Source organism: Muscardinus avellanarius, assembly GCF_963383645.1.
Source record: "Muscardinus avellanarius genome assembly, chromosome: 14".
Classification (NCBI taxonomy): domain Eukaryota; kingdom Metazoa; phylum Chordata; class Mammalia; order Rodentia; family Gliridae; genus Muscardinus; species Muscardinus avellanarius.
In genome coordinates, this window is record NC_137800.1 from 40,648,701 (window position 1) to 40,720,789 (window position 72,089).

A 72,089-nucleotide genomic window follows, 5' to 3' on the forward strand; every position below is an offset into this window, starting at 1 on the left:
TTCAGCTAGTAAGACTTGAACTTCTCTGGCTTTCAAGACTGTTACTGTGCCTAGTACCTGCCCTAGATTAAAATACAATGTCTTCATAGGTTTTACTCTCCTGTACTTCCAGCCAGCTTTTCATCACTCTCCATTGTCTTCAGATAATTTTTTTAAATATTTTGTCCAAAGCTTGCTATTTTTTGCAAGACGATTAGCCTAGTAAAAGTTATTCCACTGTGCTAACACTAATCCTAGCCCTAACCCTAGAGGAAAAAAAGAATTAAAAAAAAAAAAAAAAAGCCAGGCGTGGTGGCACACGCCTGTAATCCCCGCTCTTGGGAGGCAGAGACAGGAGGATCGCGCAGGTTCGAAGCCAGCCTCGCTGGCTTAAGAGACCCTGTTTCCAAATAAAAATATAAAATAGGTCTGGGAGTGTAGCCCGGAGGTAGAAGGGCTTCCGGGAACCCCAGTACCACAAAAAAAAAAAAAAAAAAAGAAAGAAAAGAAAAAGAAAAGTTATTCCACTGTGACCTACTCTTAACACTCGGTGGTTCCTTTTCCCCTTCTGCCCACTAGAGGGCCTGGGCTTTCCTAAATACAGATATAAAACTCTGACATCCTAAGTAAGGAAGTAAATATAGATACTGTTAAAATACTTTTATACCTCTTAAAATATGCCTGAGTTAATAAAATAGAGTCACCCAGCCAGATGGCCTAGTGTACACATAAATCCCTCTGTCAATTCTGGTCAGTCTCTGCCTTCAACTCAGTATTGCAGGAATTACATTTATAAAGTTATTCTAATCTCTTTTGACAGAAAATATGCTGGCTTAATGCCGTATATGAGATACATTATGATCGTTTCCATACTAAGATGAAAACCCATCAATATTTTTCCATAATATTTTATGGTGTTATATTCAGCTGAGCAGCTCAGTGCACATTAAGCTCCATAAGTTTTTTAGGCTTGCAAGTGTTGAAATCCATTTCACTTAAAAGATTAGAAACAAAGTGAGGTAATGGAGCGTTCCAAACCGTCATTGCACCATTCCTCACCCACCTATGTTCAGGTTTTTTTAAAACTGCGTATTTCATTCAGGTAATTTAACAGTTATTAAGGCAGACTTTGCTTCTGACATTTCTCAGGGGTTGGAGGATACTGGGCATTGAACCTAGGGGCATTCTATCTCCTAGCTACTCCCTCAGCCCTGCTTTTATTTTCTGTTGTGAAACAGGATCTTGCTAGGTTGCTAAGAATCTTGCTACATTCCTGAGGCTGTTCTTGAACCGGTGATCCTTCTATCTCAGCCTCCCTAGTGCTGAGTGTACAGGCATGTGCCACCAAGCCCAGATGCTTTTTGACATTTCTTGTGTATTATACTGGAAGGAAATCTCTGGCACTGTTTTAGTGTTTCAGTTTAATTTTATGCCAATGGGATGCTCTTAAATTTTACTGAGGCTTATTTTCTGTAATGGAAAAAATAAGCCTTCTTTGCATTTAGCCTCATGTTTCAACACTGCCTCTTATTTCATAAAAGATAACATTTTCAGAGCATGAGGTGAGAACTCAAACTAAAAACTGTAGGTGGTTACTTTTCCTACAGTATTTCGTAATCTAATGAGATTTCACAACCTTTAGTGCTGCTACTAGAAAAGAAAAGGTGTAGGTACTTAATTGTATTTATTTTTCCATCATACAGTTTCGGTTCTTGGTACTTAATGGTCTTGTAAGGAAAAGAACAAAGAAAAGAGTACATCTCTTTATTACTTCTTCAAGGGGGGAATTTACATATAAGTAGACTCAGAGCTAAGCAGTCTGATTCTCCCACAAAAATGCCCCTTTTTAATTTTTTCCATCCTGAATCCAGCTCTCATCCCAGTGCACTCAGAGAATCTTGTACCCTAGCCCTAAGTACCAGTTTTGAAGCTCCTCACTGTATCCACCCACCACCTCAGGCTTTCATCCACACCTGATACCACTGTAACTTGCTTTGCTCTTTTGGAAAATTACCTGAAACCTGCTCATTGTCTTTCCCATCACTGCTTTCCACACTCAGTGTCAGTGAGTTGAGCGTCCACACTATTCTAACCTTAACATTCACCTGCCTTGAAAATTCTGTCCTGCAGTTTACTTGATTCTTTATTCTATCTCAAGTTAGCTACAGGCCAACGAGGGTATATAATTTGCCTCTGCTCAAATGGAAATCCCCATCTCTGACTTAACATCACGAAGCACAGCTGTCTGTCCATCCCCTTTACCCAGTGCATTTTTTAAAAAGTTTTTCAGCTGGGCATGGTGACACATGCTTGTAATCCCAGCATTTGGGAGACTGAGACAGGAGGATTGCGGTTCGCAGACAGCCTCAGCTACTTGGTGAGGCCCTCCGCAACTTAGACACTGTTTCAAAATAAAGAATAAAAAATAGAGCAGAGGGTGTAGCTCTGAGGTCGAATACCCTGGGTTTCATCCTCAGACCCACAAAAAAAAGTTTTCAAATACTCCTCCTCTGTTCCCAACCATCTTTGTTGCTATTCAGTTTAATTTTTCTTGGCAGTTTGTTTATTTCTAAACCTAATATGTTACTAGCTTTTGTTGAGGGGGAATGAGCCCAAGAGCATTCTACCTCTTAGCTACACCCTCAGCCCTGTTTTTTATTTTATTATTGCTTTGTTTTTTGAAACAGTCTTGCTAAGTTGCTTAAATTGGCTGTGACCTGCCATCCTCCTGTCTCAACCTCCCAAGTGCTGGGAATTCAGGCATGTGCCACTATGCCCAGGTGTTATTAGCCTTTAATACAAATATTATTTGATAGTTATGAAGAGTTCATAATGTATAAAATGACATTTTCAACATAATCAAATATTTTCTTATAAATTTTATATTAATCCAAGAAATGTCATGTCTTACTCAGTTGCAACTATAATCAGGATTCTTATTTTTCTCTGTAACATTAGAAAATTACTAATCAACTTAATAAACAGTATCACTAAGAAATAAAGGTTGAATAGTCATCATCTTACATGACTGAAAACACATGTCCTCTTCCCTCTGCTCTTCTGCCCCATACTCTGTTATTGCAGTTTATGCCCCAGAATTGGGAAAGGTGCTTATAGACCTCCCGTTCCGCTTGTGTCACAAGCTAATAGGTACTAAATATAGTCACTTTTTCTTGTTTTCTGGGATTCTCATATCAGATCCAAAAGGAGGAGGATTTCACAAAACTAGGGCTTCCTTCTCACTAGTATATTAGATTGTATATGATGATTGACACAAATGATTGAAACAACTAATCCACTGCAGTGTGTGTGTGTGGTCCTGGGTATTGAACCCAGGGGCATTCTACCTCCAAGATACACCCCCAGCCCTAATTTTTATTTTTTATTTTGAAGCAGGGTCTCACTAAGTTACAGAAGTATAGAATGTATAGATACCAAATAAAGAAAACAGCAGGAACTTCAGGGGTGAATGGGCACCAAAGCTAGTTCTCACCTGAAAGTTTCTGCCAAATCAAGGATAGTTGGAGTTTCTGTTCTGACAAATGCCATAGATACACAGAGCAAGGGCCTGGACTCATTCAAGAGGGAATCTGTGACTTAAAAGAGATAGACCTTTGTTGTGACAGTGAATGAAATTTTACTACAAAAAACTTACAAATCTTACTACACAAAAAGAAAATAATACCCATCCTGACTTCAAACTATATTGCAGAGCTAATCAAAAGCATCTGATACTGGCATAAAAACACCTAAATATCAATGGTAGCTGGATGTGGTGTCTCATTTGTATTCTCAGTACTTGGTGGGGGCTGTGATACAAGGATCACTGGTTTGAGGTAGCAACCTGGAGAGACCCTGTTTCAAATATATGTACAAAATAGGGATGGGCATTATGCACAAGCCTATAATCCCAATACTTGGAAGACTGAGGCAGGAGGACTGCAGATTTACAGCAAGCTTAAGCAACTTAGTGAGGCACCCTGCAACTTATTGAGACCCTGTTTTTTTTTGTTTGTTTGTTTTGTTTTTAATTTATTTTTGCGGTACTGGGGATGGAACCCAGGGGCCCTATTTTTTACTCTTTGTTTTGAAACAGGGTCTCACTAAGTTGCAAAGGGCCTCACTAAGTAATAGTTGAGGCTGGCTGTGAACCCATATCCTCCTGTCTCAGCCTCCCAAATGCTGGGATTATAAGCATGTGCCACCAGGCCCAGCTTGAAACCCTGATTTAAAATAATAATAAAAGCTGGGCACAGTGGTGCATGCCTGTAATCCCAGCACTTGGAAGGCTGAAGCAGGTAGAGTGTAGGTTTGTGGCCAAAGAGGCCCTCTGCAATTTAATGAGACCCTGTTTCAAAATAAAAAATAAAATAGGGCACCAGGTGTGGTGGCACACGCTTGTAATCCCAGTACTTGGGAGGCTGAGACAGGAGGATTGCACAGGTTCAAAACCAGCCTCAGCTACTTAGTGAGGCTCTCACAACTTAGTGAGACCCTGTTTCCAAATAAAATATAAAATAGGTCTGTAGAAGGCCCCTAGGTTCCATACTCAGCACCACAAAAAAAAAATTAAAAAATAAAATAGGGCTGGGGGTGTGGCTCAGAGATAGAATGCCTCTCGGTTCAATCTCTTAGGGCTGGGGCTGTAGCTCAGAGATAGGATGCTTCTAGGTTAAATACCTGGGTCACACAAAAAAGACTAATCATACAGAAAGTCTAGAAATAAGCCTGTATATATAAAGTCAACTGCTCTTTGACAAGGATGCTAAGATTATACAAGTATAATCTATTTGAGAAAACTGGGTATCCACAAACAAATAAAATTGGTTACACATATACATATATACATATATGGTATATATCTCATACCATATACAAAAAATTCAAATAGACAAAAGACTTAAACATGAGGCCTGAAGCCATAAAACTAAAAGAAAATGTAGGGGGAAAATGTGGACATTGGCTTTGGCAGTGATTTCTTGGAATTGACACTGAAAGCATAGGCAAGAAAAGCAAAAATGTCTGACAGGTGAGACTTGCACAGCAAAGGAAGCAAGGTGACAAGACAACCTACAGAGTAAGAAAAATGTTTACAAACTATTAATTTAGAGTTAATATCTAAAATATTTAAGAAATTTCTGCAATTTAATAAGACCAAATTAAAATTAAAAATGAGCTAAGGAACTGAATAGGTATTTACCCCAAAAAGTCATAAGTGGCCATCAGACCAGTGATAAAGTACTCAGCATCAGCAATCATCAGGGAATGCAAATTAAGTCTACAATGAGATATTATGTCTGATCTATTAGGCTAGTTTAAAAAATAGCAATTGTTGGTAATGATGCAGAAAAAGCAAGCTCTAGTACACTATTGGAAATTTAAGTGGGAGTGGCCACTTAAATGGAAAACATTATGGAGACTGCTCAAAAAGTTAAAAATGAACTACATATGATTCATTAGGGATGTGTGCATGGATGCCTCTACCATCTTGTACTCCATTAAGATGGTATGACTACAGTACACTAATAAAATTTTTTAAATAAAAATATATTGTGTGTTAGCTGGGCATAGTAGTGCACGCTTGTAATCCCCACGCTTGGGAGGCTGAGACAGGAGTATTGCACAGGTTCAAAGCCAGCCTCAGCAACTTAGTGAGGCTCTCAGCAACTTAGTGAGACCCTGTTTCCAAATAAAATATAAAAAAGGTCTGGGAGTAAAGCCTGGAGGTAGAAAGCCTCTGGGTTCCACCCCAGTACCACCAAAAAAAAAATTATATATATATAAAAATTATATATATATAAAATTATATATAGTGTGTGTTTTTATATCTAAAGGAATTGAAACCAGAATCTGAAGGAGATATCTGCACTCTCATTTTTTACAGTATTATTCACAGCTACAACATGGAAGTAACCTACGCCCATTTATATATGAATGAATGAAGAAAATGTGGTATACACATACAATAGAGTTATTAGTATGCCTTCAAAGATAATGAGATCCTGCCTATTTTCTATAATATGGGCATCATGCCAAGTGAAATAAGCCAGATACAGAGGGACAAGTGTTATATGATTCCATTTATAGGATAAATGTAAAATAATCAAGCTCATAGAAGTAGAGTAGAATGGTGGTTGCTAGAGGCTGGGAGAAGATGAAGGAAATGAGAAGGTATTCTCCCAAAGATTCAAAGTTTCAATTATACAAGATAAATAAATCCTAAAGATCTACTACAAAACATAGTACCTAGAGTCAAAAATTCTGTATCATGGACTTAAAAATATGTTAGGTAGATAAATCCTACATTAAGAGTTCCTACCACAAAAAAAAACAAAATAAGGGGCTGGGGGTGTAGCTCAGTGATGGAGTGTCTGTCTAGCATGCACAAGACCTTGGTTCAAGCTAGGCGTAGTGGCACATGCCTGTAATCCTAGTACTTGCGAGGCTGAGACAGGAGGATTGCAAGTCCAAGGCCATCCTTAGCAATGTAATAAGGCTCTCAGCAACTTAGACCCTGTTTTGAAATAAAAAAAAATAAAAAGGCCTGGCAGTGTATCTCAAAGGTAGAATGCCCCTGAGTTCAATCCCCAGCACCACACACAAAACCCTGGGTAAAATCCTTGGCACCAAAAATAAATAAAAGGTAAGAAGGAAACTTCTGGAGGTAGCTAATAGGTGTATAGCATAGAGTATAGTGACTAATGAATATACACTTATCTCCAAACTCATCGAGTTTATACATTAATTGTGTGTTGTTTTGGCTGGATTTTTCATTGCTCTGACCAAAATACCTAACAAACCAGTTAACCATCAATTAAGGCTCATGATTTTGGAGGTCAGTCCACGATTGCTGGTATGTAGCAGGAATGGCTCAGTGGCAGGGTTTAGGGCATGTTGGAGGAGGAAAAACTCACTCAGCTTTACGGTGGGAAGCAGAATGAAAGACCAAAGAGGCCAGGGACAGAGGTAGTGCCCACAAGGCCATGCCCACGGGGAACCACCTGTTCAGCCATGCCCACCGCTGGGCCTTGCTGCATGGAGAGACGTGCTTTCAATACAGGAGCCTTTGAGGGGACATTCCAAATCCCCCAAATAACATTTTTATATGCATTTATAAAAAATTTTTTATATAAAATGCAAAACAGGAGAATGAAATTACAAGATAAATTATGGGAAAAGATACTTGTAAAACACTTGTATTCGTTTTCTGTTAGTATACTGAAATACTTGATGTTGAGTACTTTATAAGCAGCTTTGTTTGGCTCTCAGTTCCGAAGTTTGACACTCCCGGAAGTCTTACCACTGTTTGAACTGGCTTGGCTTTGATGAAGACCTCATTGGTGGATGGCAACATAATGGTAAGAGTATGTGAAAGAAAGGGAGATCACATGGTGATGCAGGAAGCCAAAGAGAGATTAGGGTCATTTCAACTATATTTATCCCTTCTGAAAGCATGCCCTGCAACCTGATGACCTCCCACTAGGCCCCCACCTGTTAAATGTTCCACCACCTCTTAACACTGCCACACTGAGGACCAGGCTCCCAACTCATGAATCACTGGGGGACACACTAAAACCATACCACAACACAGCAACATTTAAAGGGTCAAAGATTAGTGTTTATATAAGTAGCAGCTGAATGATTTAAAATAAAAAAGATGACTCAATTTCTAATAAATAAGCAAAAGACAAAAATGGGTATTTTCAAAGAGGAAATACAAAGGTCATAAATATATGAGAAAATGTTCAGCCTCATCAACAGTTGGGGACTGGTAATATTTCATAACTGGCTTTCTAGGGAGAAAAGGGCCTGACTTGTAGATTTGCTTAGAGTAAATATAGACTGTTCAAGCTACCAGTGTTATGCTACCAAATACAGTTGGCTATTAACCAATACCAGCAGACTCCAACAGTGCCCTAATCACATTATTAATTAGGGAACTGCAAAATACAACCACAATGAGCACCTTCAGTCATGAAACTAAGGGTTGGCAAGAACATGAAACAGTGGAAACTCTCCTCTTTTTGTGGTAGTAACAGGATTAGTCACTTTGGTTGGCAATGGGCTTTGTCCTAGAGATTCTTCTCCAGATCTTTGCATTCAAGTTATGGACTTTAAAGCTGGGCATGGTGGCACATGCTTGTAATCCCAGCATTTGGGAGGCTGAAACCAGAGGATTGTGGTTCGTGGACAGCCTCAGCTCTTAGTGAGACCCTCCACAACTCAGTGAGACCCTGTTTCAAAATAAAGAATAAAAAAGGGGGAGGGCTGGGGATGTAGCACAGAGATAGAATGTCCCTGGGTTCCATCCCCAGCACACACACAAAAAAAAGATATGGACTCAGTAGATTTTGCCTTTTTTTTTTTTTTTTTTTTTTTTTTTGGTGGTGGTACTGGGGTTCCTGGAAGCCCTTCTACCTCCGGGCTACACTCCCAGACCTATTTTTACTTTTTTTTTTTTTATTTGGAAACAGGGTCTCCTAAGCCAGCGCGCGCGGCTGGCTTCGAACCTGCGCGATCCTCCTGTCTCTGCCTCCCAAGCGCGGGGATTACAAGCGTGCGCCACCACGCCCGGCCAAGATTTTGCCTTTTTTGACATGGTTCTGGATCAAATGAATATAAGACTGGTTGGTTTGGTTGTGTTTCCTGTATCTTTACTAGAAAAACAAACCCTTCAAGATTTACTTTAGAGAATAGAGAGAAAACTCAATATATTTAGATATATTCCAAAAAAACCCTTAATCCCCAAGGTCCCCTTGGTCCTTGACCCAGTCCTTCTTCCAGTGTCATACTTCCTCCAATGCCCATTACAAACTACAGACTTTCTACATATAGGTTGAATTGTATGAACCTTATTTCTTTGTGTATGGAGAGAGCAAGAAAGCAAAAAGAACTGTGGTTGAAGAAAGAAAAAGAAATGCTTATAAAATCCAAAATTGAACATGGATGTGTTTTCCTACAAAGCATTATTATTATTTATAGAGGTTGTTTACTAAGCTCTATAAATAACCAGTCAATTTATTGATCATCATATATCTATTATGCATCCATACTATGTTGTGCTAGATATTGCATTTATGGTGATAAATAAGATAGACATGATCCCTGTCTTGATGTAGTTTACAGATCACTATGAAAGGCAGACACCAAATAATTCATAAATGATTAATCAAATAATTATAAGTATGCAAAGTACAGGCAAGGAAAAGTATAGGATATATGAGAACTGATTAATAGGGTGAAGAAACTTGGTTTGAAGAGATGTAGGTCAGAGACAGAGCCTTCAGGGAAGATGTATTTGTCAAGCTGAACTCAGAGGGATGAGTAGGATTCCATATGTGAAGACTGGCATGGGAAAAAATATTCCACGCAGGAACACTACTACATAGGAGTGTCATCATCCGATCTGCATTTTAAAAGATCATTTAGGTTGCATTTTTTTATTGCATTTAAAAGGATGTTTTAGCCGGGCATGGTGGCGCACGCTTATAATGCCCACGCTTGGGAGGCTGAAACAGGAGGATCACATAGGTTCAAAGCCAGCCTCAGCTACTTAGTGAGGCTCTCAGCAACTTAGTGTTTCCAAATAAAGTATAAAATAGGCCTGGGAGTATAGCCCATTGGTAGAAAGCCTCTGGGTTCCAACCCCAGTACCACCAGAAAAAATAAAAATAATAAAAGGATGTTTTAGAGAAGACCAAGAAAGAAAACTTATGAGTTCAGATATTGGCAGTGAAGATAGAAGACGACAGAATTGTTTAAAACACAATTAACTGTCTTAATCATTAAGATTAAATGTGGAGCCAGGTGAGGCGGTACATATCTGTAATTCCAATACTTGGGAAGACTGAGTCAGAAGGATTGCAGGTTCCAGAGCAGCCTCAAGTTAACAAAACTCTCAGCAATCTAGTGAGACCCTGTTTCAAAATTTAAAAAAGGGGGGCTGGGGTGTAGCTCAGAGGTAGAATGCCCATTGGTTCAAATCTGCAATACCATGAAAAGAAGAAGAGGAGGAAAGGAGGGAGCAGGGGAAGAAAAGAGAAGATTAAATTTAAAAGGGGGGGATCAAGGGAATTCGTAAATTTCTGGAGTGAACATTAGAGTAGCTGATGATGCTATTTCTAAAACAGAAGAACAGATTGGCAAGGAGGAAAGAAAACATTAATTCAGTTTGGTGGCTTATCTTGAGGTACTTATGAAATACCATTTGAACACAGCAGTTATAGAATGTGGACACAAAAAACATGGGAGGGAATAATAGCCTGAGAGACAACAGATAAGTAAATAAGAGTTGATAAATAGTAGATCAGGACAGAGATCTGGGATTACCAACACTAGTGTGGTTTTCTGGGAAAAGAGCTGCCAAAAGACTGGGGAAGGGAACGTAAGGAAGGACACAGAAAACCAGTGGAATGGAATGGAAGCCATAAAAGGGAGGCCTTCTAAGGAGAGGGAGTGGTCGCTTTTACCTAATTTACTGAAAGGCAGTAAATTTTGGCAGAGTGGTTAATTTGACATCTAGACGAATAAATGTTTTGGCAGAGCAGTTGATCTGATATCTAGATGGAAAAGTGCTGGGTGAGTAAGAGGTGAGAAAGTAATTAGAACAAAGTTAATTCTACACTAAGAATACGGGAACCGTAATTTAAAAAAATTGTATTTTCACATGGTTAGCAAGATTTTTGCCAAGCAGAAATATTTTTAAAATTCTACGTACTAGTACCATCTTATTAAAAAAAAAAAAGCATCAAATTAAAAACCAAAGTAAGAGCTAGGTGTGGTGGCATTTGCTTGTACTCCCAGTACTTGGGAGACTGAGACAGAAGGATCTGAGTTTGAGACCAGCCTCCGCTACTGAGTGAGGCCCTCCACAACTTAGTGAGACCTTGTTTTAAAATAAAGAAGAAAAAATCGGGCTGGGGGTGTAGCTTGGAGGTAGAATGTGCCTGGGTTCAATACCCAGTACCACAAAAAATATAAAAATAAAAACCAAAGAAGGATATAACTAAATATAGGATAGTTCTTAGGAGAAGATATTGAGTACCTTAATCTGACTTATTTATCTATGTAATATGGGTTGTTTATCTGTTTCTTGTTTTACCACTGACACATAAAAATCTTCTAATGGCCTGATACTAGTCTATGGATCAGTGTTTGGGAGTGTGTGTGTGTGTGTGTGTGTGTGTGTGTGTGGTACTGGGGGGTCCTGGAAGCCCTTCTAACTCCGGGCTACACTCCCAGACCTATTTTATACTTTTTTATTTTTGCAAACAGGGTCTCTTAAGCCAGCACGGCTGGCTTCAAACCTGCGTGATCCTCCTGTCTCAGCTTCCCAACCACAGGGATTACAAGGGTGCACCACCACGCCCGGCTACAGTGTACTTTTGAGAACTTTGGCTACACAAGGAGGAGAATGAAATTAATAACAGGATCCAGTGGAGACTTTTTCCCCTTAATATAGGACTGATTTTGTATGTTTAAATGCTAATGTGAAGCCGGGCGTGGTGGCACACGCTTGTAATCCCTGCATTTGGGAGGCAGAGACAGAAGGATTGCACAGGTTTGAAGCTAGCCGCATGCACTGGCTTAAGAGACCCTGTTTCCAATTTTAAAAAAATATATAAAAATAGGTCTGGGAGGGTAGCCCGGAGGTAGAAGGGCTTCCAGGAACCCCAGTACCACCAAAAATAAAATAAAATAAAATAAATGCTAATGTGAAGAACACAAGATTGAAGATACAAGAGAATAAAGTCATAATTTATAGCATGGTATTTCTAAATAGGAAGGACAGGCAGGAACCCAGAAGACAAGTGGAAGGCTATTTATTTATTTATTTATTTACTGCAGTACTGGGAATGGAACCCAGGGGCATTCTACCTCTGAGCTACACTCCCAGCCCTATTTTTTTATTCTTTATTCTCACTGAGTTGCAAAGGGTCTCACTAAGCAGCTGAGGCTGTCCGTGAACTCGGCTTCTCAAATGCTGGAATTACAAGTGTGTGCCACCACGCCCAGCTGGTACGGGATTTAAATAGAAAGGACAATTTTCCCATCATACTAGGAGAGATTTAAGAAAATATGGGGATAAATGTAGAATGTATATAGATTTGTCGGTAAAGAATTGAATTCCCTTCAAAAATTTATATTGTCTCCATGAAGAAGACAAGGTAATCAAAGAGCAATGGAAGAAACAGCCGATGATCAAAATTTGAGGTTTTGAAAGAGTTGTTAAGGGAGCGATAATGTGGATGATAATCCTGAATTTGCCACACGGTGTTATATTTTTGAACATTGAAATCACCAAGAATGTTCACAGGAATTATTTTAAAAGGGTGGCAGTGAACGAGGTGTGATAACCTTCAAGCACTGAGGAAACGTAGGCATACTCCAAGCAGAGGTCTATAGATTCTACCTAGAGTGCAATGGCACCAGCTCCCAAGCCAGGGTCTGACTGCCCAAATTACAATCGTTCATCTCAATTTCCTCTTTACTCTAAGCTGGTGTGAAAGAGATATGCCTTCGGTAGGAACAAAATTTTGCATTTGGAACTTTGGTCTTTTCCTCTTTTAGGATCCTACAATGCTAGTCAGGAGGTAAGCTACAGCTCCCATTCTCCCATGTGTGCACCAAGGGAAACAACCAATACCGTACACAGTACTGTGTTACTAAGCTGTGACATTCAGTAAGGAGCATCTAGAATTGTAAATGTTTGGGATGTTGGTGATATTTGATTGGCCATATGAAAATGCTGATATTCAAATACATTTTACCACCCAAAATGTCCACTTAAGCTGGGTGTGGTGGCACACACTTGTAATCCCTGCACTGCTTGGGAAGCTAAAACAGGAGGATTGCAAAGGTTTGAAGCCAGCCTCAGCTACTTAGTGAGGCTCTCAGCAACTTAGTGACACTCTGTTTCTAAATAAAATATGAAATAGGTCTGGGAGTATAGCCCGGAGGTAGAAAGCCTCTGGGTTCCACTCCCAGTACCACCAAAAAAAAAAAGGTCAATTTAGAAATATATATATATATATGCTGTAATTATTGATTTCTGCTTTCATTTCAGTGTTGTCAGCATATGTATCACCTTTTTTAGTTGAGAAACCACTGAGAAATATACACAGGCATTAGATAGGGCTCAATGTCAGCTTTGTTACTGATTATGCTGAAATAGAGAAAACAGTTCAGACACCGAGGCCAAAATGGGATTCCACCTTCTCTTGCTCTGGAGTGAATCTGCTCACGCAGTCACTTAACAGTTGCAAACTGCTTCCCAGGCAGCCAGCCAACATGATGGGGAGTGAACTGAGGAGGGACCAAGTCTGGAGGAAGGGTGGCCAGGGTACAGGTACTTACAAAAGGCTCCTTTACTGGACTAGCTTCTCTCCATATTTCCCCAAACTCCCCTTTCAGGGAACTTCAGAATTTTCATGGCCCTATTAACATAGTAGTTTGTTGTTGTTGTTTGTTTTGGTACTAGTGATTGAACCCAGAGGCATTCTACCTCCAAGCTACACCACTAGACCAATTTTTATTTCTTATTTGGAAACAAGGTCTCACTAGGTTGCTGAGAGCCTACCTGAGTTGCAGAGGCTGGCTCTGAACTGGCGATCCTTCTGTCTCAGCCTCCCAAGTACTAGGACTACAAGTGTGCACCACCACGCCTGCTTAATGTAGTGTTTTTTTGTTGGAGACCTGTAAATTTGGGAAGATGTGGCCAAAGGCAGCAACTACTTCCACTTCTACTTGTCATTCAGGGCTGGCTGCCGTGAACTTATCCACTGTGGCAGGCAGCTTTGAATGAGAGCCAGAGACCAGGCCACACATGTGCCATGACCCTTTCGGCGATTTGCCAATTAGATAAGCTACTCCCCTCGAGGAAAACATGAACAGAAGAGACTGGAAAAAAAGGTGAAGCTTTCTCCCTGAAGCATCTGACAGTGGGTCCAGGTTTTGTGAAGCCTGAAGCTGATACAATTTGGCCGGTACTCTTTAAGGATGCAAAATTACATGGGTAAAATTTGGTACAAGGTGGGCAGAGATCTTGAACAAGAGAAGGTACTCAAATTCCAGCTTCCTAGCTTTCAGATACATCCTCCTCTGCTACCAAGAAGGGAGAAGTGTCTATTTTTATGTGTATATCAGGATGCCTCTGACACAATAATTCAACTTGCAAACAAAGCAACATGAACTGGCTTCAGTAATAAGAAGAGTAGTGTTTCATGTAAATGAAGAGTCCAGTTGCTGGACAGGCTCTGTGGTTGATCTAGCATCTTAACAATGTCACCAATGACCCAGTTTCTTTAAATCTTTCCACTGTGCTGTCTGTGGTATCTGTTTCATCTTAGGCGGCTCCCTTCAAGTTTATGGCATGGATGCCATCAGCACTGGGGACTACTTACTTCCTCTTTCCTAGTAGGAAAGAGAGGGCAGTTGCCTCAATCATAGAGCAAAAGTCCAGAGCTTCAAGCCATGGCATGTCTGCTCTAAGCATCCGAGCACTACAGCCTAAGCCTGGCACTGTGGCAGGAGGGACATAGTGACTTTAAATGACTCAAGCCAATCAGGGCCCACACCCAGAGATAAGGGCAAGAAAATGTTTCATCCAAATCAGGTAGCTACCATGTGGAAAATTGTAGAAAGAGAAGTGAGATTTGTGAAACATCAAATATACAATATTAAGTGGGGTGGAGTCTGGATTAATGAACTAAATAAATACCTGAAAGTTTTCGAGGTATGCATTTGTTTTCCTCTCCATCTTCACTTTACTGTGAGACTGAAATACCCAGGAGGGTAGGATTCATTTGTTCACTATTTACCCAGAACCTGCATTAAGTGCTAAATTTTTATTGAGAGAATGAATTTGCCACAAGCTTACTAAAAACAACTTGTTGAAGCATTAGTTAATTATAGTAATTTAAATAAAATGGAACAATGTAAGAATATAAAGTGATAACAAGCCAGGTGTGGCGGCACTTTAATCCTAGTACTTGGGAAGCCGAGACAGGAGTATTGCAGGTTCGAGGACAGCCTCAGCAGTTTAGTGAGCCTTTCAGCCACCTGGTGAGACCCTGTTTAAATATAAGAAATAGCCGGGCGGGTGGCGCATGCTTATAATCCCCACGCTTGGGAGACTGAGACAGGAGGATCGCACAGGTTCGAAGCCAGCCTCAGCTACTTAGTGATGCTCTCAGCAACTTAGTGAGGCCCTGTTTCCAAATAAAATATTTAAAAAAAAGTAGGTCTGGGAGTATATCCCGGAGGTAGAAAGCCTCTGGGTTCCACCCTCAGTACCACAAAAAAAAAGTAAAATATAAAGCAAGTAATGTTTCTCTGTGTGATAAACTACTAGAGGAAAGAAAACATGTAATAATTTTATATGACCTCTTAATTTTTTATTTTTTACATCTTTTACTTATTATTTTATTGTTTGTGGCACTGGGGATTGAACCCAGCTGCATTCTACCTCCAAGCTACACCCTCAGCCCTATTTTATTTTTATTTGGAAACAGGGTCTTGCTAGGTTGATGAGAGTCTCATTACTTGCTGATGTCCTCGAACTTGCGATCCTCCTGTCTCAGCCTCCCAAGTACTAGGATTACAAGTGTGTGCCACCACGTCTGGCTTTTTTTTTTTTAACATCTTTTATTATCTGGATCCTTTCCTAAAAAGATGTATAAAAATGCTTCCATCCTTCCTTTAAACCTTTCATCCTTCCATCCTCCCTTCCTTCTTTGTAGTACTAGAGATAGAACCCAGTACTAGAGATAGAGCCTCACAGTTGCTAGACAAGCACTCTATCACGGAGCTAATACTCAGCCCTCAGAATACATTTTAAATATGCTAAGCCTTAGGAAAAAAAAAAAAAACGCTTCTGTTAATTTGGCAAACACTTCTGTTAAGATGTTTGTATTTTAAGCTGAAACATTACCTTGATATTTCCCGATCTTCTAGGATGAATTTTTGTACATTTAATTTTATTAAATCAAGTGATACCTGTTCCGGGTAATGTGGCATTATGTATGGTATACTTCATTTAGGGTGGGGTGGTTAGGTTGCAATGATTTTAAATCAAGGCTCCACCTCAGGAATGTTAGGTAGCAGATTAGGAAGTCCATAGCTTGCCAAGAACTTCAGCTATTTCCATAAAGAATTTGATTGCCTATGCTGACACATATGAAACAGGTTATCTAAGCCTTAAACTTGATGCTTCTGAACAGTATTTGAACACCTTTCCCACAGAAGTAGCATTTATTTGTACATTTAAATACTGTTTTCTATGAATAGGTCAGTATGCTATTGCAGTGGCCACCCGTCTTGCTTTGACTTTCTGTACATTTCTAGTATTGAATAATGGAATAGGTAAAAAAAAAAAAAAACTAAAGAGTTATTAGATAGGAAAAAAGACATGCAATAAATGGGAAAAATCTACTTTCAGGGAAGAAGATTTAAATTGTAATTTGTCTGAAAAAAATCAGTACAAAATAAGCCTTTCAAATTACATACAGTTATATGAAAGTTATACATAAGAATATTATGCCAACTGACATTCTTTTTCTTTTTAATATTTATTTATTTATTTATTTATTTATTTATTTATTTATTTATTTTGGTGGTACTGGGGTTCCTGGAAGCCCTTCTACATCCGGGCTACACTCCCAGACCTATTTTTATATTTTTATTTGGAAACAGGGTCTCTTAAGCCAGCGAGGCTGGCTCCGAGCAATCCTCCTGTCTCTGCCTCCCAAGCGCGGGGATTACAAGCGTGTTCCACCACGCCCGGCTCAACTGACATTATTTCTGCATAAACAATCTGATTGTTCAGACTACCTAACAACCAATTAGTATCTTCTCATAAGGAAAAAAATAATGGTTGGTGACATGTTTCAATTGCTCTCAATTAGTATTTAAGGTGAATGATCTTCTATTTGATTTGGTAACAGCTACTAAAAGATTGGAATCCTCTACTTCTCACAGACTTATTTTATGCTGCAAGGTGATCCCACAGATTCAGCACTGTATATGTGCATTCAGCACTGCACGTGCTCCCAGGGTGAAGGCCAGGTCCTCACAAGGGTCCTTAATGTTGCACACAATCTGCTGCTTCTCCTGACCTTCCAGACTTCTCCTCCCCCTTGTTACTTCGGCTCCATCCACGTCACTTCCTTGCTGGAGCCGAACATGACTGGCATATTCTCACCCCTCCCCCTTTGGAAGTTAACTGAAGTCTATACTTTAATCAGATTTCCCGAGTTTCTATTTAATATACTTTTTGGAGAATCCTATTAAAGCTTTTATTTTCAAAGCACATTTGCATGAATATAAGTTATTTCCTTAGCTTTGGTTATAGTTGGTAATATAAGTTTTAAAACCAAGTTACAACACTTCACTTGAACAATTTTTAATTATTATTATTATTTTTTCAGTACTGAGATGGAACACAGGGCCTCATGTATGCTAGGCAAGTACTCTGCCACTGAGGGGCGTCCCTAGCCTTCTCTCTTTTATTTTTTTTATTTTGAGACTGGGTCTCAATAAGTGACCAGGCTGGACTCAAATTTAGGAATCTCCTGACTTTATGAGTAGCTAATCTTTATGAGTAGCTCTAGGATTACAGATGTCTGCCACAGAGGACAGGCTAAATCTGACTTTTTAACTGATACTCTCAAACATAAGCAATGTACTTATTAGTGGAGTTTCATGATAAATTTTGATATATGTATTAACCTTATGTCATGTTAAACATATCTCCTCAAATATTAATCACTTCTTTATAAAAAAAAACTCAAAATCTTTTCTTGTAGTTTTTTTTTTTTTTTTTTCTCTACCAGGGATGGAACCCAGGGGCATTCTACCTCCAAGCTACACCCCTAGCCTTATTTTTTATTCTTTTTATTTTTGAAACAGTGTCTCACTGAGTTGCAAAGGGCCTAAGTAGCTGAGGCTGTTCTGGAACTGTGGTCCTCTGGTCTCTGCCTCCCTAATGCTGGGATCAGATGACAAGCTCCTGCCACCTCCCCTCTTGTAGCTTTTTGAAATCAACAGTTACATCCTCACAGTTAAGCTTTTGTACCTACTGCTTCCACTTCTCTGGGCATCTGTGAGGGTTCTTTACCAACTTCTACTCAAACTTCACCTTCTCAATAATGTCCATCTTTCCAGCACTATTTAAAAGTTTGTCTTTCCCCTCTCCCATCCTCCACTCTCTAAACCCCCCTTCTCTGTTCTACTCTCTAGCGTTTACTGACTTCTAATATCTTATGTAATTTCCTTATGTATTATGTTTTTTGTCCATTTTTTAGCTAGTAAGCTTCATGAGGGAAGAGCTTCTTGTTCTCTATGTGTCCTAAGTTTCAGAAAAAAAAATGCTTGGAACATTGTAGATTTATAGTAATTTTTTTTGTGTGTGTGGTACTGGGGTTCCTAGAAGCCCTTCTACCTCCGGGCTACACTCCCAGACCTAAATATAAATAAATAAATAAATATATATATATATATATATATATATATATATTTTTTTTTTTTTTTTTTTTAACAGGGTCTCTTAAGCCAGCAAGGCTGGCTCCGAACCAGCGCGATCCTCCTGTCTCCACCTCCCAAGCACGGGGATTACAAGTGTGCACCACCACACACGGCTATAGTAATTTAAAAAAAAAAAAAAAAACTAGTAGTGATCTTTCTTTTCTCTTTCTTTCTTTCTTTCTTTCTTTCTTTTTTTTTTTTTTTTTTTTTCTAATACGGGATCTCACTATGTTGCCCAATCTGGCCCTGAATTTCTGGGCTCAGATGATCCTTCAGCATCAGCCTTCTGGGTAACCAGGACTAAAGGTGCTCACCACTGTGCTAGGTTAATACTGAATATTTTAATGATCTGCTTGTTTACTGTTGAAGCAGGAACCAGAAAGTACTTTAATCATATGATATGTTTCAAAGGTCAAACTTCCTCCTTAAAGAGTACAAGTCGTTTACCATCCCCCTCCAAATCTAAGGGGGGTTGACCACATTAAATTCTCATTTCACCAAAAGATATTTTAATCTAAGGAAGTAACAAATGGGCAGAACTGCAATCTCTCTCTCTCTCTCTCTCTCTCTCTCTCTCTCTCTCTCTCACACACACACACACACACACACACACACACTCACCCAAAAGAAAGAAATACATCGCCTCCCAGCATCACACGCAAAAAAAGAATTTAGTGTTAGTATTCTGAGTTTCAATAAAGGATTTTAAAAATGTTATTTGGATGTCAAGGTAGTTGAACGAGAAAGTGCAACCCAGAGGGCACGATTTCTTGTTGGACTTGAGGCAACTCACCCTAACATGGTGACTGTGTCAAGTCAATCAAATGCTGTACATCTGCAGATCTGATTTTTGGAGCAGGCTATGACGACAGGGAGCGCCTGCCTTCCTCCTAGGTTTAGCTCAGCTTCGCCAACGTAAAATCGCTCAAGAATTGGACGAAAACACAGGTGCTGAATGTCTGAGCACGACAACCTTGTCTGAACACGTTACTGGGGCTGACCTTGAACCTACAAACCTTTTGTCTCATCTCTCCAGTATTGGGGTGACAAAAATTGAAGCCTGGACTCTGGGACTTGCCCTGGGCGAAAGCCCGAGGGGGCCGCTCGCAGCCCTGAGCGTGCAGGAAGCGGGGTACCCTGCGCCGCCCCGGCCTCCGCGCGCCCCCGGACCCCGGTGCACCCGAGCGCACCGCGCGGCCGCGCCGGCTCCGTAGCCCCGCCCACAGGGGCGGGGCCAGGCCGGGCCCGACCACTGCGCCAGCGGGGGCGCCCGCCGATGGTGCGTCCCGGCGCGTCACGCGACGCCGCGGGCGGGGCCGCCCGGCGCAGCAGGATCGGCGGCCGCGGCGCCCGAGTCCCTGGCAGCGGCGCCGACGGGGAAGGATGCTGAGCGGGAGTCGCCTGGCCCCGGTCCTCCTGGCCGCGGCCTTCACCTGCGCCCTGGCGCAGCACGCGCCGCCGGTGGGTGAGCTGGGGCGGGCGCAGGGGCGGCGGGCGGCTGGGCACCTGTTCGCAGGCAGCCGCCTCGCGCGCTCGGTGGCTTCGCTCGCGGGAGTGTGCTTGCAGGGTTCACCTGGTGCTGGCTGGAGCAGAAACACCTTTATGGGGGATCTTAATCTTTGCAGAATGGCTGCGCGCGCTTCGCACATCCTCGCATGATAGTGTTTGAACTGCCAGTTCCGGGCTGTTGCACATCCAGCACTCCTAAGAAAGTCAGCCTGTACCCTTACCAGATGTGGCATCTAGATCTTGAACTTCCTAGCCTCCAGAGTTGTGAGAATTTTTCGTGCTAAAATTTAGTACCCAGCCTGTAATATTTTGTTATACCAGGCACAAAAAGGACTAAGACTGTCTCTGGGTTTTTTATTTATTTATTTATGGTGATACTGGGATTCCTGGAAACCCTTCTACCTCCGGGCTACACTCCCAGACCTATTTTATACTTTTTATTTTGTTTGGAAACAGGGTCTCTTGAGCCGAACCTGCAGGATCCTCCTGTCTCCGCCTCCCAAGCACAGGGATTATAAGCGTGGGCCACCACGCCCGGCTGTGTTTGGGTATTTAAATGTATGAGCAAAGGTCTGGAAACAGATTTGAATAAAAATATGTAATATCTTCATTTCTACCCATGGAGACACTAAATACTAAGAATATAATGTTTTTAATACTAAAAAAAGAAAGAAAGTAAGTCAGCCTGTGCTTTACTCCAGCTACACACGGCTTGATGACTTTGGCGTTCTCTGCCTAGTGAGGCCGTCCCTCCCAGGAAGCTGCTGGTGGCAAGCCGTCTTGGCACAGCTGTGAATGGGAGCAGCCCAGAGCAGGTTCCCGCATGCCCACTGTGCCTTCAGCCCCGGCGCGGGGCCCCTGGCCTCTGCTCTCCAGCGGGCTTCAGGGCCACAGGTTAACAAACTGCAGGAGACAGTGAGGGACCAGTGAGTCTCCTGCCCAAGAGGAAGTAGACCTGGAGTGGGAAAATCTGTAGCCAGAGGTCACACTAATTGTTCACTGAGCATTCCTAAACTCACGCCTTTTGCCACCCAGGTTCTTGCATAACTCATTCCATTAAAAGTATTGGCTGAGGCTGAGAATATAACTCGACTATGGAGTGTTTGCCTAGCATACCCAAGGCCCTGAGTTCCACCCCCAGTACCACCACCACCAAAAAAAAAAGACTTTCTAAACACTCCAGGTGCCTCCTGCCTGAGGCTAGATGGGCTAATGTAGGTAGAACTTTGAAAGTGGGAGCAGAATAAACAGTTTATTTACTCTGTAAGGGGAAGTGCTCTAAGGATCAAATAATGGTAGGATATTATTCAGCCATTTAAAAAAATCTATGATAGCAGATAAAAGCAGATTGTGAAATAGTACATACAAGGATTTACAGTGATTTCTATAATACAAAAATACACTGTATATATGAACATGGATTGAAAGAAAGAGGAAAAATAAAATTTGTTTTATTGTAGATAGGGAATTAATTTCCTAGAGAGGGGTTGAGATTATGGAGATTTTTTTTTTTTTTAAGAATTTAAGACTTTGCTACTGTTGATGCCCCTCATCCAAAATCCACCAGAACAGACAAGTCATAGGACAAGTTGGGTTTAATACTCTTTCAGGTGAAGGAGAACGCGTGCCATGGGCAACTGTGGGTTAGAAAAAGCCAAGTGGGGCATAGAGGCGCGTGCCTATAATCCCAGTACTTGAGAGGCTGTGATAGGGTGGTCTCAGGTTGGAGGCCAGCCTCAGCAACTTGGCGAGACCCTATTTCAAAATGAAAAAGGGCTGGAAATGTAGCTCTGTGTAGAAATGCCCCTCCCCAACCTCCAAGTTCAATTCCCGATACAATACACCCACAAAAGAAAAAAAGCCTGTGGCAGAATTTGAGATTTGGCTGTGTAATTTGGGGATAAGTCTTAAGCAATCTGGAGTTTGCTTTTGATTGAATGCTTTTATTAAGTGGGGGAGTTTTGGATAAAGAAGTAAGTCATCAGTTTAACAAAAGATCTGTTTGGTATTTTGTGGGGTACACAGTATCCTTGTTTTTGTCGGTGCTTAGAAAAAAATAAAGAAGTCTTTGTCTCATTATGTCTCAGAATAACCTTATCAAGAAGAGATTAGAAGCCAGGCTTGGTGGCACACACTTGTAATCCCAGCATTCAGGAGTCTGAGACCGGAGGATTGGGGTTCGCAGACAGCCTCAGCTACTTAGTGAGGCCCTCCGCAACTTAGTGAGACCCTGTTTCAAAATAAAGAATTAAAAATAGGGCAGGGGATGTAGCTTGGAGGTCAAATGCCCCTGGGTTCCATCCCCAAACCCCAAAAAAGGAAGAAAAAAAAAAAAGAAAAAAGAAGAGATTAGAAATAACCTGGCTGTATCATACCAGCTTTTGAGGCCTACCTGTGAATCTCAGAGCAGTTTCTTACATCAGAGACTGCTTTTTTTTTTCTTCTTGCTTTCTCAGTACTGTATTTGTTCAAAGTTAAAGTATTTAAAAAGCTATTTATTTTGTTTTGCTTTTTGTTTTTGCAGTACTAGGGATGGAACCCAGGGGCCGTCTACCTCCAAGCTACACCCCCAGCCCTATTTTTATTCTTTATTTTGAAACAGGGTCTCACTGAATTGCAAAGAGCCTAAGTAGTTGAACTGTGAACTGTGATCCTCCTGTCTCAAGCTCCCAAATGCTGGGATTACGAGAGTGCACGACCATGCCTGACTTCAAAAAACTGTTTTTAAAACAAGAATAATTTACTTAGGCCCTTTGCAACTAAGTGAGACCCTGTTTCAAAATAAAGAATAAAAAATAGGGCTGGGGGTGTCACTCAGAGGTAGAATACAGGATGGGAAAAGTCAGGGGACTGAAGAATGAGGATCACTTTTATTTTGGTTTTGTTGAAGTTCATGTGGCAGAGAGTTATGCAACAAGTGACTGGGACTGGTGCTCAGAAGAGAGATCCTGGGACTCTAGGCACAATGAGATTATTTGAAGCCAGTGGAGCAATCTGTGTAGGAAGAGGATATAGAAAGAGAAACAAGAACTAAGCAAAGGCTAAATAACTTGTACATGTGCTTGTCAGCTGATGAGGAGGTTAAAAATATCAAACAGAAGCCCAAAGGGAAGAGCAGGTGTTCCTGACATCTAGGAAGGAGAGTGGGTGTTGTGTACTCTTGAGATAGGAAAGGCTCCTTCTTTTTGGCAATGGGAGGTCATTCACTGGAGCAGTTGGGAGTGGGAGAAATGACTGTTTGCAGTAACAGATCTAATCAGATCCATAAGATGTGTGAGAAAGATGAAGAAAATAAAGTCATAAATTGCTAAATGTACTTATTTTTAAGCATCAGTTTCTCATGTGAGTAGTAACACTGTTGACATTAGTTATTGATTCAGCTTTAGCAGGGATTTTCATAGTTCCCCCCAAAAAATCTCACTAACCTGCTGTGACTTCACCAGTTATTGTGCAGCCTGGGCTTTTTTTCAGTGCTCCACAGGAAGGAACACAAAGAGAAAAAGGAACATGTTTACTTATTCAGCTAATACTGCATGCCCACCATGTACCAGACTCCATTCCAAATTCTAGCAGCCATTCAGTCAACGAGATATGACCAGCCTTCTTGGAGGGCTTATTTACATTCTTTTTATCTAACTATCAACAGGTTAGTAGAATGTCATTTTATCAAGCCCATAAGACACAAGAAAACATTTACATGCTTATCTGAATTATGTATACAAGAAAAACCTTTTCTTATTCAGTGTGTTTATATCAACAGTGTTGAAGATAGAGAACATTTGGGAAACAATTCATATATAGAAAATGACTGATGAGTTAAAGAATTGAATTAAAATTTGTGTTGCTAGAATTTTTAAATTTATTTTCTGGTAGGTATGAACACGGGCATGAGCTATAGAATTTCTTTATCTCTCATTCTTTTTTTGAGTATATGAATAAAACAAGCACATAAGGGCTTTCAGAACTATTTTGTACATCATTAGAAACATTTCATTCTCACTATGTAGGACTTGGGGGTTTCTGAATTTTATTTTTCCTGTGATAAGGTATACTGTATACCAAGATGACAGGTACCATCTGTTTATAATCTTCATCTCTCATCTATTTAAATTTTTTCCTACTTATTATTAAAACCATGTATAGTTAAATTTGGAGATGGTAAGAAATTTTAAATAACAAATGAGCTCATTATGATTCTATTTTAGGGCTACACATAGGCCTTGAAGCTGCATTTCTCTTGGAGTGTTGATGAAACCCTCTTTCTTTCTTTCTTTCTTCCTTTCATGTCATTTTTTTATTGTCTTTAATTAAATGAATTTCACTTTGTGTTATTTTTCTAAGTATGTTATGCTTAGTAGCTCTGTAGTTTTTCCTTAATGAGTGGGAAGAACATAAAGACTGATTTCAAAGAAGTTTAAGTCCTATCAAATAATCAGAATAATTGAAGAATTCACTGACCCAGAAAGTTTTTAAAAACCATTTTACAGAGTTTCAAATAGATTGAAACATCAGATTTTTATTAATTCTTTTTACCCTTAGAAAGCAACACAAAAGGGCTGAGCATGGTGGCACATTCCTGTAATCCCAATACTTGGGAGACTGAGACAGGAAGATTGCAGGTTCAAGGCATCCTCAGAAACTTAGTAAGGCCCCCGTAACTTAGTGAGTCCCTGTTTCAAAAGAAAAAAATAGGGCTGAGGATATAGCTCAGAGGTAGAATGCCCCTGGGTTCAGTCCCCAGTAGGAGAAAAGATGGGGAGGAGGGGAAGAAAGGAACCAAAAAAAGAAAAGAGAGGGAGACTTGGGGGCATTCTCAATTTTATTTTTCCTGTGGCAAAGTACACCGTATACTAAGATGACAGCATAGGTGCCATTCGTTTATAATCTTCATCTCACATCTAGTTAAATTTTTTCCCACCTTGATAAGGTTCCCCATTATTAAAACCATGTTTAGTTAAATTTGGTGATGGTAAGAAACTTTAAATAACAAATGAGCTCATTATAATTCTGTTTTAGGGCTACATAAGTCTAAAGGCTGCATTTCTCTTGGAGTGTTGATGAAACCCTCTTTCTACCCTGCCTCTAACACTATACTTATTGCTTAAATTACTTCCTCGTTCATTCTTCCTGAATCCACTAAATATTTCTTCATGCTGTCTTTTCCACCTGAAAGCACAGACTGGTGACCCTTCCTGTTGCACGTCAATGTTGTGCCTTTTTTTTTGTTAATTTGTACCATACACTTTTAAGTGCCGTTTGTTACTGGAGTTGTAGGGTGATGCCCCCAGCTTCAGGAGACCCCAGGGGCTGGGCTTTGCAACCGTTGCTAGAATGCTGTTGAAGAGATGAGTAGTTGTAAAGACAAGAGAGTAGTCTTTAAGACAAGCATGGTGACACATGCCTGTGACCCCAGGACTTGGGAGGCTGAGATAGGAGGATCTCAGGTTTGAGACCAGCATCAGTAACTTGGACTTTTAGCGACCTAAAATAGAGCTGGGGTATAGTTCTATTGAAGCCCTTGCATTCAGTCTCCAGCAAAAGGAAAGAGGGAAGAAAGGAAGGGAAAAGTTTTGGTTGGTGTAGCCAAACTGTGAAGAAATCATAATGTCTTGGCGATCTAAGATCTGTCTTGTAAGGGTTGACAAGACATTGAGGTTTTATAGAAAAGGGATTGAAGACAGAGGTCATGGGGTTTCACAGATGACAAAGTAGATAATCCTGGTTAGATATGGTTTATAATCAGAATTTCCAGATCAGTGAGGGAAAGCCTTGTTGGAGATAAAGTTGCTTTGCTTGGGAGGCAAGCTGCTTCCATTCATAAAGAGTCCTAGTCTTTGTGGTCACAGCCAGGCTCAGCAACTTAGCAAGGCCCTCAGCAACTTAGCAAGACCCTGTTTCAATATTAAAAAAAGAGAGAGAGAGAAAGAGAGAGAGAGAGAGAGAGAGAGAGAGAGAGAAAGAAGAAGAAGAAGAAGGAGGAGGAGGAGGAGGAGGAGGAGGAGAAAGAGAAAGAGAAAGAGAAAGAGAAAGAGAAAGAGAAAGAAAGAGGAAGACCGAGAACTGGAGAGGCCAAGGCAGGAGGATCAGAAGTTTAAGGCCAGCCTGGGCAATTTAGAGAGACTCTGTCTCAAACAAACAAAACCTGGGTCAGTCCCCACTACTAGAAGAAGAAGAAAAAAACAGAACTTCCACGCTATTATGATTCAAGGTTTGGAGAATCAGAACCTATCAGCAGCAAGATGTCTGGGTTTCAAGTTGCCATTGTTTGAAAAGTCATATTAAGGTCACCTAACAGATAGCCTAACATTTACCTTTCCTCTTGGCAATTGGCCAGTATGTACCTTTGTTCCAGCTAGGCTGAGACCTGATATGACACTTATATGATAATGGTGTAAGTGTATATTTTTTCGGCTTCCTTTAATACATCACAAGTGGCTTCTACTGCTTGGAGACAAAGACGCCATCCCTGGCCATGTGATTGAATTGCTTTGAGAAGTAAGCTACAGGTTACGGAACTAGCCCAGCAAGAGCTCTCAGCCCAATTCCTTGTCATTCACATGCATACAGTTTAAATGGCCTTTTTAAGTTAGGCACTTCCAAAGCAGGGACAGACATCAATCAGTCCTTCGGAGTTTTAAAAGCAGACTGTCATTTCCTTGTCCAATTAAGGGCTCAGGATCTATCCCTCACACAGGGGCTTTGTTATAAGCACAAACTTAAGTATATCTTCAATAGCCTGCCATCCCCAGAAACCGTCACAGTTGTCTGTATATCTCTGGGATCCAAATGCTGGCACGAATGCTTTTACAGTAAGCCAGAGTCTTCGACAATCTTGGTGTAATTGGAACCACCAGTGAATAAGTTGTTCTTTGTGAATTTGTGCCTTAGAGGAAGATAGCTTGTAACTGTGCTCAGTGACATGGGTAAGAGTCCAAAAGGTATTTTGTAGGCAAAGCTCATAAGTTGGACTGGTGATCACCATATTACAACAGGGTTCCCTGGTTTACATGCAGCATTCTCAAAACTTACTCATATTTTTCTCCCAAGATGGATTTTCCAATTCCTGGGGTAGTACTGCCCAACAGTACCACCCACAGTTTTTTCTTTTGTTTTTGTTTTTGGTTTGTTTTGGAGCTGGGGATTGGACTCGAGGCATCCTGCCTCTAAGCTACACCCCCCAGCCTGATTTTATTTCTTATTTGGAAACAGGATCTCACTAGGTTTCTAAGAGCCTTGCTAAATTGCCAAGACTGGCTCTGAACCTGTGATCTTCTGTCTCAACCTCCAAGTACTGGGATTACAGGTGTGCACCACCATGCCTGGCTTGCCTGGTAGTTTGGGTTTTTGGGGGTTTTGTTGTGTGTGTGTGTGTGTGTGTGTGTGTGTGTGTGTGTGTGTGTGTGTTGTTTTGTTTGCAGTACTGGGGATGGAACCCAGAGCCATTCTACCTCTGAGCTACACCCCAGCCCTATTTTTTTATTATTCTTTATTTTGAAACCAGGTCTAGTGAGGCAAAGGGCCTCACTAAGTAGCTGAGGCTGTCCGTAAACTGCGATCCTCCAGTCTCAGCCTCCTGAATGCTGGGATTACAAGCGTGTGCCACCAGGCCCAGCTTGCCCAGTAGTTTTGAAGAGTAGTTTTTTTTTATAGGTAATTTGTCCACTCAAAGGCAAAAAATAATTTGACTCTCAAGTTAGATGCAAAATAAATCATCTTTTAGATCAAGAATAGTAAACTCTGCACCCTGCTGGCAAAGCATTTAGAAGAATATAAGTATTAGACACTGTGAAGTGAATGTCCTAGATAGTTTTTATTAGTAGTTCATAAGTCTTTAACAAAATGATATTATAAGGTAACTGGCAGAGTCAGATCAAGATGTATTTTAAAATTTAGTTTTTCTGCCAGGCATGGTGGCGCACACTTGTAATCCCTGTGCTTGGGAGGTGGAGACAGGAGGATCGCGCTGGTTCGGATCCAGCCTCGCTGACTTAAGAGACCCTGTTTCCAAATAAAAAAATATAAAATAGGTCTGGGAGTGTAGCCCGGAGGTAGAAGGACTTCCAGGAACCCCAGTACCGCCAAAAAGAAAAAAAGTTTAGTTTTTCACCAGGCATAGTGGCACACACTTGTAATCTCAGTACTTGAGAGGCTGAGACAGGAGGGTCATGGGTTCACAGCCAGGTTCAGCAACTTAGTGAGTCCCTGTTTCAAAATAAAAAATAAAAAACAGGGCTGGGGGTGTAGCTCAGAGGTAGAATGCCCCTGGGTTCCATCCACAGTAAAAAGAAAAAAGAAAAGAAAAAAAACTCTATCTAAAAGTCTTATTCATTCATGTGTTCATGTGTCAAGCAGTGACCTCAGTGTTGGGGATGCCCTCACATCAAGGAATATAGTATGGTATTGAAGAAAGACACAAACAATTATAATTTGGTATCATAAATATGGTCATGGAGATGTGTACAGATGCTGTGGGAGTATGGGAGGAAGGAATGACTGTTTCCAAATGGGAGGCAGATGAAGACTTTACAGAAAAAGAAAGTATTCAAACCAGATCTTAGAACCAACGTGTATGAGGTTGGAGAACAAGTATTTCAGACAGAGGGCACAGCCTGTGCACAGCACAGGAGGGTGAGAGGTCATAGAAAGTGCTTGCACATGGCTGTAAATATTAAGAATGTCAGGAGGTGAGGCTTTGATGGTAAGTTATGGCCAGATTATGAAGGACCTCATGCACTGTGCCCTGAAAATCTGGTTTGGGATGTAAATTCCAGAACAGGTTGTAATATAGAGTTGGCTCAGATATTCAGATCATATCACATCATATCAGATCACTTACTTTGGCAGTAAATTAGCCTATCTAGTAAGGACTTTTTTCATCTTCTTATTCTTCTTCTTTACTGAACATACTTGTAATATAAGAGCCAAATTATAATGCTTGGCATGTACACAAATCGAGTTGAGAAGTTACTGGTTTAAGATTTCAGAAGTTTTCTTAAGAGGAAAGACTTTTATCTTAAAAAGTATTAAATGGTCCAAAATGATGATTTTGTTTTCACAAACAATAATTGCTTTTTTTTTTTAGATTGCCTTTTCACTTAGCAAGCATTTGTGATTTTTCTGAAACTTAATTTTCTTTGTTCTCTAGTGGACAGAAGATTGCAGAAATTCAACTTATCCTCCATCTGGATCAACGTGAGTAAATATCGGGTTGTCAGAATTTGACATGTGCAGAGATTTTTCTCTGTGTAATGTTCTCTCAAATTAACCATGGTGAATAGAAGCTAAACTCATGTTTTCTCTCCTAAGACATTGAGTTCCTTAAGTTTGTGTCTTGTGCATTTGGTTAAGATATTGGACAAGTATGAGGACAACCTGTGATTAAAATGTCCATCTTGCAGGTGGTGGCGCACACTTGTAATCCCAGCATTTGGGAGGCCAACACAGGAGGATCACAGTTCGCAGACAGCCTCAGCTATTAGTGAGGCCCTTTGCAACTCAATGTGATCCTGTTTCAAAATAAAGAATAAAATATCAGGCTGGGAGTATAGCTCAGGTGTAGAATGCCCCTGGATTCCATTCCCAGTACGGCAAATAATAATAATAATAAAAATAATAATAATAATAATAATAATAATAATAAAAAAAAATAGTGGTAGTAATAATAAAATGTCCATCTCTCGCCTACCTAAGTCATAGAAAAGGAATGGATTTCCATTCTTCACTAAATTCTATTGCCAACATTTTCTCATCTATAACAAATACAAGGCCTATATTTAAGCTGAGCTGTGATTTTTTTTCTTTTTTTGTGGTGCCTGGATATATATTACTAAATTTTGTTGGAACAGACAAACAGAGGACCTCATATTTGAAGCAAACTTTGGCTTAGTAAAGCTTTTGAGGACAAAACAAGATTGGAAAACATAAGAGAAAGGCCAAAGCCGGGCGTGGTGGCACACGCTTGTAATCCCAGCATTCGGGAGGCTGAGACCGGAGGATCGCAGTTTGTGGACAACCTCAGCTACTTAGTGAGGCCCTTTGCAACTCAGCGAGACCCAGTTTCAAAATAAAGTATAAAAAATTGGGCAGGGGGTGTAGCTCGGAGGTCAAATGCCTCTGGGTTCCATCCCCAGACCCGCAAAAAAAAAAAAAAAAAAAAAAAGAGAGAAAGGCCAGTATTGTGATTTTTAGTGTGTCTAATATTATTTTAGTCTAAGTATTTGTCTTTCCAAATCCTTGATGGTAAAATGGGCCCAGAAGAAAGACACAGTAACAATTCACAGGCTGAGAGAGTATATCATGTGAAAAGAAGCAAAGGTGTAGGGGATGGTCATCTTTCTTTCTCATTCTCCTTCACATTGAAAGCAACTTGCCAGGGATGGGGGAAGGAGAATGCAACTAACCAGTAACATCAAGATGGTATTTTCAGTTTGTGTAACATTCCAAATTAAGCATACTATACTTTTATTTTCTAAGCTATATATTCTGTGCAGCCTACCTCGGCATCTTTTTGGGACACTGGAGTATCACCCCATATCTATCTGAATCTCATTAAGCCTTTCCCTTCCACTGCTTAGTGCACTTAGCACCTGCTCTCTGAGTTGAGCAAATGTGTTGTATCACCTGGACTAGTTTCCAAGCCACCTGGGGAGCCATGTGGGTTCAGGTGGTAGGATTGATATTATGATGACCTGGACATAACAGATGCTCATTCTCAAAGCGATTAAATGATATTTATTGTTTGTAGCAAAGTATGACAATATACTGTGCTAATTACTACTGAATACCAGTTACTGTTGATTGAGTTACGCTATAATAGCTAAAATCTTTATGCTAATATTTAGAGGTAACCAGTGTAGATGTTATTCTCAAGCCAGCACACACTCCAGCACTCATCACAGGCCTGCCCTCAGAAGGGCTTCCTTCCCGCTGGACCACTGGGCCGTGCTGGCCTCCATTGCTTTATTGATTATGTCTTTTTGCTGGTCGCACTGCCCCAGTTCTCTGAACATTTAGTGAATACCTTCCACATTTCAGGCCTTTTCTCCGACTCCCTTTTTTTTTTTTTTATTTCACACGCATCTGTGAATTGATTTCCCAACAAACTGTAAACCTTCCCCGATTGAACACTTGACAGGTCCCACATTACTGTGTGTACCTAAGTGTGGTACATGTCTATATACAGACATACACACATCTATACATATACATAGTGTATATGCATGTTTACCTCCTTGTTTTGGTGTTTCTGCTGCATTTCTCCCTACCTCACTGGCCTTCTTTGTAACACCAAAATCCTTAGCTCTGTTCTAATCCTCTTCTGTGAATTATAAATGGGTCTTGAGATCTGAGAAAAGTATGGTGCTCAAGTACCCTTGAATGATAGTTTTCCTGTTCTGTGAAGTCCTGCTTTTTAATCAAGTGCATAGATTTTGATGACCTGTGCTGGCAGCTAAGAGGGAGGAGAGAGGTACCCGCTCATCTAGCTTGACAAGTCACATCAGTGCAGAGATCCTGGTGATGCCAAGTCACCCTTGCATCCACCTGAATCCCATCAGGCACTTCTTTGCTGCTGCTCACGGGGTACTTTGCATTGGCTCCCTTGTTTGTACATGTGTGTGTTGTGTCATTTGAACTAGTTTCTTAGCCACTTGGGGAGCCATCTGGGTTCAGGCAGCATAACTGATATGGTGACCTACACCTGGATGTAGGAAATGCTAAGTCTTAAATATGATTAAATGATATTCATTGTTTGTGGTGAAATCAGAAAGTATACTGTGGTGGTTAGTATTAATTGATTGCTGCTGAATATCTTTGCATATTTCATGTAATCCTCATTGCCTTCATAGAGTAGATACTTCTTATTCTTATAGGAAATTGAGGTGCAAATGTTAAGTACTGCGATATTTTAGAAAATACTTAGTGAAACTGGATGTGGTAGCACACACCAGTAATCCTAGTGACTTGTTAGACTAAGGCAGGAGAATCTCCAGTTTGAGGTCAGCTTCTGCCAGCTTAGCAAGACCCTGTTTAAAAAATTAAAAAAAGAGCTGGGGATATAACAAAGTGGTAGAGTACACCTGGCTTTAATCCCCAGTACTACAAAAAATAAAAAATATTTACTAAGAAATAAAATGGGGATTTATGTTAAACTCCATTTATTAAAATAATTTTGTGCCAGGTGTGGTGGTACACACCTGAAATCCCAGGATTTGGGAGGCTGAGACAGGAGGGTCAAAGGTTTGAAGGCAGCCTAGCAAGACCCTGCTACAAAAACAAACACTTCAAAGGAATGGGGCTGTAGTTTGGAGGTAGGATGCCCCTGGATTCAATCCCCAGTTCCACCAAAATATTAGTATTTTTGTTAATTATATTAACCAATTACCTCAAAAATTATGATTAGTGAATGTTTTATTATAAAGGTTCTGAGACATCACTGTACCCACAAAATTATAATCCCCTATTGTAGTGAGTTCCTTTCCTCTGAAATCTTTGGACCTATCCAAGACTCTGGTCGGAAGAAGAACCAGGAAATTTTGGTAAATATAGGGGCATAATTTGGGGTTTTTTTTTATATTATGAAAGGAGGAGCAGCTGACTGGGTTCATACTTAGAGCACATATGACAGTGCCACCAAATGCATAGCTTTGGTGGACCACCAATTTGTCATGGCCACTAGACATAGAAATCCAAATCTACTTGGGGAAGTGGAGGATAGTTGCATCTGCCCATAATAAGGGTAAAGGATTACTGAACTGTAGGACAGGATTTTGCATGTAAAAGTATATTTAGTCAGAAACAGAATTCATTTGTTGTGGTGAAAACTTTTCTCCTAGGATTTAAGTATTATAGTATTGCGTGTAAATACCGGCTTCTTAAGGAAATGAAGAATTTGAAAATGCTTTGAGAAGAATAAAATTCATTCATTGTGATTTTGTTTACATAAATGTTTCCAAAATTGAGTGTGCTTTTCTTATCTAAATCACAACATGAATGTCTGCTGGTTAACAGTTTCACAAAACATTATACATATACCAGGGTCATGCTCAGTAGTATTCTTTAGAGAGCCAACTATCATGACAGAAGTATACAGAGAAGCACAGTAAGTGACTTTTAGGAAATAACCCATCCCCTACTACAGACATAATCTACATTGTGTAATATAAGAAATATTGTTAATATAAGAAATTGGTAACATTATAGCCCACACCAGAGCACATCTACCTGTTTCTGGAACATAGTAGTAATAGGTCCACTGGTGGGTATTTTTAGGCATTTAGCTTTAAGCCGAAAAATCACTGAATATCACACCCTTAACAGCTGTTCCAGTTTGGTAAAAAGTGTTAGAAAATGATGTTCCTACAGCAACAGAGGTAGTTGTAGAATTTATCTACCAGAAATATGGCCCAGCTCCATTGATGAGAGAGAGAATATTGATCTATTACCACAGTAGAAATTGCTTTATTAAAGTTAAACAGTAGGATATTGAAAAATGGATATGATGAAGTAGTACTTGGGTTTGAATTTGGTACAGAGGATGCTAAGAAAGAAACAATATATGTGAAAAGGGGGATATTAGTTTGGCCAGGAGAATCATGAAAGTTTCTTGAAGGCTATCATGGGAGAGCTAATATTTGTTGGCATTCCAGGGCTTAAGAGGTGAGGCCATCACTGGAGACAATGATTTGGCAATAGGTTTGACTGAGAGAGAATTTTGGACTGAAAATCCAGTTGGAGAAGTGTGCAGATATTTGCAAATATTTAAGAAGGAAAAAAAATCAAGTATTTTCCATCAGTAACATTTAGTTTATAGCTTTTGAGCCATATAGATTCTTTTACTTGTTGCCAAGTCACATTAACCTTCCAGAATGTATAATTGTATATCAAGATTTCTGAGGCTATTAAAAATTTTATGTACAAGAGGGTAGAAGCACTGGGTAGAAACTGAACTTTCTTTGCAAATTTTGGTTTGAGTAACCATTTTCTATACTGCTTTTTAAGACTATATGTCTAATATATTCTTATAGATGTAGTTATCTAATCCTCCCAGAAACTGCTGTACACCTCTCATTACAGGTATAGAGGACCAGTTCCATGGTACACCATAAATCTTGACTTACCACCCTATAAAAGATGGCATAAATTAATGGCTGACAAAGCACCAATGGTAAGCTATGATTCTTTTTTTTTTTTTTTTTTTTTGCAGGTCTGGGGATGGAACCCAGGGGCATTTGACCTCTGAGCTACACCCTCTGCCCTATTTTTTACTCTTTATTTTGAAACCAGGTCTCACTGAGTTGCAGAGGACCTCACTAAGTAGTTGAGGCTGTCCGTGAACCACAATCCTCCAGTCTCAGCCTCCCGAATGCTTGGATTACAAGCGTGCACCACCACGCCCAGCTAAATCTTTTTCTGATATAACTGTATGTTTAAAAGAATACTTTGTGAAATCACTCACAAAAAAGTGTTTTGATAACTTTTCTTCTATGTACAGTAAATGATAGCAGAAGATGCTATTCCCCTGTAGTTCTTTTCTAGTAGAGTTTGTCTCTGTCTTTTTTCCCTTTTTGTCATCTCCCTTCACCTACATAATTAAGAATCAAATGTCATTTTAAAAGATAAAACTGGCGGTTGTGGTAGTGCACACTGAAATCCCAGTACTTAGGAGGTTGAAATAGGATCACAAGTTCAAGACCAGTCTCAGCAACTTAGCTGGACTCTCAGCAACCTAACAAAACCTGTTTTAAAACAGAAAAATGGGCTGGACGTGTAGCCTGGAGGTTGAATGCCTCTGGGTCCAATCACCAGTACCACAGGGGAAGAAAAAAAGATAAAGCTGTGTTATATATTGATTTAAAATGTTTTCACTTAGTACTCTGATCTAGCTATGTATAGTTAAGTAAAAAAATATTTTTTTCATTATACCAGTATTAATCTGAATATCAGCATTTCTTTATGTCTTTTAAGTGTTCTATATTTTTCAGCTGAAGATTATAGTGAATTCTTTGAAGAATGTTGCAAATGCATTTGTGCCAAGTGGAAAACTTGTGCAGATGGTGGATAAAAAGTTGGTAAGAAATGTTTACATATACATATATATACCTGTACACACAGAATTCAAAAACTTCTCAGGATTTATTCAAAGGTATAATTCAGCAGCCTCTTCTTGGGAAGTTGGGATATATTTGCATTAATTGTATAGATCACTGTCAAAGCTTCAGAGACTTAAATTCTGGAGAACAGTAATATTAGAGTAACAGCATAAAGCATGGCAGATTTGGCAGTTCACTCACTGCTCTTGGATATTTCTTAAAGCATGGACTGTCTTACAGAGCAGTGAGCAAATATTCACATTTCATCTGGGAATATAGAATTTCTTGCCCTTGGACTTGGGTTTGTAAGTTCCCTGTTTTTCTGTTTTGTTTTTTTGGGTTTTTTTTTTTTTTTTTTTTTTTTTGTGCAGTACTGAGGCTTGATCCGGGGCCTTTCTACCTCTGAGCTACAGCCCCAGCCCTATTTTTTATTCTTTATTTTGAAACAGGGTCTTGTGAGTTGTGAAGGGCGTAAGTAGCTGAGTCTGTCCATGAACTGCGATCCTCCTGTCTCAGCCTCTCGAATGCAGAGATTACAAGCGTGCGCCACCACGCCTCGCTCACAGCCCTATTTTTATTCTTTATTTTGAAACAGGGACAGAGTGCTCACTAAATAACTGAGGCTGGCCTTGAACCTGTGATTCTCCTGTCTCAGCCTCACAAGTGCTGGGATTATAAACAAGTGCCACCATGCTTGGCTTGTAAATTCCAACAGAAAATGTTTTTTTCCGGGAGTGTAGCTCAGTGATTGAACGCTGTGCTTAGCATGTGCAAGATCCTAGTTCACTCTTTGGCATTAAAACAAAGGGGAAGAAAACTTGTTTTTTTTTAAACTACTTTGCCCAAGTATCTCAGCACATCCAGAGATTTCTCTAGAAATGACTAGAGGACATAGTCAGCCCAGCCTTGTATTCTGTGAAGTCCTTCAGTAGCTGTGACCCTCGAAACTTAATTGTGTTGAGAGTTTCTTGTGACTCTGCAGTCACCAAACCATTTCATTTTCCTCCTAGTCATGCAGAAAGGCTCCATTTCACAGCCCTTTCTTCATCTAGGTGGAGCCAACAGAACATCTAGGCCTGGCTTCCCTCAGTCTTTTCTGCATGGTGCAGAGGTCTGGAGGGTGGATTTGGACACTAATAGTATCTGCAGTGGAATAGTATTTTCTTGTTTCTGGACTGTCCTATGTTATGTTAGGATGCTTAGCAGCGTCCTTGGCCTCTACCCACTGGACGCTGGTAGTACTCCCTCGGTTGTGATATGAGAGCATCATGAGACATTGCCAATTATCTCTTGGAAGTCAGAACTTCCCCAGATGAGAATGACTGTCATCAAGAGTGGTGTAATCTAGGCTCCTCCTCCCTGTGACACTTGCACCCTTCAGCTGCCCAACCTGTTATATCACGTTTATGTTCTCAACTTTTGATTAAGGCTGTCCTTCATGTTCACAATTACCAGACTTCCCCAAAATAAAAGTTGGCAGAAGCAAAAGAAAACTGGGGCCCCAACACCTCCTGTGCCCTCCCCATGAGCTCTGAATGTCAGCAGGGAAGGCAGCAGCACCTTGTCTCTGGTGCCATGCTTTGGAGTTAGACAGCACTGGGTTCATTTTTGTTTGGTTGATTTTGGTTTTGATACTGGGGACTGAACCCAGGGAATTGTACGTATGAGCTATGCTACCCCTCCCGTTTATTTTTTATTTTTGAAGCAGGGTGTCACTAAGTTGCTAAGGCTGGCTTCAAACCTGTGATCCTCCTGTCTCAGCCTCCTGAGTACTGAGATTACAGGCATGTGCCACCATGCCTGGTATGTCAGTCACATGCAATGACACCTCAGTTTTCTCATCAGAGAAAATAAGATTTATGTGAAACACATATAATGGTGTGTGAGGATTAAATGACATTCTATGTAAACCATTATGACTGGCTGTAATAAGTAATAAATGTTCATTATGTTGCATTTGTCAACTTGTCTGGAACATTTCACTTTTTCAGTGCTTTGAATTCATAAGAAAAAATAATATGCTTAGTTAGGTCACATTTTGTAGTTGGTAAAAAAAAATAGGATGTATGAAATGTAAGCATATTATGTCAACAAAAGGGTATGTTTTTTTTTTTCCTTTTTTTTGAAGTACTGGGGGTTGTACCCAGAAGCATTCTACCTTCTAGCTACACCCCTGCCCCTATTTTTTGTTTTAACTTTCAAATAGGGTCTCATTAAGTTGTGGAAGGCATTACTAAGTAGCTGAGGCTGGCTGTGAAGCTGTGATCCTCCTGTATCAGCCTCCCAAGTACGGATCACAAGTATGTGCCCAGCTAAAGGCTATGAATTTAAATTATGATCTTGATGTTAGTGAGTCGTAAAAATAAAAGTAAGGTGTTCACTATTAAATTTGATCATAAGTCTGTTGTTTACCAACAGAGTGCAGTTATTATGTCCTAGATCAAGATTAGCTGTTAACCATAACAAAATGTTTTGTAAATAAATAGAATAGTGAAAGTTTATTGATGTAAGTATTAGTGTCTGCCTGTGGCCAGAGGGTGAATTGGAGCTCAGAGAGTGCTATGATCTTATGGTCATGTGAGGTCATCCGGTAAAATTATTCTACCTTCTACTCTTTGGAGAATGAGGGGAAAGAGTAGTTAAGAAAAAAACCTAGGGCTCTGTATGGGGGCCAAATCTTGATTGTTATATAGAATCTTTTAGAAATAGGTGATGGAAAACTCAGGGCTGGAGTTGGAGCTCAGTAGTAAAGTGTCTCTGGAACAAATTATATGTCAGAGAACTAGATCTTAAAGTATGCTCCTAGGTTAAATGCATTTAACTTAATTTATTTGTTAATATATCTATTTTCCAGCCTGGTCTACTTGGCAACCTCCCTGAACCTTATGAAGAAGAAATGAAGGGAATTGCTGATGTTACTGAGATACCTTTGGGTAAAGTTCACTTTGCAATGTTTAAAACAGCTAATAAAACACTAACATATTTCTATTGACGTATATACATAAAGTACATAGATGTTAAAATGAAGTTTTTGTTGTGGGGTAGGGGTTCTTGGGAGGACACTGGGGTCTAAACCCAGGGGCCTTCTACCTCTGAACTACACCCCCAGCACCTTTTTCTTTTTAGTACTGGGGATGGAACCCAGGGGCATTCTACCTCTGAGCTATACCCCCAGCCCTATTTTTTTTTTATTATTATTTATTTTGAAACAGAGTCTCACTGAGTTGCAGCCTCCCATATCCTGGGATTACAAGTGTGCGCCACCATGCCCGGCTTACCCCCAACACTTTTTAAGCACTTTAAAGTCTAAGTTTCTGATCTCACTAAATTTTTGAGGCTGGCCTTGAGCCTGCAATCCTCTTGTCTCAGCCTCTCAAGTACTAGGTTTACAGTCATGTGCCACTGTACCCAAGTTAAAATGAAATTTAAAAAATGAATACATACATAATCACAACTCAGACCAAAATGTAGAAAATCCCAGCACTGCAGGATGCTGTATCATGCCCTTTGCAGACAATACTGCCTCCTCAAATAGCCACTACTCTCACTTCACCAGATAGGTGTTGCCTTTTCTTGAGCTTCTTAAAAATAGAACTGAAGCTGGATATAGTGGCATACACCTGTAATCCCAATACTTCGGAGGCTGAGACACAAGTATTGCAGGTTTGAATCCATCCTTAGCAACTCAGCAAGAGTTTCAACCATCTAGCAAGACCCAGTTTCAAAACAAAAATAAAAAGGGCTAGGGTTGTGACTCAGAAGTCAAATGCCCCCTGGGTTCAATCTCCAGTACTACGCTTACACACACACACACACACACACACACACACACACACACACACACTGAAAATCTGAACAAGTATGCATGGTTTCTTCCACTTTTTATTATATGTCTGTTATAGAAATAGGATATTTGGGTTATTTTCAGATTTTGACTCAAGAACAAAACAGTTATGAGCATTCTTGTGAATATCTTTTAATGGGCATGTGTATTTATTCAGTGCCTAGGTTCAATCCCCCCCCCCAAAAAAAAGAAATATTTATCTACCCCAAGATCATAACTTATATTTTCTTCTAGATTTTTTTATGTAAGTTTAGATTTAAGCCTATAACCTATCTTTATTTTTTTTAATTTTTTTTTTTTTTGTGGGTACTGGGAATGGAACCCAGGGGCATTTTACCTCCAAGCTATACCCCTATCATTACATTTTATTATTTATTTGAAACAGGGTCTCACTGAGTTTCAAAGGGCCTCACTAAGTAGCTGCCACCACACCTAGTGGCTTGAGTTAATTTTTGCGTATGGTAATCAGTTAGGGATCGATGTTCATGTTTTTTTCATATGTGTATACAATTGATTAAACACCATTTCTTTATTTTCTTTATTTTTTTAAGAGAAAGGGGCACAGGGTATTGAATCCAGGGGCATTCTGCCTCTGAGCTATACTTTAGGCCTTTTAATTTAATTTTATTTTTTTCTGCGGGTCTGGGGATGGAACTCAGAGGCATTCGACCTCCGAGCTACACCTCCTGCCCTATTTTTTTAATTCTTTATGATGAAACCGGGTCTCACTGAGTTGCAGAGGCCCTCACTAAGTAGCTGAGGCTGTCCTCGAACCGCGATCCTCTGGTCTCAGCCTCCCAAATGCTGGGATTACAAGTGTGCGCCACCACACCCAGCTTGCCTTTTAATTTTTTGAAATAGGGTTTCACTAAGTTGATAAGAGCTTCACTGAGTTGTTGAGGTTGCCCTCGAACCTGGGATCCTCCTGTCTCAGCTTCCTGAGTACTGAGTTATAAGTGTGTGCCACCACACCTGGTAGCGAAGCTATTTTTATTTATTTATTTATTTATTTATTTATTTATTTATTTATTTATTTATTTATTTTGTGTGGTACTGGGGGTGGAACCCAGAGGCTTTCTACCTCCGGGCTATACTCCCAGACCTATTTTTATATTTTATTTGGAAACAGGGTCTCACTAAGTTGCTGAGAGCCTCACTAAGTAGCTGAGGCTGGCTTCGAACCTGTGCGATCCTCCTGTCTCAGCCTCCCAAGCGCGGGGATTACAAGCGTGCACCACCACGCCTGGCTTCTGAACGCCTTTTATTAATACTTCTTAGCTATCCTTTCCCACATTAGAAATGTTAGTCACACTCTAAAAATCTGGACAGGTTATATTTTCAACTTAGAAAAAAGAGCTAGATATATTAAATTATTGTATTTTATCTCCCCAAAGAAAATCTAAAAATGAAGGATATTAATGAAAAATTTGGACCTGTTGTGTGTGGCACAATCCCAACTTGTCTAGGTGTTGACCTCACAAAATAGTTGCCTCTCTGAGGACTTGTCTCATCATCAGTCACAGAGTTGAGGTGCATATGGGCCACCGCCGGCAACGAGGTGTACAGCACACTCACATTGGCTTGCGGCAGTGACGTGCCGAAACACGTGTGCACAGTAAGGATAATTAAACTTTTTCTTAAAATAAATTTTTCAGGGCTGGGGGTATAGCTCAGTAGTAGATTGCATGTTAAGCATGTATAAGCCTTGAGTTTAATTCCCAGCACAACCAAAAACAAAACAAATTTCTCTTCTACTTTCATGGTTCTGTGTATTAATGAAAAGTTTTCTTTTTTCCCCACTAGGAGAGATTATTTCATTCAACATTTTTTATGAACTTTTTACCATGTGTACCTCAATCATAACTGAAGATAAAGAAGGTAAATGGATGCTATGGAAGGGTGGACAGTGCTGGGTACTGTGTAAAAGGAAAATCTTCTAAAAAGGCAAAAATTAGACTTTTAAAATCCAGAGTTATTACATAATTTTGTATATGTTGCATACAACTTTATGTATCTTGGTAACTTTTTATAAGTGCACTGAAAACTAGCCTTACTTTTTTTTTTTTTTTTTTTTTTTTTTTTTGCTGTATCGGCGGTGGAACCCAGGGGCATTTCACCTAGGAGCTACACCCCCAGCCTTAGTTTTCAGTCTTTTTATTTTTGAAACCGGTTCTCACTGAATTGCAAAAGGCCTTGCTAAGTAGCTGAGGCTGTCCACAAACAGCGATCCTCCGGTCTCAGCCTCCCAAATGCTGGGATAACAAGTGTTTGCCACCACACCCGGCAAAACTAGCCTTATTTTAAAACCACTATTAAAAGCCGGGCATAGTGGCGCACGCTTGTAATCCCCGCGCTTGGGAGGCTGAGACAGGAGGATCGCGCAGGTTTGAAGCCAGCCTCAGCTACTTAGTGAGGCTTTCAGCAACTTAGTGAGACCCTGTTTCAAAAATAAAAAATATAAAATAGGTCTGGGAGTATAGCCCGGAGGTAGAAAGCCTCTGGGTTCCACCCCCAGTACCACAAAAAAAATAAATAAATAAATAAAAAATAAATAAAACCACTGTTAAAGTTTAATTCAGGCATGCAAAGCCTTGAAAAAAGTGTTCCAGACTAGAAACATTCTTGCTTTCCTCATGGTCTGCTCATATTCATCTACATGACTTGGTAAAACTCCTTAAGGCGTGTATTTTGTTCCAGTCACACACCTAATGACATACTTGTTTTTCTGGAAGCCCAAGACAAACATTTTCTATCATTTCCCAGATAAGGAACTGTGTACAGCAGCCTTACTTGCTGTACTTCCCTGGCTCTTAGAATACAAGATACAACATGATTTGCCCTGACTCACCCTCATTTTTTACCTCTATACTGGGTATAAGGTCTGCCTACCCCTGACTCTTGAAGTGTCCAACTATAGGTGAGAATCCCTCAGAGGAAGCATTTGGTAAGTCTCATTATTTTAGGCTAAGTTACCTGTGTCCCAGTAGAACTGTGCCATAGCTTACCAAAGAATGGCCATTGATGCTTTTCTCACATCCTGACCTTACTGTAGAACCCTGTGCTCTTGGATTTTCTGGAGGCCAGTGTAACAGTAACACCAGTTTGATCTTTTTAAGGCTTATGTTTTCAGGTTGCTTCTTAATTCTTACGGTTAAATTAAATGATTGTGAGTATAGATTAACAAAAATGGAGTATCTATCTGTGATTTAGAATCAGTCGTACTATCTTAATTGATATTACATGTTTTTGATGCGTATTTTCAAATAGGTCATCTGCTACATGGAAGAAATATGGATTTTGGAGTATTTCTTGGGTAAGCAAGGACACAGTATGTGTCGTGCCATAAGAAAAAATAGATTGCATTACCTTGATGAAATGTATTACTTTGATGAAAATAAGTCCCAAGTTATGCCCAAAATATGACCAAAGTCAAAGGTAACCAGATTCTTCAGTATTAAGACAAGATGGACACACTTATTCTGTTATTTAGGAGTTTATACCTGAAAAAAGTGTACCTTGTGAGCAGAAATTTGGACCATGTTTGAAGGCCTCAGATGCGTGGCTCATTTATTGATCAGAAGGGAGAGGAGCTATCTTTTGTATCTGTTATCTTGACCTCTCTGGAAAAAAGTGCTTTTGTAATTAGATTCCTAACTTTGAATCTGGGGTTCACTATTTATATAGTCTATGTTATGTTGGGAGAGTTATTCAACCTCTGTGAGCTTCAGTTCCATCATCTGGAAAGTAGGGATAAAACCACCCATATTGTAAAGGTCTTGCTAGGAGTGATCATTACTGATTAGGTAGATAAAACACCTAGTGTAACGCCTGGCTCTCACCATATTCATTCTGTCATCGTTGTTCTTAAAGGTCACCAAAATTTGTCTTTTGTAGGTGGAATACAAATAATAATACCTGGGTTGTAACTGAGGAACTAAAGCCTTTAACAGTGAATTTGGACTTCCAAAGAAATAATAAAACTGTCTTCAAGGCTACAAGTTTTGCTGGCTACGTAGGCATGTTAACAGGATTCAAACCAGTAAGGAATCTGTTTTTGCATATAATTTTGTAGATAACTTTTTTTTTACCCTGGTTTCCCTATTTGTAGAGGGTGGAATCTAAGAAAATGAGGACCTAAAAATCTTATGAAGCCCTGTTACGTCCTCTGTACTTGTGTCACTGTCATCGGTGTATAGCTGGTGGCAGGAAACGTAGAAGGGAAGGTTTCTGAGCCTGCTGTAGGATACAGGGAATGTGGCCAGGTACCAAGGACTGGGAGTCAGAATCCGGAACCTGGAATCTGGCCTGGGCCTCTTCTCCTTAAGTAAGTCAGCATGAATCCTCTGCTCCCCATTTCCTATTCAGTGAGCACAGGCAATAATATACCGTCAAACTTGTGTCACATTCTAGATGGGGAAATGTTTTGAACTTTAAAAAAGGCCTTGTTAATATAACATGGTATTGCAGTGGTTTTGATTTTTTTTTTTTTTTTTTTTTTTTTTTTTTTTTTTGCGTTCCCCATTTCCCAGTGCAGACTTTTATTTATTTACCACTATAACATACAGAGATAGGGCCTTAAAAAGGGTGGCTGAGGTTTCTGACCACATTGCTTTATTTTTCTCAGGGACTATTTAGTCTTTCACTAAATGAACGTTTCAGTATGGATGGCGGTTATATGGGTAAGTTGAGTGTTCAGAATGGGGATTTCACAGCCATTTTAAGAGGAGTTCTGCCTTCTGAGTGAGTAGGAAACATCTCCTGGTCCTGTGACAGTGTGTGTGTTTGATCTTTTCCAGGTGTCTTGGAATGGATTTTTGGGAAAAAGGATGCCACATGGATAGGATTTATCACTAGATCAGTTCTGGAAAATGGTACAAGGTGAAGTGATTTGTTGCATTATTACTAAATATTTAATCATAAGTTGCTCATATTAAAATACAAAAATATTTCCCAAGCCCCAACTTAATGTCCATTGGGAAACTATTGCAGAATTTCTTCAGTAAAACTTTGACACTCATTTGGAATTGCTCGTATTTTAATTTCCACATGTTGTCTTTTCTTACACTAAGGAAATTAATTGAATTACTTAACAAACAGTACTAGGGATATTGACACTGTGAAGAGCCACCTATGAATCTTTTTGTTGTACAAAAACCACGCCGGGCTTGGTGGCTCATGCTTGTAATCCTTGAGAGGCTGAGACAGGAGGATTGTAGGTTCATGGCCAGCCTCAGCTTCTTAGTGAGGCCCTCCAAAACTTAGTGAGATCCTGTTTCAAAATAAAGGATTAAAATCTAGAGCTGAGGGTGTAGCTTGGAGGTAGATGCCCCTGGGTTTAATTCCCAGTGCTGAAAAAAAAATCCATGTTCAAAAGAAAAATTATATAATTCTTCATTTAAATAATAATCCATGTTAACCTAGAAGTTATATTCTCCTCTGATGTATAAGAGTATTCTGATGTATAAGAGTATGTATAAGAGTATGTATTCTCTTCTGACTGTATAAGAGCAAAATTTCCCTTCAATTCACACTGCATCCAAGTGACTTAACATAAGTGGACATTGATCCTATTTTTAATACTTACTGGGAATAAGAGTTAGTAGTCTTCCATAATCTACTGCGATATTTAATAGCCCTAATTTTCAAGAAGTTCACTTCCTATTCCCTAAGCCTTATAAACTATAATTATAATACTATTACCTTTTTTCTGTTGTTGAGAGACAGGCATGACCCTTTTGTTTTTTCTGCAAATTAAAAGGAAGTTTCAGAATTCTCAGTTCATAACTCAGTGTTTCACCACATAGGGAGATTGTTCCTCCGGGATCCACTGCTTGCCATCCTGTTTAAAAGCATGCTCCTTGCCAGGTGTGGTGCTCACCTGTTATTCTAGTACTTGGGATGTACTAGGACCCTAGTACTTGGGCTGAGACAGGAGGATCACAGGTTTGAGGGCAGCCTCAGCAAGACCCTGTTCAATTAATATATAAAGAGTGCTGGGGTGAGCCGGGCATGGTGGCGCACGCTTGTACTCTCAGTACTTAGGAGGCTGAGACAGGAGGATTGCGCAGGTTCAAAGCCAGCCACAGCTACTTAGTGAGGCTCTCAGTAACTTAGCGAGACTCTATAATAAAAATATAAAATAGGTCTGGGAGTGTACCCAGAGGTAGAAAGCCCTTGCGTTCTATCTCCAGTGCCAAAATAAATAAATAAATAAAAATGTGCTGGGGTGTAGCTTAGAGGTAGAGTGCCCCTAGTTTCCATCCTAGTACCAAAAAAAAAAGTTTGAAAACATGTTCTTGAGACACTTGTTTTCCACAGAGCTAAAACATTTCCATTCCAAGTCAACTAAAAATGTCTCCTTTTGTTTCTTTATATATACCTAATTGATGCTTTGTAGTCTCACATTGTAATGGAGTTCAGCGTGCTAGGGACATGCGGGCACACATGTCCTGCTTGTGTGCTTCCCCCGGGCTCCTACCCCTTGCCCATGCTCGATATTGAGGTTGGCATGAGTCCGTGGAAGTGTTTCCTTCACTAATATTTCTTTTCTTAAAAAATGTTTCTATGTAGTTATGAAGAAGCCAAGAACATACTGACCAAGACCAAGATACTGGCCCCAGCATACTTTATCCTGGGAGGTAACCGGTCTGGGGAGGGTTGTGTGATTACACGAGCAAGAAAAGACTCTTTGGATGTATATGAGTAAGTACATTTGTTCAAACAAAATGTGTAGAGAATAATGCCCTGACAGATATACATGCAGATGTAAGGCGTCAAGCCTAAGAAGGGATCTCTCTTTTGTATCTAGACTTGATCCTAAGCATGGAAAATGGTATGTGGTACAAACAAATTATGACCGGTGGAAAAATCCCTTCTTCCTTGATGATCGCAGGAAGCCCACAAAGACATGTCTAAACCGCACGACCCAAGAGGTACATTTGCATTGTCATATATAGAAAAAAACTGTCTCCCCTAAGGATTGTCTTAGTTCTGGCATTTTTCACTGGCCTTGAAGAAATGAATAAACCTCATGTTATTTGGTATTTCTAGATACTCCCTACTCAATTTTTGTTTTGTCATTTTAATTTAAAGAGCAAAATTTTGTTCTACTGTCTCTTCCTTACCCTAATGCTGGATACCACTCTGTGATGTTAAATATAAAACAGGGAAGAATTTTTTTTTTTTTTTTTTTTTTTTTTTTTGCGGTTCTGGGGATGGAACCCAGGGGCATTCTACCTCCGAGCTACACCCCTTGCCCTATTTTTTTTTTTTTAATTCTTTATTTTGAAACCAGGTCTCACTGAGTTGCAGAGGGCCTCGCTAAGTAGCTGAAGTTGTCAGCGAACCGCGATCCTCTGGTCTCAGCCTCCCAAATGCTGGGATTACAAGCGTGCGCCACCATGCCCAGCAAAACAGGGAAGAATTTAAAGGAGGGGGGACGAAAAGTAACATTAGAACTGTCATCTCTGCTGGTAGCAATTGACCTGAGGTGATTAATCCCTTTAGGAGCTCAGTTGAGGAATATCTTGTTTTCTAATGACCCGTTTGTGTGGGTGTACTACAGAGTAACATGTGTACTTAACTTGCTGAACAAAGCTCTTTTTGTGTCTTAGAAACTCTCGTTTGCGACCATATATGATGTCCTGTCAACAAAACCTGTCCTCAACAAGGTATTTATAATATGCATGTTTTTTAGGGAAAGAATTCTGACCTGTGTTTTATCTTCTCTGGTTATTTTGAATCTATTTGAGCCTGAAAGTTTTGTTCAGCTTAAGGTTGATATTTTTAAAAAATATTTTATATGTGGCTAAAACCCTAACTTTTAGAATAACGATAAAGAAGTTGACCACTTGACCACTATGGCTTAGGGTTCAACTTTACTAGGAACTCAACAAAACAAAGTCTGGAGTTCATTTGCAAACAGAACTAGCTGTGTCTTAGTGTATTTGAGTTTCCCCTGAGCTTCGTTTTGTTGTGTTGTTTTTTTTTTGGTAGCACTAGAGATGGAACCCAGGGGCGTTCTACCTCTGAGCTACATCCCCAGCCCTATGTTTTTATTTTTTATTTTGAAACTGGGTCTCACTGAGTTGCAAAGGACCTCACTTCACTAAGTAGCTCAGGCTGTCCGTGAACCTCTGGAATGCTGGGATTACAAGCGTGCGCCACCACACCCGGCTTTTTTTTTTTTTTTTTTTTTTTTGTGGTGGTACTGGGGATTGAACCAAGAGACATTCCACCTCTAAGCTATAACCTAAGCCCTACTTTTTTTTTTTTTTTTTTTAAGAAGGGTCTCATAGGTTGCTGAGAATCTTGCTAAGTTGCTGAGGCTGGTCTTGAACCTGTGTGATAAGGACTCCTCTCTTGATCTCCCATATCCTGATATTATAGATGTATGCCACCACACCTGGCTTCCCCTGATCTTTTACCTTTTTCCCATCCTGTAACTGAAAAATCAGGAAGTTTCCTGATCATTCCATTTGCTAAAGGTCCTTCATTTTGTGTTCTGGATTTACTATTACCATTTGTATTTTCTTTCTTTTTTTTTTTTTTTTTTTTTTTTTTTTCTTGGTCCTTTGCCTGGTTCTCCCTAAAATAAACAAGCCTTCATTACCTCTGGCAAAACAAAATCCTGTTGTCCTTTAGCTTTAGCATTTGGGTCAAAACTTGGTTCTTGCAGGTTCATATATACAATTTAGTATATATCTAATATGTAATGTTATTATATAATGTTAACATATAGTTGTATATTCATTGCTTTATGAAGCTATTTAATATCAATTCCTCAGGGACAGAAATGCTGCTTTATGTCAGAAACTCATCAAGTTGCCAATATTCTTCAGCTAAAATAACTTTTCTTTCAGCTCACTGTGTTCACAACTTTAATGGATGTTACCAAAGGTCACTATGAGACTTACCTGCGGGATTGCCCAGACCCCTGCATAGGCTGGTGAGCGCTCATCTGGCCTGCAGAATCTGCGCTGAGACATGACGCTGTGACACCAACGGCTGACGACCGTGGCCGTCTCGTTTTCTCCCAAAGACGAAGACACAAGACTGGCTTTCTTTGAATCATGAGCTTATTCTTCCCAGTGTGCTTATGATTTACAGGCCATTTTTGCTGTTAATATTGATTCTTCTTATTTAAGAGTAACAGTAAAACTGTCATCTAGATTTTACCGAGTTTCATTTCACTTTGACATGTGGGGATGTGGATAAAGCAGTTAAACCATTGTGGGACCCAGTTCCACGGACTCAATTGAGATTCACTGTGGGCATTTAATCTAGAACCCCAGTGTGAATAATATAAAAGTTAAATACTCCACATTTTCAAGTTTTCGCTTTTATCTACATATTTTTGTTTTTCTTGTGGTAGTATTTTTCGTCCGGTTCTAACTATTATTAAAATCAATATACCACTGCCTTTGCTGTTTGTGACAGCAATATAATTTCACTCCAATTGATTGTGGGAATGAGACAGACATTCAGCATTTCTTTTAATGAGCAATAAATGAACCATAGTATTTTTGGGGGTTCATAAAATAATCAGTATTCAAGGAAGTCTTTTTTTTTTTTTATAAAGAATTGATAGGTTCCCTTTTTCAGTATTACACTACCTCTCGGTAACTCCAGGAAATTACTAACTTCAAACAGTGAGTCTCAGATTCTGTGAGTAATTCATAAGACTAGAAAATGGTAGGCACACTTTTGGGGTTTTTTTGGTGGTACTGGGGTTCTCCTGGAAACCCTTTTACCTCCAGGTTATACTCCCAGACCCGTTTTTTGTTTTGTTTTGTTTTGTTTTTTTGAAACAGGGTCTCTTAAGCCAGCAAGGCTGGCTTCGAACCTGCACGATCCTCCTGTCTCCTGCTCCCAAGCGCAGGGATTACAAGCGTGCGCCACCACGCCCAGCCACTTATTATTTTTTTAAGTTCTCATAAGCATCATTTAAGCCAGGTGTGGTGGCACACACTTGTAATGCCAATACTTGGGAGGCTGAGACAGGAGGATCTTGGGTTTGAGGACAGCCTCAGCAAATAGTGAGACTTCCATCAACCTAGCAAGGCCTTGTCTCAAAATAAAAATATAATAGGACTGAGGCTCAGAGTTAGAATGTTCCTGGGTTCAATCCCTAGTGCCACCAAAAAGTACCATTTACTTAGTAAACAGGTTTGCACTTTGTCCTTCCGATCAACATGTATTTTTTAAAACTTTTAGTACAGTTACAAAATATTTTTCAGGGATCTATTTATGATTGAAACTAATCAAACTTGTTAATCTCCCTAACTTTTACAATTAACTATGGAATATATTCTGTTTATGCACGATTGTATTCACTTCATTTTGTATAATCTCAGTTGTATCTTGATAACAAATAAACAAGTGACTGGGAATAGCGTCAGTCAGCAGTCATGCATGTGGACTGGGTGTGGGCACACATGCTGGTTTGAGGGTGGGGGTTATGATCAAGAAATACAAGCCAAACATAATATCTGAATTAAATAACAAGGGTTATGTAAGTTATTATTAAGTGTGTGATTACATGATCGCACTCTTACCTGATTAGTACTTATCACCTCTTAACTCAATACTGTCAACCCACTTCACAGGTGTCCAAAGTCAGCTTTTCCCCAGAGAGAGCAAGTGCTTCCACAGAACAGCAGCGATTCCAGGACTGTTTTAGTGAAGCAAGATGAATTACAAGAGGGTCTGTGTTAAAATAGGCATTCAGTTAAGGAGGGGAAACCCCTTTGACTTCAGATTTTGGCCTCAGAAGAATGAAGTGATCTGAATGAAGTGGATAAACTTGACGTCTTTTTTTAGCTTTGATATGCATGACGATAGAGGTGCCCATTATTTCAAACAGACTCTTGAATAAGTCAAAAAGTTTAGAGGAAATAACTGGCATTACATTTTAGGTAGTATTGGTTAGTGGTAAAGCAGTTTGTACAATAGAATTTTTATATACTACTTTATATAAGTACTTAAGTATTTTATGTAAAACTCTATAAGTACTTTCGTATAACTAAATGCAGCTAGAATAGAAAAGATGACTAGGAAGATGTTAACCAAAATGTTGACCATGCTTTCAATTGGGTAGTGCTCAGTGCTCTTTTAGTTGTCAGAGGACAAAACTTAGTAGCATGGGGACTATTGAGAGAGAGTGTGTGTGTGTGTGTGTGTGTGTGTGTGTGTGTGTGTGTGTGTGTCCACATCTGCATGCACACACTGGGGATTGAACTAGGGGTGTTCTACTTCTGAGTTACACCCCCAGTCCTTTTTATTTTTGATACAGGGTCTTTCTCAGCCTCTAGGTACTGGGATTATAGGCATGTGCCACCACACCTGCCTTCAGACAAAATTAAGGTTCAGATTGCTTCCAAATCATGACATATAATGTACGTACCTGCCTAATTTTAGGAGTATGGTTTAAAATAGGCGAATCATACCTATATTCCTTCACACATGTAGTTCCAGGATATATTAAATTATTAAAGCTACTATATACCCAGAACTCATTGTGTCCCAGGCTGTGTAATAGGGACAACATCACAATAATTTGCTCATTTGAATTTTTTCCACCAAACACAATTATACTTGAAATCCCAGTTGCCAATGATAAAAGTAAAGTTGTGACTTGCTCAAAGCAGGGGTGAGGGCTCAAAGTCAGGTGTGTTCAACAGGTCTGTGGGTTTTTTGTATGTTTGTTTTTTGCAGTACTGGGGATTAAACCCAGGGGCACACTATCTCTGAGCTACACTCCCAGCCCTATTTTTTATTCTTTATTTTGAAACAGGGTCTCATGAAATAGCTGAGGCTGGCCGTGAACCTGTGATCCTCCTGTCTCAGCCTCTCAAGTACTGGGATTATAAGTGTGCGCCACCATGCCCGGCTTACATTCTACCTGTAAAGTACATCTCCAGCCCTATTTATTTATTTATTTTTGAAACAGGGTTTCACTAAGTTGCTGAGAGCCTTGCTGCATTGCTGAGGCTGTCCTCACACCTGCAATCCTACCTGTCTCAGGCTCCCGAGTCCTGGATTACAGTGTGCACCACCACACCCCATTCTAGTGCTTTTATCATGACACTCTCCTTCATAACTTTACAAATAGAATCATACAACCAAATAATCCAATCAAAAATGGGTAAGTGAACTAAACAGACTTCACAGAAGAAGAAATAAAATGGTCACAATGGCCAATGGATATAGGAAAAATGTTCAAACTCATTAGCAATCAGAGATGCAAAGCTACGATGAGATTTCATCTAACCCTAATTAGAATGGCAATCACCAAGGAGTCAAACAACAATAAATGCTAGCAACGATATGGGGAAATAGGAACTTTTTGACACTGTTGGTGAGATTGCAAATTAGTGTAGCCATGTAGAGATTCCACAGAAAACTGGGAATAGATCCATCATATGATCCAGCTACCACTCCTGGGTATCTATCAAAAGGTATTGAAGCCAGAATATTATAGTGATAAATGCATATACATGTTTATAACAGCACAATTCACAATAGCCAAATTATGGAACCAACCTAGGTGCCCATCAACAGATTATTAAATGCTGGGATATACACACGATGGGATTTTACTCAGGCATAAAGAAGGAGGAAATTATTGTCATTTTCAGGAAAATGGATGAAACTGGAGAATGTTACGCTAAGTAGGGTCAGCCAGTCTCAAAAAATGAAGGATCATGCAAGGTGTGGTGGCACATGCTTGTAATCCCAGTACTTGGGAAGCTGAGACAGGAGGATTGCAGGTTCACAGCCAGCCTCAGTAACTTAGGCCCGCTTAATGAGTTGCTGTTTCCAAATAAAAAATATAAATCTGAGGATGTTAGCTCGGAGGTAGAATGCCCCTGGGTTCAATCCCCAATACCAAAAATAAATAAAAAGTAAGGGTCATAATGTTTTCCCTCCTAAGTGGAAGCTAGAGGGGATTTGGGATACAAAAGGGACTCAAGGCAAAGGAGGAGAAACCCCGATAGAGTGATGGAAGGGTCTAGGGGAGGGAGGTTTGATGAAGGAAACACTTCAGTTGACACTGTACATACACAAAATTATCACTATCAACCTTAATATTGTGCTGGGGAAGGGGAGGGAACGGTTTGAAGTGGGGAAGCCCAGCAAGTGCTTTGTGTGTATATGTCTATCACTCTGGACTTCAATATGATATGTAAAATTAAAACGTGCCAATAAAAACATTATTTTAAGAATAGAATGTCACGTAGTTGTTTTGTTGGAAACCAGTTGAGCTAGGGTATCCCAAGCCATTGTCCTGCATACACCCTCATTTTGGTTCTGCCATCTGGTTCTCTAGGAATTATTTCTATTTCCATAGAGACTGAAAGCCTTTTAGTTCAGGAATGGTGGCAATGTATTCATCCAGCAGGTTACTTGGTTTTCACTACCTCAAGTCTAAGTTGTGCTCAGCTTTTGGGGAATCAGAAAAGGTAGTCTGGGACAAATGTTTGCTTTCTTTCTGTGGCTATGACACAACACTATGTTCTTTTAAGTTACTGAACAGAAAAGTGCAGGCAGTTGTTACTGAAGTCATTCCCCCAGAGTATGAGGGATAAGTTTTGGCAATTGACGTAAATTAACAAAATATACACCAGCTTAGCATGATGTGCCTGATCTTGGGCAACCCCATGCTGTGTGCCGGCCTGCCCCACAAGCTGGGCAGTGTGGCTGGGCTCCTGGGCCAGCCACACCACAGACTGGCGGCTGTAACTTGGGAAGAGTTGTCAGTGCAGTGAGATGAGTTCATTCTGATTTTTCCTAAGAAACTCCCTTTTTGGGGAATCAGGGGTTCCCAGCCCAGTGCCCCAGGAGAGACTGGTGTGTATTGAGCAATTTTCTGTGGCATTTTCACAGTTTCCCATGGCAGCTTTTGTGCCTATGTTTTCAAGGCACAGAACAGACTTGTTTTCTGGCTACTGTAATAAAGACCACTGTCTCCTTGCAGGGTATAGGTTGGACAGGCAGGGTAGTAGAGCAGCTCTCTTACACTCTTGGGAGTCCCTATGCTTGGGATCCCATGATAGGGATCATACAGTGTCCAACATCCACTTGGTCTACTCTGTGTTACCTCCCTGTGGGGCTTGGGAGCAAGAGTAGCTGATGAGAACCTGAAGCTCATGCTTCCCTGTGAGCTCAGAGTATTGAAGTCCTCACTCTGGCCCAGGAGTCGGCCTGCATCTGTGATGCTATAGCAAGCCAGCTGGTTCACTTGCAGACAAGCTGGGAGCTCAGACCCTTCGCCCTTCTTGAGTGGGCTGCACCTAGGCTGCAGGTGATCGTTGAGATACCAGCCCCTCAGCAGCTGAGCAGGGTCCTGGGTGTGCAGTCCTCTGGGTCAGCTGCCTCCCATATACCTGCTTCTCTAGGGTTCCTTGAGGAGACTCTTGAGCCTAGTGGTCTAGACTGCATCTCACCAGGTATCACCAGCCTGGGTAAGGGAGGGACACACAAGGCATGAAGAGAGTTGGTGCAGATCACCAGCCCTCGGACCACAGGAGCTTGAGCCACAAATTAATTAAATCCATGAAGATAATCCCCCCTCCCCGTTTGCCCAAACCAGGAGCTAAACCAACTTAATGGCCTGGTCCTCACTGCTAACACCTGGGAGCTGCTGCCCCCCTAGAAAGGCTAAGCACGACCATGCGGGGGTCCTGGCACCCAGCCTTCTGGGGGTCTCATTGCTGCCCACAGGACCCGAGGCAGCTAGAGTTCACATTCCAGGTGAGCTCAGCACCCCGCAGAGGTGGTGGACTATGAGGAGGCGGCGTGGGCTCCTGGTGATCCTGCGCCAGGCAGCAGTCAGAAACTTCGCAGTGACAGGCCAGGGAGAAGCATCGAGCTGATGTCTGACACATGCGCTCTCTGCAAAGCAGGCATTGTTTGTTTGTTTGTTTGTTTGGTTTTGGTGGTACTGGGGGTGGAACCCAGAGGCTTTTCTACCTCCGGACTATACTCCCAGACCTATTTTATATTTTATTTGGAAACAGGGTCTCACTAAGTTGCTGAGAGCCTCACTAAGTAGCTGAGGCTGGCTTTGAACCTGTGCAATCCTCCTGTCTCAGCCTCCCAAGAGCTGGGATTACAAGCGTGCGCCACCACACCTGGTGAGAAGATAGTAGTTAAAACATTTTTTTACCACCCAGTTATGTATATAGAATTAATCCTCAATGATCTTTAAAATTTTGAAGAAAGCACCAAAAGTCTTGGCCAAGAATTGTGTATAACAAATTCAAATGTAAAATAGATTATTGACATACATTAAGAGCTGGGCACAGTGGTACATGCCTGTAATCCCAGTACTTAGGAGGTTTAGACAGAAAGATTCCAGGTTCAATGCCAACACGGTAATTTAGTGAGACCCTGTTTCAAAGTAAAAAATAAAGTCAGACTGGGGTGTAGCTGAGAGGTAGAATACCTCTGGGTTCAATTCTCAGTAACACACATGCACACACACACACACACACACACACACAATGTTAAGAAAAGTCTGTACCACATCAGGCATAGTGGCACACACCTCTAATCACAGTACTTGAGAGGTTGAGACAGGAGGATTACAAGTTCAAGGCCAGCATCAGCAATGCAGAGAGACCCTCAGAAACCTAGTAATGCCCCATTTTCAAATAAAAATTAAAATAGGACTAAGGGTGTAGCTCAGAGGTAGAAAGCCCATGAGTTCAATCCCCAGTACCTCACTGGGCATAGTGATACACACCTATAATCACAATACTTGGGCTGGGCGTGGTGCCGCACGCTTGTAATCCCTGCACTTGGGAGGCTGAGACAGGAGGATCGCATAGGTTCGAAGCCAGCCTCAGCTACTTAGTGAGGCTCTCAGCAACTTAGTGAGACCCTGTTTCCAAATAAAATATAAAAACAGGTCTGGGAGTATAGCCCGGAGGTAGAAAGCCTCTGGGTTCCACCCCCAGTACCACCACAAGAAAAAAATAATAATAATCACAATACTTGGGAGTCTGACATAGGAAGATCACAGGTCCAAGGACAGTCTCAGCGACATAGTGAGACTGTCAGTAACCTAGGGAAACCATATATCAAAACAAAAAATAAAAAGGGCTCTGGGTTCAATTCTCAGTACTAAAAAATAAATAAAAATAAAGGGCCAGGCGTGGTGGTGCACGCTCATAATCCCAGTACTTGGGAGGCTGAGAAGGGATCGCACAGGAACCTGGGTTCCATCCCCAGTACTACAAAAATAAATAAATAAATAATTGACATGTAATGTCTTCCATATACTTCTCTCTTGTTCACAATGTGCACATTTTATAATTATTTAATATAACGAAAGTGTAATTTTTCACCAAGCCCCTGTGTCCCCTCCAGTTTACTCCAGCATGTCTTACTTGTCCTGTTCTGTGTGCACCCCAGCATACTAATAGGTTGGAAAACACCAGAACCCCGATTCCTTCATCTCCAGCAGCAGTGTTCCCAGGGACAAGTCACTTACCCTCCTCCTGGCTTCGTATCTGCCCTTCATATTGAGGATTACTCCAATTTTCTATAAGGATTCACCTAGCCTTAGAAGTCTAAATTTAAATTGTATCTCAGGTTTGCAGGCCAATACCCAGGTGTTGCTGGACAAACCAGAACTCCTGTAGTGTTTGTTATTCTTACAGTTGCAGTTGCATGGGTGATTTATTTATTTATTTAATTTTTTTTTCTTTTTTGCAGATCTGGGGATGGAATCCAGAGGCATCTGACCTCCGAGCTACATCCCCTGCCCTATTTTTTTATTCTTTATTTTAAAACCAGGTCTCACTGAGTTGCAGAGGGCCTCACTAAGTAGCTGAGGCTGTCCACGAACCGTGATCCTCCAGTCTCATCTCCCAAATGCTGGGATTACAAGCGTGTGCCACCACCCCCGGCTTGCATGGGTGATTTCAATCAAAATTTTTTTATATCAAATACTTACAACTGATGTGGCTGTACTTAGCATAAAGTACATGCATTGCTAAAGCAGCCAGTTGGTTGTAAAGAATATTATATATATATATATATATATAATTTAAAATGCATGTGTACATATGTAATTTATGTACACACATAAAGATCGAAAGATATGTATAATTTTGAAATCATGAAGTACCTGAGTTCAATGCCAGCCCTATTCTTTTTTTTTTTTTTTTTTTTTTGTGTGGTCCTGGAGATGAAACCTAGGTGCTTCCAATCTCCAGGCTACCCTCCCAAACCTATTTTATATTTTATTCGGAAACAGGGTCTCACTAAGTGTCTGAGAGCCTCACTAAGTAGCTGAGGCTGGCTTCGAATCTGCACGATCCTCTTGTCTCAGCCTGGGATTATAAGCGTGCGCCACCATGCCCGGCTCAATGCCAGCCCTATTTAAATACCAAAAAAACATGACAAATTCCAGTAGTGCCCTATAATAGTCAGTGGGCTAAACGGTTTCAAATCTTCATACACTATAGATAAGAAGTAATGAGAAGGTAACATTGATGTAAGAGATAAGAGTCCTAACAAGTCAACCGCAGGTGTGTGAAGGTGAGTGAAGTCTTGTTATGCCGAGGAAAAGTAAACAAGGCGAGGGAATGATGCCAATACCAGCTTCTGTTTTTCACATACTCAGTTACAGTAGACCATTTTGTCAAACGGGATGAGTACAGCATAAATGTTTCATTTTAGTTAGAGAAAAGTGTACCTCTTGAGAATCTAACTCACGAACTGGCTCTGCCATCAGTAAAGAATTAACTTTAGTGTCTTACTAAGAATAGAAAATCAAGTGTCAGTATTTAAATTCTTTGTGATACTGGGGATTGAAACTAGGGGTACACCCACAGCCCTATTTTTAACTCATTATTTTGAAACAGGCTCTCACTAAGTGGCAGGGAGCCTCACTACGTAGCTGAGGCTGGTTGTGAACCCACAGTCCTCCTGTCTCAGCCTCCCAAGTACTGTGATTAGTATTTAAAGTTTAGTTCCTTGATTGTTAAGGTGGAAGAATGGGTAAAATTTTCAGTTTTGTTTTCTTTTAAGGATACCAAGTCCATATTTTCATGTATACATAATCCAATGTAATTTATAAGGTATAAACCTCACAGGCACAATATATGCACAGTAACACTTTGTTAATTCCAGCTTCTTGGGAGGCTGAGGCAGGAAGATTGCAATTTTAAGTAGATAGCCTGGGAAACTTAGCAAGACCTTGCCTCAGATTATATACATAGATACATATACATATATATGGGATATATATGATAAATATATATGATAAATATATATATATGATAAATATATGGGAGGCTGAGAAAGGAGGATCATATGTTCACAGCCAGCTTTAGGAAATTAAGCCCTTCAAAACTGAAAAACTATTTCTCAGTAAATAGTAATATAGGGCTAGGGATATAGCTCAGAGGTAGAATGCTCCTGGGTTTGATTCCTAGTAAATAAATAAATAAATAAATAAATAAATAAATAAATAAATAAGGATGATCCAAACAAACGCCAGAGCAAGGGGCTGGGAGCTCCTACTCTATTTTCTGAGTCTATGTGATCTTTTGTAATGTTTTCCACTTTCCATCCTACTGCCTAAAAAATTTTCTTTCCCTTTGCCCAGCTCTTGCTCTGACATTTGTTTGAATTGTCCTAATTTGGGCATAGGAGGGAGAATTGTTGATTGATTGACTTCTAAATGTACAGATTAGCCGGGTGTGGTGCCGCACGCTTGTAATCCCAGCACTTGGGAGGCTGAGACAGGAGGATTGCACAGGTTTGAAGCCAGCCTCAGCTACTTAGGCTCTCAGCAACTTAGTGACACCCTCTTTCCAAATAAATTATAAAACAGGACTGTGGGTAAAGCCCAGAGATAGAAAGCCCCTGGGTTCCATCCCCAGGACCGCAAAATAAAAAAAGTAGTGAGAGACTCCCGTTGGCCAAGTGAGACCTTGTTGCAAAATAAAAACAAACTAGGGCTGAGGGTATAGCTCAGCGGTGGAATGCCCCTCAATTCAATCCTCAGTAAATCTCTCTCTCTCTCTCTCTCTCTCTCTCTCTCTCTCTCTCTCTCTCTCTCTCTCTCTCCTCTCCCTCTCCCTCTCCCTCTCCCTCTCCCTCTTTCTCTCCTAAAAAGTGCTGAAAAAATGTTCTTTCTGTGCAAAGGCAAGATAAAACAAGAAGTACGCTTAGAATTTTTTTATACCGATTGCTTTGCAATGTGAGCAAAAGGTACACAAATACATATTTTTTCTTTCATTTTTATTTTTTTGTACCAGGGACATTCTACTTTTGAAATGCATATCCAGCACTATTTAATTTTTCACAAACAGAAGAGAAACTAAAATTTTTTAGTGGTTTATTATGACTTAAGTTCTTGTCATTTCTTTATATCATCTTGTATAAAATACTATAATGTAAAAATTTTAAATGACTATTTGTAAAAAGCTGGGCATGGTGGCACACCATGCTTGTAATCCCAGCATTTGGGAGGCTGAGACCTGAAGATCGCAGTTTGTGGACAGCCTCAGCTACTTAGTGAGGCCCTTCGTAACTTAGTGAGACCTTGTTTCAAAATAAAGAACAAAAAAATAGGGCAGGGGGTGTAGCTCAGAGGTCGAATGCCCCTGGGTTTCATCCCCAGACACACACACACACACACACACACACACACACACACACACACACACATGATCATTTGTAGAATTGTTTAGGCAGTAATAAAATATAATTATATGCTTTTATAAATTTATAATTTTATTTTTGATAGTTCCATTAGTTTTTTTCTATAAAACCTATTTTTTCCTTCAAACTAAAACAAATTTAGCCAGATATGATGGCACACACCTGTAATCCCAGTATAAGAAACAAACACTTCTCAGCTAGCACTGTAGACAGCAATATTTTCAAGAATACTCAGCAGATAGAGCACACACGCCTGAGAAACAGTAAGTTGCAAGTTTTTACCAAGTCATGTTAATGACATATTTATTCAAAAAATGTTTCTGTTAATGTTTGTTTTAGATATTGGTACAAAGTATAATAGTAAGTCTAAATTTCATTAATAAAGGTATGTGGCCTATGTATTACAAAATAAATATTTTGTCTTGTACACACACACACACACACACACACACACACAGAATTTGCATCAGATCTTTGTCAGTTACATTTCTGAGGTACTTGGCAGCTTCTGTATTCTTTCAGGTAAAATTACTCAAGACACAATGGTCTAGGTTATCTTAAATTGTGTGTGTGTGTGTGTGTGTGTGTGTGTGTGTGTGTGTGTGACTATTTGGCTTTATTTAATTTAATTATTATTATTTTTTTTTGGCAGTACTGGGGTTGGAACCCAGGGGCATTCTACCTCCAGGCTATGCCCCACTCCTATTTTTTATTCTTTATTTTGAAACAGGGTCTCACTGAGTTGTAAAGGGCTTCACTAAGTAGCTGAGGCTGTCCCCAAACCCGGATCCTTTTGTCTTGGCCTCCTAAGTACTGGGATTACAAGCGCTGGCAACTGTTTGGATTTAAAATGCCCCTCTCCATTCTTCATGGAAACAAGGTAGCTGTTTCATGCTGAAAGTGGGGTTGGGCTGTCAAGGAGGTGTCTGAGGGTGCAGCCTTGATGATTATATATCCTTTCTCCTCCCAGTGCTCATGCTTTCCCACCAACAGTGAGGAGAGTGCCCTTTGCTCCAGACACTCAGAAACCATAGAGCATCCCTCGGTTCAATCCCCAGTACCCTCTCCTGAACAGAAGGTATTGTGATTCCCATTTTAAATAGAAAAGACTGATGGTGGTTGTTCTATATTATAAGCAGTTAATTCCCACCGAGATGGAATTTGTAGCCTGTGACTTCACACTGAATGTAACAAGTTCAACACTGAGTAGAAACCTGCCATGTGCCAAGCACTGTAGCCAGGTTAACTAAGGTGCAGCCCCTGCCCTCGAGAGTTTTACAGCCTGAAAGGAGCGCCAGGAGAGTAAAGCACCCAGGCAGATAAGCCATAACAAGAGTTTGTGCAAGATGAACACAGAAACGAGAGACTGCAATCAGGGGCGATGGAGAAGAATGTCGTTTTGAAGAATGAGTAGGAGTTTGAAGGATGAATAAGGACATAAATGGCTTAACTGACAGTTGAGACAGAACATGGCAAAATGAGACAGGAGGAACAATGCAGAGAACTACATGTTGTAAAGCCTTGCTGTGGCACAAGCCTACAGAGGTCGACAGACCTGTGCAGAGACCTAGAGCACCACTTTATAAAGCATCCTGGAAATAACCTTATTTAACTTTCACCCTATTCTGGTTGCTGAGACACTGAATTCCAGAGCCTCTGAGGACACCAACTTACTACAGCATAGGAGTAGGAAAAAGAGTCTCCTCTGTCTTTCCACAATAGCTTTTCTGATGTTACTGTTCAGAGACAAAATGGGACTGATGGGGACCGAGCGTCTAATTCCCAAGGGTGAGACTTAGTGCTGCCGGTGACTCACCTTTGGTGCTGCTTCCAATGCCGTCTGACAGTGTAGCAAGAAAATGATTTCAGGGCTGGGCATGGTGGCGCACGCTTGTAATCCCAGCATTCTGGAGGCTGAGACTGGAGGATGGCAGTTCGCGGACAGCCTCAGCTACTTAGTGAGGCCCTCCGCGACTTAGTGAGACCCTGTTTCAAAATAAAGAATAAAAAATAGGCTGTAGTTCAGAGGTCGAATGTCCCTGGGTTCTATCCCCAGACTCATTTTAAAAAAAAAGTAATTTCATTATTATTGCAATAAATAAAAACTGGTCAGGATCCCTCCTGTATATGTCTCTTTCCTGCAATCCAGTAAAGAAATGAACTCCATGAATTCCAATTTTTTTCATTCAACAAAATATATATTAGCAGGAAAATATCATCAGTACTTATGCTGCAAGCAAGATGAAATGTCAGGAACCAGATTACTTTGCCAGCTCTTAACAGGAAAATCAGACAAAATATATGAAACACAGATTTCTAAGACATTGGATATGAGCCATCTGAAAAATGGTAAGCACAGTGAGCTGACAACGGCCCCACCTCACTGCCTGTAGAACTTGCATCCCGGGAGCAAAAAGGGGCATACAAATAGAGCCTGGTAGCATCCCTGAGTTGAAGACAGGGAGCAGGGAACCTGAAAAGCAAAGCAGCGAGTGATCACAGGACAAAGTACTGAAGAGGAGACATCTTCATGAGGAGATCCACAGAGCTCTGCAGAGGATCCTTCCCAAGCCTATATTGGGTACTGATGAGGGCGTGCATCTGAGAGAATTACCTGAGGCTGGGGAGGGAACTACTCCAAAACTAGATGAAACAAGCATCCAAACAAGGAGCCGAGAATAGTTTCTGTTTCCACCAGCCTCAGTAGGAAACATCATATTTCATGGAGCATAAAGTAGAGGATGTCTCAGTAGAAGGGAAATATAGGCTACACTGCTCTTAGTCCTGACTAACAAAGATAAAAGGCCTGAAAGAATTAGTCTGTTTCCAAGTAACATAGCTGCATCCTACATCCCTGTACAAAGCACAAGAATATTTTTAAAGGAATAAAAAATATTCAATGCTCAATTTGGTAAGAAATAAAATGTCTAGAATCCAATAAAAATTACCAGGTATGCAAAGAAGCAGAAAAATATGCTCCACAACAAGAAGGAAAAAAACACTCAAAACCAACCAGAAAGGACACAAATGGTAGAATTGACAGACAAGAATGTTATTTTAACTGTAGCCAGGAGTGGTGGTGCATGCCTATAATCCTAGTACCTGCAAGGCTGAGTAAGATAGGTGGATCACAGTTCTCGGACAGTTTCAGCTACTTAGTGAGATTTTTTGCAACTCAGTGAGACCCTGTTTCAAAATAAAGATAGAAAATAAATAGGAAGATGGAGGCAACAATAGCTGGAAGTGGCCAAATAGGACAGGTATTCTTCTGAGAAACCCTGGACATCAGATTTTGGCTTAATATCTGATCGGGACAATATATAGAGACTTTTATAGCCATGACTTCCTAACTAAAATATAAAAAAGAAGAGACAGACCAAGATGTCAGAGAAGTCAGTAGCGGCAGCGGCCAGTATTCGGGAGAGGTAGATAAAACCAATCCAACCTGCTTTGAACTGTTGGAGAAATCTCCCCCCAAAACGACTGCTTCTGTCCCCCATGCTCAGAAATTCTGGACAACATACTATATAAGAAAAATGCTTGAGAGGAGGGCCAAGATGGTGGTGGCAGCAACAGCCAGTATTGGGGAGAGGCAGGTAGATTCATTCTAATCCACCCTGAACTTCTGAGGAAATCTCCCCGAAAGTAGACTGCACCTGCCCCACATGCTCAGGAACTCTGGACAACATACTATGTAAGAAAAATGTTCAGGGTGCATCAGATAGAGCCCTGCATAGTTGGGTCAGCTGGCATCACACACCCCGAGAGCCAAGGGCGATCCTGGCCACTGTGCTCCTCTGCGCAACGCTGGGGCTGGTGCGCTTGGAGCAGCAGAACCCGCTCTCTGTGGTGAAGCTGTGGGCCTCCGCTTTTGGCGGTGAGATAAAACACATTGCTACTAAGTACTTGGGCCCCCAACTCCTGCAAAATATACATACTGTTTTATTAAAAAATACTGAAGAGAGCTGGGCGTGGTGGCGCATGCTTGTAATCCCAGCATTCGGGAGGCTGAGACCTGAGGATCCTGGTTCGCGGACAGCCTCAGCTACTTAGTGAGGCCCTCTGAAACTCAGTGAGACCGGTTTCAAAATAAAGAATAAAAAATAGGGCAGGGGGTGTAGCTCGGAGGTCAAATGCCCCTGGGTTCCATCCCCAGACCCCCCCCCAAAAAAAACACTGAAGAGGGAGGAAGATGGCGGCGGCTGCAGATGCAGCTGCAGTGGTGACCACAACACCAGCAGAGATGGTTAGCAGCAGCCGAATAGGATATGCATTCCCCTGAAAAACCCTAGACAACAGATTTTGATTTAATAGCTGAATGGGACAACACAGAGAAACATTTCTAGTTTCATGTATATATATGGAAGAAAATAAGAACCTCTGTAAATATCATGCCCACAGTGATAGTAACCAGAGCCTGCCATGTGGTGAGGCCGGGTCTGGAGCCAGCAAGGCTGGCCCAGAGCTTGTTGCACAGCAGTACTAGAACTGGAGCCTGCTTCACAGCAAAGGGCCAGTGGGTTTCTTCAACCGTGTGGCCAGAAAGCAATAGAAGCTGCCGCTGCCTCACCTAATCTCTCAGCAGATTTCTAGACCCAAGTGATCTCTATTTAAAAAAAAAATGGTTGTGAATGGATCATCCTGTCAAAGTTACTCACCTTCTTGCTTTCAGGTTTTCAGTAAGTGGGAATAAGTGTGGAAAAACAAAAGCTCTAATACATTGTTGGTGGGATTGCAAGTTGGTGCAACCACTTTGGAGAACAGAATAGAAGATCCTGAGAAGGAGGAAAACGAACTTACCATATGATCCAGCAATACCACCTCTGGGTATCTACCAAAAAGAATGAAAACCAAAATACAAAACTAATGCATGAACAACCATGTTCATAGCTGAACAGTTCATCATTGCCACACTGTGGAATCAGCCAAGATGTCCTTCAACACATGAGTGGATTTCAAAACATGGGATATGTACACAATGAAACTGTGCTCTGCCATAAGGAAGAACAAAATTATGGCATATACGGTGAAACGTCACACAGAAAAAATAAGATATCAGATGTTTTTCTTAATATGCAAAATATTAGGGAGAAGTGGGTAAAAGGAGGAACTCTAGATGAAGAAGGGACCCTATAGAGGAGCAATGAAGGTGACATATCTGAGGGGATAAGAGGGAGGATAAGGGAAACTCTAAAGCACATGATGTAGTTAAACATATCGAAGTCAATCAAGAAGCCAAGCATGGGTAGGAGGCGTGGTAGTGAATAGAAAGCTCTTTTTTTTACCTCACTAAGGAAAGGAAAATCCACAAAAAAAGTATATTACCAGGCTATGTTTGCAGTGAACATGTGAAAGCAATTGTGGGTTCTGGTAGAACATCAGTGTTTGAAAGTCTACCTTGAACAAAAAGAATTTTAGATATTGAGGAGCAAGGCCAATAGGATAGTAGAAGGGAGGTGGAGGGGGGAAAAGAACTGATGAAATAGTTCAAATTAGCCGGGCGTGGTGGCGCACGCTTGTAATCCCCGCGCTTGGCAGGCAGAGACAGGAGGATCGCGCAGGTTCGAAGCCAGCCGCGCGCTGGTTTAGGAGACCCTGTTTCCAAACAAAAAAAAAATGTAAAAGTAGGTCTGGGAGTGTAGCCCGGAGGTAGAAGGGCTTCCAGGAACCCCAGTACCACCAAAAAAAAAAAAAAAGTTCAAATTATGCCATGCCCACATACGAAGGCAACAACTTCACTATTGCACACAGGAAGAGTGGGAAGTGAGATTGGACCTAAAGAGCAAAACACCTTGACTGATGTGCCTGACTTTGAGCTTCACTCTGATGTATAATTACACAGCACCAAGAAACGTATAAGTAACTCCACCTTAAAAAAAGATTAATGGTATGCTAGCTAATACATCAAAAGTAAGCAAGACTTATACTAAACCACATATATTGAAGAACAGTTAGCTTTTCTGTTTCTGTGCCTTTCCCCCCAATACAGATACACATCTTACATTTGTATGTACACTTAGAGCCAAAGAATTTCCATGAATATTATTTCATTTGCTAGAATAACCTATACCTCCTCCCATTCAAAATTCTGAATATGACTGTGAGAACTGGTGATAGTCAACTAAGCTGGTGAGTAAAATTTTTGTAAGCAGCAATGGACACAGGTAACTCTAAAGGTGCAGACTTCTAGCAAAATAGTATTTATAACGATTTGACTTTTGTGAGAATACAATTAGATATTTTCTATCAAAGAAAAAGCTTGAATTAGGCTTCATTACCATTGTATAACATTATATGTGCGTGTATTTTTGTAAAGATAGCATTTCCTGAAAATTGTGCAAACCCCTCCCCTAGCATCCCCTTCAGCCAGTGGAGTAAAGATTGTGAGGCTCTTCCCACCAATAGGAGCAAAGCACAGAAGCTCCACAATGAAAATACCCAGTTTTCTGCCATGCTATTCCTGATGCTCGACTTAAGTGATGGCAGGATTGCTTTTTGGAAAAAGTAAAATTCACCTTGCCAAGTTGCTTTCAAATGTCTTTTCTTATGATGCCATATAATTTCTAACATTTCTTATAATTTCTCAATTGATGGTAGTAGAATAAAGATAGGGTAAAGCAAAAAGCATTCATATGTAATATAATCCAAAGTAAATTTGAAAATGGTAATTCAAAAAGTTATTTGAAATACTAATTCTGGACTATCGGGATGATGGCGACCGAGAAAAGCGGGGCTTAGGAGCCCCACTAACAACCAATCTCCATTACCACAAAATCAGCGCCTTTCATAGCCAGAAAACACCATCACCAGAGAAACAAAAAAATCACCAGGCTCCAGAGAGGAAGGGGACTCAGAACGGAGCTCAGAGCCACAGAGGAGATACACCGGCCTCACGCCCGAGGACGCAGCAGCAGCGCCTTGCTGCCGGTGGCAGCGGTGAGTTCACCGGACGGCTACAGCGAGCCAAGGTGAACTGCTGCGGAACAGCCGGGCGGGATTTTTCGGCGCAGGGAGCATCTAAAGCTCCCAGTGGCTGAGCTCAGCACATGTTTCAGGGACTCAGAGCGGAGCTCCAAACCAGAGAAGAAATACGCCAGCCTCATGGCCGAGGGCGTGGCAGAGGCACCATATTGCCACTGGCGGCAGCAGCAGCGAATTCACCGAGTCCACTACAGCTCCATCTGCGCACTCAACAACAGTGAGTCAAATTGCGGGCCCCAGAGGAGAAATCCCAGTACTGCACTCCCAGGGACTTGACCTAGTGGGAGAGTGGCGGTGGCAGAGATATCACACCATAGGAGAACGCGCAACCTGGCACCCCCCATAGTCTAAAGCAGCCTCTATCGACTCTCTGGGTCGGAGACTCTGTGATACAACCCAGTAAAGGAGTAGTGGGGTCTGAGATACCACAGACTCGAGATCCAGAGCACCTTAAGTGAAGTCGTAGTGACCCAAGGGAAGAACGCAGAGAAGGCACAAACTTCCTAAATCATGGGAAAGAGGAATAATACTGGAGCAATGAATGCCCACAACCCCACAACATCAGAACCCGATAAAACAGAAATTCAGAGATTTCTAGAAGATCAAATCAGGAAAATAACTGTAGAAATAATAGAGGTGTTTTGAAAAGAATTCAGAGAGAGAGAGCCAAAAAGAGATAAAGGATTTAATTAATGAAGTAAAGGCCTCAATTCAAAGTACAAACAACCGATTAGACCACATGGAGAATAGAATCTCGCTCTTAGAAGATGATCACTCCAAAAATGAATGCATAGTTTCTAATCTAGAAAAAAATATCCAACAGCAGGAATCTGACATTGAAGAAATATGGGCCCATTTTAAGAGAGCTAACCTAAGAATAATTGGAATAGAGGAGGGAAAAGAAGGTGAAACCAAAGGGATCAACAATCTCTTCAAGAAAGTAATAGCAGAAAATTTTTCAAACATAGAGCAAGAGGTCGAAACACAGGTCCAGGAAACTTATAGAACTCCCTTTAAACAGGATTGGAGAAGAGGATCCCCACACCACATAATTGTCAAAATGACCAATGTGGAAGCCAAGCAGAGAATCTTAAAGGCAACAAAAACAAAGGGCCAAGTGACATTCAGAGGCAAACCAATTAGAATCACTCCAGACTTCCCAAACCAAGTTATGAGAGCCAGAAGGGCTTGGAGTAACATATTCCAAACTCTGAAAGAAAACAACTTCCAGCCCAAAATTTCCTACTCAGCAAAACTTTCTATCAAATTAGATGGAGAAATAAGAAGCTTCCATGACAAACAGAAACTGAAGAAATTTATGTCTTCAAATCCAGCGCTAGAGAAAATACTCAGAGATTAACTACAAAGAAGAAATAGGTAACACACACCAGAACCAGAGAAACAAGAGTTTCCATCCAACAGACAACTAAGATTAGTTATCTGCGAAGATTCATTATGTTAGTCTTTTACCTATCTCTAAATTGTATTGTTTGCTTTTATTGTTGTTAATTTTTAGGATTTCTAGTTGGAATATTAATATACCTTCAGATATAGCATTTAGAAAAATTTTATCCCATTCTATCAGTAACTTTTAACTCTGTTTACATTGTCTCTGGATATACAATATTTTTTTTTTATTTTTTAGGGAGTTTGTATACTCTTCTGTTGCCTGTGCCATTGAAATCATATCCAAGAAATCACTGCCAATTTCAGTGTTGTGAGGTTTTATGACCCAAATTTTCTTCTAAAAGTTTATAGTCTTAAGATTTATATTTAGGTCTTTTATCTATTTTGAGTTAATATTTGTATATGGGATTAGGTAAGGGTCCAATTTTATTCTTTTTCATGTAATTATAATTTTTCAACAATATTTAGTTAAAAGATTATTATTTCCCCCACCAAATGTTTGTGGAAACCTTGTCAAAAATAGCTTGACAATATATGGAAGAATTTATCTCTAGGCTTTTATTTAACTCCAATGGTTTATATATCTGCCTTTAGAACAGTACTACACTGTTTCAATTACTGTAGCTTTATATGGTTTGAAATCAGAAAATATATATCTTCTAGCTTTGTTCTTTTTCGAGATCGTTTTGGGTATCTAGAGTCCATATTCCATATTAGGATAATTTTTTTCTAAAAAATAAATATATAAATATATGATAGTTTCACCAAAAATAAAAAGAAAAAAATATTCTCTGGTAAGAAAGAAATCAAAAAGAAATATTGAAATGTTATCTTTAAGTTATCAAAAACTTGATATCAGACAAATGAAACTGTTATGTGAGATTATCATTGTTAATTTTGGATAAATTGCTATAATACTAGATGTCAACCACTAAGCCAAGCATGGGAAGGAGGGATGGGGAGGAAATGGGGTGGAGGTCGGGTGGGGGCTGACTGGGCGATGTGTGCATGTATGTCTACAAAAGTTTGTATCCCACTATGATGTATGAATACAGTGCACCAATAAAAAATTAAAAAAAATATATATATATATAAAATAAGAAATAATAATTCTGTAGCTTAATATCCAGTATCCTACCTGTGCATTTCTGAAGGGTGTGTGGGTATTAAGAGTGAGGAAATGGGGGAAAAAAGGGCAACGGCAAAGTGGCACTGGGGAAACCACAAGTAAGATCTATTAAAATGAAGGCTTTTTCCTTAAGAAAGGAAAATTGATAAAAACATATTCACCTGTGATCGGTTAGACCTATACATATAAGTATCCACAGGAAAAGTTTTAATGCAAGAAATAGATTTAGTATGTAAAAGAGAGTTGTATGGGGATTTTATACCATGATGTGTTTTTTTTTTTTTTTTTTTTGGTACTGGGGATTGAACCCAGCAGCATTCTACCTCCAAGCTACATCCCAGCCCTTTTCTTTTTCTTTTTCTTTTGGTGGTACTGGGGTTCCTGGAAGCCCTTCTACCTCTGGGCTACACTCCCAGACCTATTTTTACATTTTTATTTGGAAACAGGTGTCTCCTAAGCCAGCACGCGCAGCTGGCTTCGAACCTGCGCGATCCTCCTGTCTCTGCCTCCCAAGCGCGGGGATTACAAGCGTGAGTCACCACACCCGGCTCATCCCAGCCCTTTTCATTTTTCATTTGGAAATTGGGTCTCACTAGCTTGCAGAGTGCCTCACTATGTTGCCGAGGCATCCCTGAAACCTGATTTCTCCTGTCTCAGCCTCCCAAGTACTGGGATTATGTGTGTGTGTGTGTCACCAAGCCCTGATATGATTAGTTTCTTAAATAACCAAGTTAAGTCGGGCATGGTGGCACAAGCCTGTAATCCTAGTACTTGGGAGCCTGAGACAGGATTGCAGGTTCAAGGTCAGCCTCAGCAACTTAGGCTCAAGTCCAGAATCACCAACTTAGCAAGACCCTCAGCAACTTGGTGAGACTGACCCCAGTTCAAAATAAAAACTGAAATAGGGCAGAGTGGGGTACAGCCCAGAGGCAGAATGATCCCAGTACCACCACCACCCCCCAAAAAAACCCCACAAAATAAAAAGACGGATAAAATAACCACATTGAGGAGTCTAAAAATTGCCGGCCCAGGTTCTTTGTTATAGGCATTTCCAAGTTTGGAAAGGTAGAGAATTCTCTCTCTCTCCACAAATATATGCATACAAAGGCACTTGTAGGCACAGAACTTCCTTCTGTTCCTAAAGTTTTAGAAAATGAACCATTCAGTGTCACCACTGAATCTGAAGAAGAAACCAAACATAAAGACAGGGATTAGAGTGATAATCAAGTTTCATAACCACAAGAAATGCTGGCTCTTCTAGTCAAAGTGACTGGGCAACCTTATTTGCAAAGTATATGTGAAATCCAGACTTAATATTCCTTTGACAGATGAGCTGTTTATAGATTAATGTAAGCTGGACAAGAAACAAATCAACTTTTGAGTAAATATGAAAATGTTTTCTGCACAGTATACATTAAATCATACTTTCTATTTTGTTTTGACATCAGGGAGGGAGAGACTGCCCCCTACAGGGACTCTCTTTTTGTGGATATCAGATTGCTAGGCTAGAACATTTTTCATATGCAAACCAAGCAATTCCTTTCTACTCTATAACCCTAACCACCTCCTTCTCTCTCACACAAAAACCAGTATTTTCCCTGGTTCACATTTTCCAGGGCAAGGTATGAGGCAATAGACAACTTCTGCACCCTTATAGCCCAAACTCCATGGGAATTATTACTAGCCAATCCTAAACTGTTTATTCTGCTCTGTTATGCATTTCTCCAGGATACCTAATGAAGGTTCTACCTAGACTGGAACCCATGGCTCTTGTTTTCTACCTTCTGATGCAAATCTGGTGCTTTTCCCAGTGATCCTAGGTGGCATGTGCTGATACTCTCTCTGGGACTTGTGAGCATAAGCTTTTTTTCCAAATTTAATTTCTCATTTCCTCCTGTAGCCACATTGACTTTTTTTGGTGGTACTGGGGTTCCTGGAAACCCTTCTACCTCCGGGCTACACTCCCAGACCTATTTTATATTTTTTTATTTGGAAACAGGGTCTCTTAAGCCAGCATGGCTGGCTTCGAACCTGCGCGATCCTCCTGTCTCCCCCACCCAAGCATGGGGATTACAAGCGTACGCCACCACGCCCGGCCGCACTGACTTTAATAAACCATATCCAACATTTAAATTATTAGAGTAGTATATAAAATAAATGTAAAAAAATAATAAAGCAGATGTTCACTGGCAGAAAAATGGTCTGAAGTTGAATAAGTTTTCTGGTTATCCAATATGTCATTATTTTACATGTTCTGATTTTTTCCTTTACATTAAGCAATGTCAAATAAGCCACGATACAATTCTGGAATAAATTCTAAAGCATACATGTCAATTTAAATAAAAATGCAATTCAGGGTTGTACATAGGATATACATTTATTAACAGTGAAAAAACATTTACCCAAAGTGAATGTTACAAAATACAAGGAGGACCTCCAGTCTGTCTAGCTCAGCGCTTTAGGCATTATCTCAACTTACATAAGGTTCCCTTGCTTGCTTGCTCATTTTGATTCTTTCTCCCACTATTTTTAACCAAAGTTTAATGTAAAAATTAAGACAAACAGGAATATTTAATGCCAAACCTTTAGTAATAGGTACTATAGAAAACAGTCAATTTATCTGCTCACAAGCCCTGATATTTAAAAACTAAATTACCTACTAAAATAGGAAAACAACAGATTAGACAGCAACTATAACTTTGTCAAATAAGCTAGTTTGATAAGCTTCATAGTTACTATGGTGATAACCAAAGTATTAAATATAATTCTTCCATTTTATCTATCTTTAATATGCATGCAGCGAGAGACAGCCATGGTGATGTAAGGCTTAGATTTGGTACCAAAATGAAGTTTTTCCTCTCTTCCTGATTAGAGTCTAGAAAACACAGAACTCAAGTATACATATAACTTATGATTCCAATTTCCCTGGAGTCAGTCCAACTGAGTTAAAATTCCTCATTCTGGATTGGTAGATTTCTGCATAGATTTTATTATTTTATTTGGAGAGAAATTTTTATATGACTTAAACTAAGCAGAGATATAGTAAATAAACTCAGAGGGAAATCCTCATTTAATATGCCCTGATTGGATATTATAGTTTAAACTAAGGAATCAAATAAGACTTTTAAAGGAATATCAAGCAAGTTCTTTTCTTCTAGGGTATTTTAGACCACTGTTGACAAATTTAAAAGAATACTTGGAACTCAGAGCTAATTCCCCATATCCTTCATGTGTTATTCATGGAAGAATCTGTAAGTTTAACTTACAGTTAACTGGCTCTGTGAGTCCTAACTGGGTCTATGGCAAATATGGGATAATGAGGTAAACCACCTTTTAAAAGCTGGTTTATTTAGTGATTAAGAAGTTGTTTATATTTGCTTGACTCAGTACTTCACCTGTGAACCTGCTCTCTCACTACACACAGACTCATCGTGAGGCTTTGGTCTTAAAACTATCATCTCAAAAGACAACTTTGCCCAAAGGCATACAGAATTTTAATGTTCTATTATAAAAATTTATTTCTATTTATGCCTAAATAGAAAAAGTTTAGATTTTCACCTAAAATTAATCAGAAGGCTACTTGTCTATGCAGAAATACTCTCTAACTTTATAAAGCTTATTAAAAAATGTTTTAGGCTGAGGCAATGTAGATACAATTCTGGAAAATATTCATCTAATAGATAATAATATGTAAGTTCTAAGTACTAAGAACATCTATTCTAAGCTAATTTCTTAAAAATATGATAACATTATTAACATATATTTTATGATAATTTCCCATATATCCTGGATAACCTCATGACTTGCCCTGTGCTTTTTCTTTTCCTTTTGTGTATGCTAGGAATCAAATCCAGAGTTTGTGTACACTAAGTAAGTATACTATCAACTGATCTATACTCTTTGCACTGCCTTATTCTTACAGAGGAATAGGAATGGCTGGTACCTA

General features: G+C 40.2%; 1 protein-coding gene across 1 annotated transcript; it reads left to right on the plus strand.

Annotated features, from left to right (window-relative positions):
* Window positions 1-19,884: 19,884 nt before the first annotated feature.
* Window positions 19,885-47,894, plus strand: ASAH1 (N-acylsphingosine amidohydrolase 1; the record flags this gene model as incomplete). The annotated part of the gene is made up of 14 exons (XM_080710453.1): window positions 19,885-19,962; window positions 29,156-29,202; window positions 34,084-34,174; window positions 34,992-35,078; window positions 37,954-38,032; window positions 40,747-40,821; window positions 42,211-42,256; window positions 42,838-42,982; window positions 43,568-43,622; window positions 43,740-43,821; window positions 45,514-45,645; window positions 45,752-45,875; window positions 46,557-46,613; window positions 47,805-47,894. 14 exons carry the CDS (start codon window positions 19,885-19,887, stop codon window positions 47,892-47,894), a joined length of 1,188 nt encoding a protein of 395 aa, XP_080566579.1.
* Window positions 47,895-72,089: the final 24,195 nt, after the last annotated feature.